This window comes from Thermobia domestica, chromosome 5 (assembly GCF_964235325.1).
Source record: "Thermobia domestica chromosome 5, izTheDome1.hap1.1, whole genome shotgun sequence".
In the NCBI taxonomy this organism is placed as follows: domain Eukaryota; kingdom Metazoa; phylum Arthropoda; class Insecta; order Zygentoma; family Lepismatidae; genus Thermobia; species Thermobia domestica.
Window position 1 is genome coordinate 46,486,976 of NC_137458.1, and position 72,089 is coordinate 46,559,064.

Sequence of the window (72,089 nt, forward strand, 5' to 3'; positions counted from 1 at the left end):
GTCTGGAGACGAATGTTTTGACAATAGGTTACAAACACGATTTTAAAAAATAATACGATCTGCGATATCAGTGATACATATTGTGGTGTTTAACTTAACATATAAAACAATAAATAGAAAAACTGAGAATACGAATCTTTTCGTGCACTGATGCTTCAATAACAGTGAACTGATGCTTCAAATCTGTGTCTTTACTCCCTTCACCTATGTTAATTCCCTAGTCAAAATAAAAACTCTTCAAAATTAATCACAAATTCTTATACAACCATCCCTTCCTTGGAGTACTGCGCGGTCACATACCAGTCACTGCGATGTAAAGGCACTTATGGCGACGAGGATACATGAGAGATACTAGTGACCATCGTTTTTTGATTGGCGAGCGCGTCTGACTTTGAAAATTTGCGCCCTGGTATACATATATATAATAAGAATTTTGTAAAACGTACCATTGTTGATTTTAATAAATTATAATGACATGCCGAAAGTTTTTTTTTTTTTTTGTAACCCTCTCGAAAAAAGTTTGTCCAACACTAGTGTCAGTAATAGTACAGTAGAGAAATTTAAGTGTGAGTGCAAGCAACAAAAAGCACAATCGAATCTGTAATTTAATTGCACTCCCTTCAATCCTTAGTAAATCATTCAATTCCTGTACTAAGATGACCGATATTTAGTTGAAATTTTGAGTGTCTTCTCGAACATATTGCACTGTATCGGTTTCCTTCTGCCATTAATTTAAATAACCTAGTTTCTTCTTCTTTTCTAAGCTCTACTCTAATATTCAATACTTTAATAAACACTACAATCATACATCACAACTACAACAGAAGAGTGCCACAAGGCAGCATCCTTGGTACTCTTCAAAATGTAGCCATTCATAATGGTAATCTTGCTTCACCCACCGCCTCCTTTTCCTCGAAAATAATAAAAAAACGACAACAGCTCTAAAACAGAATTTATCGAGAAGATTGAGTTTGCGATGATGAGGATAGAGCGTGTAAGACATAACCCATAAAGCTGACACAGGAAAACGGCCATGTCACGCACTTCGAACTGGTTCCTAATTACATTAATCCGAAGCGCAGGAACAACGCTAACTAACTTACAGCACCAGAGAACATATTCACAGTCTCACATACTAACACTAACACACGTACACGAAACACAAAGGCAAATAATCCTGGATACAATTAAACTGAACGCTGCCTTGCCATTTGCACCAACATTACGATGGCATAGGCGCCCAATAATCCAGGAAGCCCGAGTTTAAGGGGAGCTGGGCGGGGGGTGAGAACGATAGAAAATAATACCCCCCGCTGCTAAGAACATATTCACGCGAAGTCGTGCTCATAAACTATACCACGGAACGAAATGGGTGCATGGCAGAGGTTTAGCGCGATGATTGGCCGTACGGACAGTTAAGGACCCAAGAAAAAGCAGTCAGTGACGGTCATTTGGTTCGATTACGAGGCAGGGTCCGGCTACAGAATTTCTCAGTTACGATCCGTGACGTCACCCTTACGGCTTCTAGTTTTCTCTCTCTCTTCCTTTTTCGACAATACAATTCATCCGGATGTGACGAATGAAGATGATTTAGTGCCCCACACAATACTAAAGTTTTTTTTTTTCTTTCTTTCTTCGCTACTACGTTAAGTACGGGACAGAATAGGTTGGCTTAGTTCGAAATGTTCGAACATAAAAATCGAAAGCCCAGATCGTTCACATAGTTACATCACTGGGAGTCATATAAACACGTACACACCATACGTATGCACAGCAAAGAGATAAAGAGGGGAGAGATATTGAAGATTCTTTTAAGGCGTCATGGTTGGATCCCTGTGACCAAACGACAATTTGAGATCATACGTGAAATATGCACTATTTGCTTAGGACTAGTTGGATTCATCCGTTATATGGTTTGAGAATGTCTCGTACTTAATGAGGTCTGAACAATTTTAAATTATCTTCACATTAAAAGTGCAATTATCGTGGCATTTTATTTGATAAGACACGATCTATAGGGAAGTACTCTTTAAACCTTTTGTTATGCGAAATAACAATATAAGAATGCTATGGTCATTACTATTTTATCTCAACAGTGAAATACACCAGAGCTCTTAACCTTTTCGATCCTAATGTCCTCTTGGCTGAATACGATTGTCCTGAGCGCTCTCCCTCATTTTAACCCAATCAAGGACGCCGATCCTGGAGGGCCGGATCCCCCCAAAGCTCATGTGGGGCCCCCTAGTGTATTTATAAATATACAATATTTAGCATAATTTGAGTGCAATTTGTTTAGGATCCTCATATATATACCTTCTGCGTCTGAGTTCCCCCCCCCAAATTTACAGAGAAATCGGCGCCCTTGAACCCAATCCATCAATGTACACCAGATAAAGGCTTCAATTTTGAAAATCAGTCTTGAAGAATCCACATTATTACTTGTAAAAAATGTAAATTTTTGATAATTTGTAAAATGAATGTGTCCGATACCGAGAAGACTAACAGGTCATGAAATCTTAAACGCTCCATAAATACTCTATCGCCCTTTTTTGTTCCTGCGTCCCTCTTGGAAACGAGAACGTTCCCTAGGGGGCATTAATACCCACTTTGGGAACCACTGATCCACACTAAATATACAGAGTGGATCAAAAGTAGCCCTAAACTTAGTAGCCATGTACTGTACAGTGCATTTAAATGTATTTGTTTCAATAATTTGTTTAGTACTATCTACGTATACACATTCTCTTACATTTTCTTTTTTAACACCATCTAATCTCGTAAATGCTTAAATTGACTCCCTTCAACACTGTAAAAAGTTTCAAACCTAGTAAAGACGAACTCAATATCGGGTACTAACTTGTTTTTTATTTACTCAAAGTAATAACAATAATATCAAAAATCTCAATAATACTTGATAGAGAAATGTTTTGTTCAGTTCGCCCTTATGAAAAAAGTTTAAAATACATTCTCCCCAAAGCAAGCATTTTTGAATTTGCCCTTATTATCCAGGACGCCTCATATGATGAGAAATATATAATTAACGAATAGTGTTAATGGTATAATTCCTACATTAAAACGAAGTCCCTTAAGAATCTAGTATATAGAAACTTCTAAATACGTAGCAAGTGACCTTTCAGTGGTGGAAGAATATATCATTAGTTATACTGGTAGAGGTAGAAACTGTAACCCACTAACGCAAATAATTTCCCACTTATCTCACTATATTGACGGAAACTTGATTGGAGACTACAAGCATTCTTTGTTCTAGTCATCCTCCTCAATTTTTACGTGTTACAGACGCGAATGGGATCAATTCTAATAATAACTGAGCGTGATCCAGAGTGTGCGCGAGCTCTAAGAGAAGGCAGTGAACCGGAGCTCGATTCCAAGTAAGTTTGAATTATTGATGACTATTTTGCATTGAGCTTACGCTCATTTATTTCAACTGGGCTCGCGCTTGGGCTCATTTCTCACAATTGGTCTCAGACTCACTCGGTTCCCTCACACTGATCTCAATTGAGTTTGCGCTCACTTGTGGGATCACTTCTCTCAATTGGGTTCATCGTCACTTGGGCTTATGCCTTCTACTCTCAATTGAGCTCGGGTTCAGTAATGTTGTTGGGATTCATTCGAGCTAGCTCACCTCTTCTGAGCTCATGCCTGAGCTCAATTATTGAGTCCAAAGAGTAAAGGTAAGACTCTGACTCAGGAGTACCGGATTCGCGAATTTAGATATATTTGGACATCGGCAAGAATATAAGGGACTGTGAACTCCATTGAGAATAGTGAGCTAGAACTCTTAGCAAGATTGAGCCTGAGGTTAGTAAGTGCGAGCCTCGTTGAGGAGGATCAGCCCAAGTGAACTGCAAAAAATGTCCATCTTTGCTAGAAACTGATATTCCCTGGGGGGGGGATCGCCCCAGGAATACCTCGCACACTGTAAAAACTAAAACAGCATTTAAACACTTTTATACAGATGTTGAGAGGGAAATATATCAAATGTGTTTATAAAGTGTACTTTTTGTGTACAAAAACGTTCATTCACCGAAAACAGTATCTACTATGACATATTTAAAACACTTCTTCTCGGCAAACAGTTCAAGAACAGTGATGAAATACATTTTGCACATTTTAAACATACATCTGTGACATACTTAGCAACACATTATCTACAAGGGATGAATATATGTCATCTGGAAGTGTTCAAAGAGTGTCAATAATGTGTACAGTGTCCTACTGTGTCTTAAAAAGTTTCTGTATTTTTTGCAGTGCATCAGAGATGAACATTGAACCACTAAGCCCTCCATGAATGATTGTGTGTCTTATTGAAGTACATTCTTCTGATATCTGGGTATAAAGTGCAGTTATCCGTCAGGATACCCTAAAATCACATTCTTTTTAAAAGAAGTCCTAGGACAACTTCTACGATCTTATGATAAACTCATACGAGTTTGTTACTGACAGATAGCACTGTCAAAGAGTTATACCTAGTATTTCTACCAAATTTGATACTAGCAGATGGAACACCATCAAAGCTGAGGTGGCTCAGTGGTAGAGCGTTCATCTCTGGGGCGTTGGAAACCTTTCAGTTTAACGTCCCACGCTTATACCTGTTAAGCTAAGATAGATGAATGATTAAGGCAAGTGAATGATGATGGAAAAACTAGTGGAATAAGAATGTGGGAGGAAAACACCGAGGAAACCCACCAAAACAATGATGTCCACTACAAACTTACTTAACAGAGGATCGAACGAAGGGCGCCGATTTCTCTGTGAATTTGGGGGGGGGCATTCAGATGCAGAAGATTTTATATATATATATATATATATATATATATATATATATATATATATATATATATATATATATATATATATATATAAGGATTTAAAGACAAATTGCATTCAAATTATGCCAAATATTGTATATTCATAAATACAATAGGGGGCCCACATGAGCTTTGGGGGGGGCGGGCCCCGCCAGGATCGGCGCCCTTGGATCGAACGAGGGACCCTACGCGCAAGAGAGAAGCGCTCTACCACTAAGTCATTGTGCCCCCAATCTCTGGGAATTGGTCCCAGCTTCGAGTTGAGTTCATTTAGAGTTTTACGTCCCGTTCAGCAGCGAGGCTATATGAGACGTGGGCTTACTGATTAACGTGGACTTCGAACCAAATGAGCTCCCGACGGGAATCGATGGTCCCAAGTTTGATCCCACTTGCCACTAAGAGGGTTTTGTGGTAGACAAACACGTGTGTGTGCATTTTCTCAGAGTTGTAATGTTTCCTATTACCTTTTTCATTAAACCATTTTGTTCATGAACGCCAGTATCGTCTCCCTTTGCCGCAAAGCATACAATAGGACGTTATATTAAATAAAAATCCATCACTTATCCTTCTAGCAAGCTTATCAGAAACTTACCAGAAGACTGTACACTGTAGAACTGGCCTTTACTTTTGGGACAAAATCAACGATTATCTTCCTACATAAAACAATGAAACTTTCAAATACAACTGTTAGTATTCTTTGTTTTATCTTATATTGTAAAAGAAAGTATTATATTTTTATAATCTAGATTGAAGAAGTTCTTTTTGAAGGAAATCATGATTGAACATCAGCTTAACGAAATATTATACATACATCAATGCATTCATTTATCCATCTGGATATTTCAGCGTCCACTCAAGTGCTATTAATTAGGTATTGTACTGTGACAGATGGATCCCTGTGAAAGACGAAGGGACCACTAAAGAAGTGAAACAGTATTTGCTCACTGCACCCACTCATGTGGAAGGAAGCTAAAGAGGGTGACTTTGCTATAATAATGCTTTAATTCCCCCTTCAACAATAGAAAAAGAGTGATGCGCACAGTTGGTGTCTCGAGGTCTGGTCCCTTGAGACAAAAGGAATCACCTGTGATACAGGGAAATTCTATCAATACATCACAATTCTTTCTTCATCAGAAGTTAAAAGATTAAGCTTATTCACTTTTTTGCTAATCAGGCCACTTATTTTGAATGCTTTGTACTCAGTTCTAGGATGTGTTGGTACATGAAGCTAAATTAAAAAAAAAAAAAAAAAAAAAAAATTAACAATTTCTAAGTATTTCTATCTGGCTTGAAAGTGTTTTTTCAATGTTTCTCAATCTTCAGCTTCCTCTTTTAACTTTCAATAATTTCTTCTATTTTTCAAATCACAGATAAGTTGTGTTCTTCTTCTTCTTGCTTCTCACTTTCCCCTTCATCTTTCCCTCTATGGCGATATAAAGAAGATAATTTATTTGCAAAATGTGTCCAATCCAATTGGCCTTCCTACAAAGGATGGTGACTAAAAACGTTATCTTCTCTCCTATTCGTTTTAAAACATCTTTCTTTGTTATTTTCTCTCTGTCCATTTTATCTTCTCCACCTTCCTCCAACACTACATTTAACAATGTATGCAATTTTGCCCTTCCTTAATCTTCCATTAAGGAAAAGTTTTAATAATTGAGGAACTTCCTTCACTCTACAATATTATTGAGGAGGCCACGGTGGCTCAGTGGTAGAGCGTTTATCTCTGGTACGTCGGGTCTCTGGTTCAATTCCCGGTCAAGTAACTTCCTGGTGGATAACATCGTGTTCGTGAGTTTTCTCGGGAGTGTTCCCGTTTCCTTTCACAATCTCATTACATCGATTCTTCGCTCATCATTCATTTGCCTTAATTATTCGTCTCACTTAACCTAAAAGAGCATAACGTGGGACGTTAAATCTGAAAAAATTTTTCTACAATAGTATTAAGTTTTAAATATACCAATCAATAGGTCTTCGTATGCTGAATAAGATTATATTGTAATGTCTATTTGGTAGAATCGTAGAAACAATAATAGTCGGGTATTTTAAACCTCCAGTGAATTTATTATATATATTATATATACATATTACAAAACTTGTTTGAATGTACAAAGAGAATACATCAGTTTTTTTTGGGGGGGGGGCTTATTATAGGCAAAGGTGAAGGAGGGAAATACTTATGCAGGGGAACCCTTTTACTTCGCGGCAGCCTCCAGGGCGTCTGTAGCGACTTCAGGATAATACGGTGTTTTGATAACTTCCTTAGCTTATAGCAGCTTTCAAGGATTTGGGCAAGGTAATATTTCTTCGTCCAGGGCAACCTCATGAGCAGGTGTAGGTTATGCGATCAGTGATCAACTGATACTTCGGTTGGTCCTCTTTTCCAGGTCCATTTTTATAGATGGTTTCTGGATGTCTCGTTCCTCCTTGGGTTCCATCGTGCTGGCTTCGTGTCTTCCTGGTTACTTCATGTGTATCTCCTGCTTGTGTTCAAATGAATGAAATGAAATTTTTGAGTTTTAAGTCCCACGGTTATGCCGGCTAGGCTAAAGCAGACGGTGATGATGATGAATGAATGAAATGGTGAAACGGGAGAACCCCGAGGAAACCCACGCACATGGTGTTTGTCCACCACAAAGTTCACTTGGCGGGGGCAGGGTTTGAACCCGGGACCCCACGCATCAGAGGTGAATGCCCTACCACTGAGCCACCATCTAATTGCTTGTGTTGATGATTGTAAACAATAGCTCGTGTTGTATGGATATAACACGTACTCGCACTGAAAGGTGGGGATCCTTTACGCATGAGTTTTTACACTTACTCGTATTGTGTTTCCGAGGTGACCAGGCTAGTAGTAAGTTTATATGAAAATAAAACACCTTCAGGCTTCCGAAATGCAAGATTTCACCATACTTATTGGAAATTAGATAACAAGTGAGGACATGGAGCTTTAGTAGTGCTGCCTTTTGTTGTTCTGTTGTTTCATGCTCTGTGTTCATAATTGACTGACATAGGCTCCTATCTGTACACTTATTTCATAGCACTGGGCCAGAAATATTCCTTTGGTACGTCCTTCTGTCTCTCACTAAAATGGAGGAAGAAACTAGTGTCCGGTATACAACTTGAATAGAAATATTATTGATATTATATGAGCCAGTAAACCAGTACTTCTGTAAAAATTCAATGTAATCAATTACACCTTTTATTAACTGATCATGAATTTAACATATTTTTGTCACAAAAACGTAGGTTTATTTCCTGAGCTGCGTAATGGCAATTCCCCATTCCCTGACGGCATTAGAGATTCAGTTCTTAATAATAACTCAATGTGAATACTTTGAAAACGAAATATACTGCCTCAGAAAATCTGCAGAAAACAAAATTAGTACTTACCAAGAGAGAGAAAAAAGCATTTGCTTTTTGTTATCACACATGTTTCTTAAATACAAAAATAAAATTGGTTATTTTTTTCAATTTCATATTAAAACAGTAAAATTAATTTTATTTCCCATTACTGTCAAAAATGCTATACAAAAATGTTATTTTGCGATGCAAAGGTAAAGTTGTTTTGCAAATTACTACTCGAGAAAACAAAATGTTACAAGAACTGCTGATATTATATATCAGTATATGAGAGAGAAAAAGAGTACGTGTATGTGATGACTGAATGCGTATATTGGTAAATTTGAAATTTATTCCTACTTGGGAGAAATATTCAATTTACACACTGGAAATGAGGGCTCTATCCTTGTGCTACATCAAGAACCCACGAGCGTAAATAAGGGTCCCGCAGACCCCACACTGCGGGAGGGCCCCAAGCCATCACGGGCCCCAAATCATGAAATGGGACGTAGAGAAGGGGCCCCACCCTACGCTGTCTACGAGAGGGCCCCCAAGCTTTTAGTTACGCCACTGCGAAGAACAGTAATAATAATAATAATATCATGGGATTAATTAGTATATACAGAAAACTTTTAAAATAAGTCCCAAAACTTCAAGCTAAGCTTTCTCTATTCCTTACTCCGAGCTAACAGCGACAAACTATGATATTTGAAATGAGCAATTTCTGCCGGAAGTAATTATACACAGATATTCAGAAAACCAATTATTTTCAAGGTAAAAAATTAAGAGCAACAAAAAAGGGCAAATACAGAGCATATATCCAATATTAATCTCTATTAAACCTTTAGCACAGAATTCATTTGTATATTGCTATGCAGTAATAATCCATTCATATCATTTAAAATCGAACCATAAGCATGAAAAGGTTAGAAATCAAATACCTTGAAATGTTAACAAAATGATTCCTAGCAAACCGAATAATCAAATTATGACCCTCTTAATAAACCACTGTAAATTTCAGTTTAATAAATTGACTGACCTAATGATGCAGTTGTGGTACAGTTGCCTGCATCAACCATGCATCACACCATGCGGAAACCAACCGATATGGATGACGGGGTTTCAATCGTAAATTATAACCAAAGCTCTCCTGTTCACCTATTCTCTTGAACAATTATACATTACAGGCTGTCTGCCAGTGGTGATATTCATTACGGGATAGAGAGGCGATTTCCCTTCCCGCTCTTTCCCCTCTCTCTCTCCCAATCAGAATCTTACCCTCCGAAACCTCCCATTTTCAGCTAATAACTTGTCAAAAGCTTCCTCGACTAATATATATTTCCATTCTGTACGAATTTAATACACGATTCGCTCCGGATGTAAAGTGGAACACCTGTACGAACACTAACAGATGGACAGAGTTACTTGTTTTGTTGAAATATTTTCTGTACTGGGCTCCTCTCCTACACTTTGTCTATAAAACATTAATCGCGAATTGTTTAACTAAATGGTCTTCGTTTTCCCTTTCCTAATCCCCCGATTAATTTATGAAAATCGTTTGTTCTTTAACCCTACTTTTTCAATGTAAGGTACCGTCTCCGTTTTTTTTTTTTTTTTTCTATTGGATTCTTTGTGTACCTAATTATACATTGCAACAAGCAACGAAACACGTTTTGATCTTTTTAAAAGCGGACAGTAAAAAGTGAACGTGCCAAGTGGCCAATATACTGGAAATAACAGCAAGTAATTACATCCGGAGATGGCATGGGTCAATGAAAACTTGACCCATGACCCACCACCCACCGTGACCCACTCCATCTCTGGTCACATCCATGGCCCTAGTGGCTAGCACATGTCCCTTTGACGCACATGGCCCCGACTTCGATTCCCGGTAGAAGGAATTTAAAAAATTGAAATTGCTACAGTGGTCCAGATTCCACCTTAAAACTACAGTTCCACATATCATACAGCCACGCTGCTTAACAATGGTGCTAAACTTTAAAAAAGAAACGAACAGATCTAAATAAATAGCAATAGATAACAGTCAAATTAGAGTGCTTGAAACGTTAGAGAAATCAACATCTCTAAACACTGAAAAACTATTTCTTGCTAACACAATACAATTTTGACGTTTATTGTTTCAATTTTTTTTTTTTTTTTTAATTTGACGGTTATCTATTTATTATTCTGAGATTTAGTAGTAACTTTCTGAGACGTAAAATTGAGGAATTCTTAACATATTTTTGCTAAATTGAAACATTATATGTATTGTACTGTAAAAATAGTAAAAATTTTTAGTAAAGAAATTTAGTCACGTTCAAATGCAAGTTTTAACTGAAGGAAACTGCATTTGCTATCTCCGATGAAGAGAGAAAAATAATATTGAAGTTTAAATAGGATATTTTTCATTTATGATACAAAGAAAATGTTTATTTTTCAGTAGCTTTTTTTGCTGACTATGGAAGTTTTAGATTCAAAACAAGAAAAGTGTCGTAAGAAAATAGTTTTCTATTTTTACAAGAAAAGTTTCCGAATTTAGTATAAAATTTTATTCATTCGCGTGTGAAGAGAACTACAAGAATGGTAAGTTAAATTCAAACAACGAGACAAACTTTAATTATAACAATCTACCTGAAAGATGTCTTATGCTCCTAGAATTGCCTGGAACTTTAATGAATAAATTTATAACTAAAACTTTAATTCTCATGTAACTCATTGTTTTACAATGATTTCATGCCAAGTTAATATTTTAATTTCCGTAATCAGTATATAGAGTGAATAAATCTCCGTAATTCCGATATATGATGTTTTGTTTGCCTAATTGCTTACTGAGCACGTATGAAATGTAATCTATAAACGTGGAAATATATCTGATTAATGTCGTATTGTTTAAATGTTATGTTATGCTAAACCCCTCTATATTATGGATATGAATATAATCTATCTATATGTATAAAAATGAAAGTCACTATCTTTGTAACTTCGTATCTCTTGATTCATGACACTGATCTTAACCAAATTTGCCACATAGATGAGCTTCGGGTCTGGAATGTTTTTTATCATTTCGCTTTGATAGTGCAACTTAGGGGAAGGGGAGGGGGAAGTACATTATGTGATCAAAAGTATCCGGACAATCTCAAAAACATACGTTTTTCATATTAGGTGCATTGTGCTGCCACCTACTTCCATGTACTCTTTATCAGCGACCTTAGTAGTCATTAGATATCGTGAGAAAGCAGAATGGGGCGCTTCGGGGAACTCTCGGACTTCGAACGTGGTCAGGTGATTGGGTGTCACTTGTGTCAGAAGTCTGTACGCGAGATTTCCACACTCCTAAACATCCCTAGGTCCACTGTGTCTGATGTGATAGTGAAGTGGAAACGTGAAGGGACACGTACAGCACAAAAGCGTACAGGCCGACCTCATCTGTTGACTGACAGAGACTGCCGACAGTTGAAGAGGGTCGTAAAGTGTAATAGGCAGGCATCTATCCAGACATCACACAGGATTTCCAAACTGCATTAGAATCCACTCCAAGTACTATGACAGTTAGGCGTGAGGTGAGAAACCTTGAATTTCATGGTCGAGCGGTTGCTCATAAGCCACATATCATGCAGGTAAATGCCAAACGACGCCTTGCTTGGTGTAAGGAGCGTAAACATTGGACGATTGAACAGTGGAAAAACGTTGTGTGGAGTGACGAATCACAGTACACAATGTGGCAATCCGATGGCAGGGTGTGAGTATGGCGAATGCCCGGTGAACGTCATCTGTCAGCGTGTGTAGTGCCAACAGTAAAATTCGGAGGTGGTGGTGTAATGGTATGGTCGTATTTTTCTTGGAGGGGGCTTGCACCCCCTGTTGTTTTGCGTGGCACTCTCACAGCGCTGGCCTACATTGATGTTTTAAGCACCTTCTTGTTTCCCACTGTTGAAGAGCAATTCGGGGATGGCGATTGCATCTTTCAACACGATCGAGCACCTGTTCATACTGCACGGCCTGTGGCGGAGTGGTTACACGACCATAACATCCCTGTAATGGACTGACCTGCACAGAGTCCTGACTTGAATCCTATAGAACGCCTTTGGGATGTTTTGGAACGCCGACTTCGTGTCAGGCCTCACCGACCTACATCGATACCTCTCCTCAGTTCATCACTCCGTGAAGAATGGGCTGCCATTCCCAAAGAAACCTTCTAGCACCTGATTGAAAGTATGCCTGCGAGAGGAAGCTGTCATCAAGGCTAACGGTGGGCCAACACCATATTGAATTCCAGCAGTACCGATGGAGGACGCCACGAACTTGTAAGTCATTTTCAGCCAGGTGTCCAGATACTTTTGATCACATAGTGTATATAAAATACATAAAAATGAAAGGGACTGTGTTTGTAACTTAATAATTCTTGAACTACCCGACCAATCTCAATCAAATTTTCAACATAGACCAGATTCGGACCTGGGATGGTCTTTATTATTTCACTTTGACGGTGTAACTTAGAGGGAAGGGGAGGAGATAGATATTTAAAATGATCAAAAATGACCGATATTAGTGTCGAATCCATAGTTTTCGGTGTCACTGAGATGAACAGTGACACTTGCGATATCGTTCAAATCCAAGTTCAGCCTTTTAATGTCCAGTATGAAACGTATTCTCCCTTGCGTAAAATGGGTATTCTGCTAGTATAGAAATTAATGTTCGTAATTTTATATGTAGGAAAACATATTCTACCTATTGGTATAATTTGCATGGGATGTTGATGTTTCGAGCCTGTGAATGAGTTTTATTAGCTCTGGTTTACTGTGATGGTTGTATTAACACAATAATAGCAAGATGACTATTAAACATCTATCTTAATATACCGGTATGTATTTCACTTTCATTTATTCTTGAATTGAATAAATGAGTAATAGATATTAAGCAACGTCTCAACCAACGTTACCTCTATATCTACACAAAAACATAGTTAAAGATGGAGTTAAGAAACAACAAATAGAACACAGTCGGTGAACCAAACTCATAAGATTCCGGCGTGCAAAGCTGTGGAACACAGCCTCTGTTACCAGGCTACTTCCCGACACCAAATTTCTTCAGTTTAACGTTCCACGATTATGTCCGTTAGTCTAAGGGAGATAGACACATAAGGCGAGTGAATGATGATAGATGGATTAGTAGAGTGAGATTGGGGAGGAAACGAGAGAACTTACAGATACAATGTTGTCCACCACAAACTACTTGGCCGGGGATCGAACCTGGGACCCCAAGCACCAGAGGTAAGAACTCTACCACTGAACCACCGTGTACCCCAAATTTCCTTCAAATCCAGTAGTTAGCGAGAAAATGAAATATTTAAGTTTTACATCCCATGGTTATGCTGGCGAGACTAAACGAGATGATAATGATGAGAAATGAATGAAATGGTAGAATGAAGAAAATGGGAGGAAACGGGAGAACCTCGAGCAAACCCACGCACATGGTTTTGTCCACTACAAATCTCATTTGGCGAGCTGGGATCGAACCAAGGACTTCATGCACCAGATGTGAACGCTCTATCACTGAGCCACAGCAGCCCCTATTTTGCGAGAAATAAAGCATAACATAAAAAAACGAGCCAAATCAAGCCTGTCCGTGGTTGAGCTCGGCCACCAAGTATAGCGATCTTTATTCTATAGATGATGAGTTGTTGTCGAATAGATTTGGTTTAAATCCAAGCAGTGGTTACAGAGAAATAAAATGCCGGTTTTGGAGTGAAATCAGCGTGTGTTCCTGTTTCGCAGAAAGGGGTTCAAACTGGTTGCTCAGGCTCAGCGTTGCCATGTTTCAAAGAACAGAAAAATAATCCAATGCGTGTGTTTCTGTTTCGCAGAATGATTTTATATTTTACATAAGTTTGTAGAAAACCTGTATCGCACCAAAGTACGCCGGTATTTGTATTCGATATTGAGAAATTGATTCCATCGTAATGTTGCAATCACATATACAAATTGTAACAAACAAATTATTTCATAAATTATTGAGAAAGTTAAGATGGTTGGTATATCACCACATCGTAAAGTGAAAAGGAATTCCTGTAAAGTGAAAGAAACGAAAAAGTGGTGATGGATGGAACATTTAAAATTTGTCCAGTTGTATTTTCATAGTTATATACATTGAATGGAAATTATTTCGGACATTTTCCCATTCCTCTTCTTCTTATTGCAAAACAAAAGTCTATCATTGTACACACCCATACTTCAGCAAATCAAGAAAAAATTGTTTAATGCATATGATTTTTCTTATTTATTTGTCTACGTGTTTGTAAGTTGTTCTTGTTGCAGTAAATTACGATTGCACTTGTGCGACAAAGCTCTATCGCGAGCCGCACTTCTTTAGATTTATGTTGATGTTTTGTTCTTTTCGCCAAATATTTCTAATATTGAGATGCTACCAAACATTTTCATGCGATTCTGTGAAACAGGAGGGGTAAACTTGGCAACGTTGCACACTGATAAGGCATTCTGCGAAACAGGAAGTAACCGAAATCATAAACTTCCGTATGCTTATGCAGGGATCTAAAAATATTGTAGGACTATAGTAAGCAACTGCGACCGTTTACTGCACTACATACAATTATACTCAAATAATAATAATAATAATAATAATAATACAGTGAAACCTCTCTAAAGCGGACAGCCGTGGGGAATCAAAAATTGTCCGCTATAGAGAGTTGTCCGCCTTAGAGAGGTTTCAATATCTTCTTACGTAAATTAGTACAAGGTATTATGCAATTAGAAAAATATTTTTGCATGAATCATGTATTTACGAATATTACCAAAATATTACTGTACCTGCATTATCTTGCGTCATCCAATACTCTATGTTCGAGGCACAACATGGAAATAAAATGTTATAGTTCTCTGCACTTTACACTTATCGCTACTTAATAAGTTTTCGGTGTGTTGCTTTAATTTGTGAGTTAATTGCAGTCCAGTAATGACTTTTGAGACAATATGCATATCCGCGGGCAAAAAATACCAAACTTGTCTTTTGCTTGGTTGGAGATTCCAGCGGGACAGTAGAATGACATGATCCCAATCGGCGGGCAACTGTCAATCATTTTTGTGTCTAAAACAGGTTGGGTGAGGGTAGAATGCAAGCAAAGAACATGAGGACGTTGTTAAACGGAGACCTTTCCTCTCGAGCAGACAGTTGAGGAGGCAACATATTGTCATACCCTCATGTGCTTCCTTGCTGACACACGTATGAATCACACAAGATGTATTATTTTTACTGTACTTTTCAACTTGTTTCTAGAGAAAGTGTCCGTAATACTAAGGTAAATAATATGTATAAAAGACAGGAAAGACTGTCCGTGTCCGTACTAGAGAGTGTCCGCTTTAGAGAGGTTTGCCAATATGCTTTTTCCTATTACAATGTTTGGGGATTACAAAATATGTCCGTTATGGGAGGTGTCCGCTTTATAGAGGTGTCCGTTAGTAGAGGTTTCACTGTAATAATAATAATAATAATAATAATAATAATAATAATAATAATGAAATTAAGCAGTAGAGTATAATTAATTTAGCTGAGAGCATAGACATTGTGATAACTGGAAATATTACATTTAGCCTTGTCTTTCTTAATACAACGAGTCCTCACACGTAATCCAATAATTAGCAAAAGTACTTCTTGTGCATACGGTTTTGGGTACGAGTTCCGATGGAAACAAATTTCGATTACATTATGAGACAAATTGAAACTCAATTAATAACCAGCGAACTTCAGTATAGAAATCTGGATATGATAAAGTTAAGAGTAAATACGCTGAACATACGTTCTGCAGCTGAAAATGTATCACAACCCTTTGCAATCTATAGGCGTCTAGGTTTAACTACAAATAGAAAACAACAGTCTAAATCTGGAATAGAAATTCAAATAAATCTCATCCTATCTACTACATATAATCCAGGATTCTGTTATTTCTTCTTAAATTGAAACCAATATACTAAAAGTGACGAAACCATTAATTCATTTTGAAACATGTGTTTGATCTCAGCAAACAAACAATTTTCGGATCATTCGTAAGGAGTTTCCAGGAGATTTACCGACAGAAGAAAAGAAGAATTAATCAAGCTAAAGATTAAAAAGGAAATAGCAGAATTCCCGACCACGTATCAAACATCACGTTCTGCGAGGTTCTTTGAGCTATTGACTTTTTTCTTTCTCTTTTTTCGTTGGTTCTAACTTGGCCATTTGTCAACGAAACTTAGCTCCAAGTTTAATCTGCTTCTACAAACAGTCTGTGGTTTGGCTCTGTAACGGGATACACACACATGGAAGGTGATAATCTTTAGGTTAAAGGGATTTGGCAGCGGGAAAGAGGAACCAACAACAAGTGATAAGACACCTGTTAACACTTTCTTCAACCCGTTCACTATTGTATTTCCTACAATAATCTAATAATTTATTAGAAACCGTACATATATTTTTCTTTCTATTCTTATTTTCAATACCCTGAGTCATTCAAAGGCTTCGAAAGAAAAATCTAGGATTTCTTTGCTGCATCACGAAACTCTTTAAGATTCTGATTAGAAAGTTAGTGGTAACACTGAGTAATAATGAATTAATGCACTTCAAGAAGAGTCAAATCTGCACATAGAACATACAGCGTGTATATAGAAAGCTAACTTGTATATTATATATATATATATATATATATATATATATATATATATATATATATATATATATATATATATATATATATATAGGGTGTTTCAGGTAAAACGTCCAGTGATTATTACAATACATCACAAATGGCTGGATATAAAAAAGGATGAAACAGAAATTGAAATAGGCAAACATCTAGAGGGCGCATCGAATTAAGTGTTCTGTGTCTCTCATAGAGGCCTGTGGGTCACCTGAAATTTTTAAATGTGAAGGTTTGTCACATGAACAACTTTTCCGAACAATAATTGTTCGTTTTCCATTATCTTTTCAATGATGTACGGGGCTTTCAAAATGATCTAGCCGATTACAAATTTTAATAACACACACTTGTTAATACCTACATTCAAGAAAGTGCTATCAAGTAAAAGAGAAACTCAAAAGGTTTTAGTATTTAACAAAGCTGATGTATTAGTTGTGCAGCTCGCCATTAGGGCGACAGTGACACAAGATGGCACCAAATGAAGACAAGAAAGCTTTTTTTGTGCTAAATTTCCATAGTAACCAGTCTGTTATTTGTGCCCGAAGAAGTTTAAAATCGAAGTACCAATTACGAATACTGTGTCCGCTAGAAGGTTCTTGTCCAAACTTAGTTTTAAAAGCAAGAGGATGCATCTGCAAGAAAAAATCGTCCGGCCGCCCATCGGCAAGTGCGGAAACAGTGAAGCGTGTTCGGGCCAGTTTCAAGAGAAGTCCACAGAAATCTACTCTGAAAGCAAGCAGAGAATTGTAGATATCGCAGCCTACTGTATGAAGAATTATTCGTAAGCGATTGAAATTTTATCCATACCTCCTGGCATTGTTACAAGCCTTGAAACCTAAATCCTGTGATAAACATCTTGGCATTTCAGCTAAACGAATAAAACGCAAGCTCTGGCGCGACGCTGCCAAGTGGTAAAGGAGTGTGGCTATGGCTATGCAGACAAACTATAGAGCAATCAGGTGACAGGGGATAGAGGTGGATGTGTACAAAAAAAACGTGGCAATACCGCTGGCCTCTCATTTGTTAGCAGCATTTAAAGGGAACTTGGAGCGCCGCCTTCAAATGTCAAGATGTTTGTCACGCCGTTCAGTGGCAAAGAGGGGAGACTTGAGTTCTGCAGCTCCAACTCTTGGTTTCTTGGCCTCCGCGTTCTCCTGAACTTACCCTATGTGACTTCTTCTGTCGGGTTTTGGAGAGAAAATAAATTACAAGCCACCCCTGCCAGCCACTATAAATGATCTTCGAATGCGAATTACAGACGCCGTTATCCGTCGATCGCGAAATGTTACAATGTGTTTGGCAGGAATCTGAATAGGCTTCATGTGTGTCGAGTTACAAAAGGAGCTGGCATTTGCTCACTTTTTGTCTGGATAATGAGTAAGTCGTATTAAATAATAGTAATATAGAAGAATTAGTCCTGACTAATGAAGTCTTATACCAAATTGCTTAAGCTAGAAACTTAAAATTTAGAAGGTAGGTAGAATTTGTAACGAAGGTATCACTAGTGGAGGATTTTTGGACTCAACCCGAAAGGAGGGGCCGCGTGACTTAGTGGGAGGTCTTCATGAGGACCTTGGTTCGATCCCAGCTAGCGCCAAGTGAGCTTTCTCGTGGACAAACAATGCGTGCGTGAGTTTTCTCGGGTTCTCCCGTTTCCTCTCACTTTCTTCATTCCACCATTTCATTCATTTCTCATTATCATCGTCTCCTTTAGCGTAGCCGGCATAATCACGGGACGTAAAACTTAAGGATTTTATTTTTATTTAAACGTGGAAGGAGATGGGAGATAGATTTTCAATTATTATGATAAAATGTCCATCTTGGAATCCTTGAAGGTCAGCGATATCAAATTTGGTATAAATACAAGTTTTTTTAATTTATTTTTTAATTTATCCCAGAACGGAAAACAAGAGATGAAAAGAAAAAAAGAGATGAGGGCTATAGTTATTATAATATGTCTGCAACTCAGAATCGCTTGAGGTTAAAGACGTGAGGTTCGGCATTTAAGCTTACCACTAAATTCAAGAATATAAACCGTACATTTCTAAAACTGATTATTTCAACCACTTTGCAGATCTATGTACCAACTATTATACGCATTCTTGAATTTATCTAAGTTCACGGACTACCTGAGTCTGCGAAGATGGTTTCAGCAACAATGAGCGATTTAGGTTAAAGATTTAAAAAAGCTACAGACCTTTTATAGTCTCAACAATGAACTCTCAAACCGAGACTTTTTTTTTTTTTTTTTTTTTTTTTTTTTTTTTTTTTACAGGACAAGATGAGATTCTAGAGATGATACCATGCCATATTTTTTTATTAAGACCATATGTTTACAAGCATTCTTTTTATCCATCAGCACACTTAGACATTTTTTATGTATATCTCTAAAGACGAGATTATTGATAAAACACACCTCGGAGTATATTGAAGAATATTTACGGTCTTAGAGCTTTTACTTTGTTGTTCCTGCTTTATATTTTGCTGAATATGCGTGAACAAATTTCCCCAAAATTTGGCGCCAAATGTCTTAATGTCTTTTGTGTCTTGAATCGGGAGACAAGAAAAAGCATAGACTTCGCCTTGCACTTGTATCATTTGCTTGACAGCTCGAGTACAAAAGGAAAATGCGTAGTAGTGGTAAGTGGATGATCCATGTGGTAGTGGAAGGTCACTGAAGGAAGAGTTGTGCTGGCTGAGATTACAACCACACAGTTTGAGAGGGGGGGGGGACAGGGTCGAAAGGAGACAAGACATTTGCTACAAGAAGAGATGAACCCAATAAAAGCTGTAAGCCAAAGAGATGAAAGGGTTTCTAAGCCAATCTATCACGCAACCCATTACAGATGCTGACAAGGCCATTGACAAATAGCTTGGTTACAATACTGTCTGGCGTTGAAACTGAAGAAAAAGAAGCAAAGAAAGGTTTTTGAAAGCATTTTCTGTGGACCAATCTTCGGTACTTGTGTCAAGCCTTTGTTTTCATCATTCCTAACAGATATCAGTGGAAGCTGACAGAGACAATGAAGCATTGGAATCATTTTTGTCAGAAGATGATGACAGACAATTCCTATCCTCAACAAAAGACATTGTGCCCAACAATTGAAGAACAAGTTACGCTATAACAATTCAGATATCGTATAATGTCTTTCTCCACAATGGTGATAATATTTACAACTAAATATGTACATCATAATCAGTGGTGCCCCCCCCCTCATGTCTATGACGCACCCCCCTCAATTGTCTATCCGTAGGTGTTCTTCCATGAAAAAAAAAACCTTTTCGATTAATTTTACCCCCCCTCAAACATATTTATATAGATTTTTAAGCCCCCCAAATATTTCAATGACGCAGTTTGCGTCATAGCCCCCCCTTGTGGGCACCCCTGTCATAATATTAAGACATATCTTTAATCTATAAAATGTTACCTGCTAGAAAAAGAAACCACTTAAGATATAACACAACTACCTTGGTACGCTAGGCTGCGTTATCCTTCAGCGGTGTCCACAAAAGATGATACTGCCTAAGAAACTATAATAGTAACACAGTTTGCTTTAAAATTCTAAATTTATAATCTTTTTCAAAATTACAATAGCTAAATGTCTCAATTTTGGCATACATTATTTTGTTTATAGAAACAATTCATATTGGCAAAGTACGATTTGAACCTCATACCAATAAAATGCCTTTTCCTTCTAATATATGGGTTGTTTAATTACGTAATTATTTTTGACTATACTACTTACATTGTGTGCTTTATGATAATTAAAATTGAAAACAGCTACATCGATTGTGTAGACTACATATACATTGTTGGTTGTCGGTCTACAAATCCACACTAGATTTTTTTTCTGAAGTCAGCTACCATTAATTGTAAATGAATTTAACTTGAACTTGTCAAAGCTTGCGGAGGAAATTAACACCTCTCAGATTATGTCCACAACAACTATCATGCTTAATGAATGATGGTTATACTAACTCTAGGATGGTACGCACACTATCTTCCTAAATAAATTATATAAACACTAAATGCTTTTTACATACAGATAATAATTCAAAGTTATTTCGAAGTTAAACAATGTAAAAATCATTAATACTGGTTGGTGATAAACATAGTAACTCTTCTTTAATGATTCCGGACTACGAGGGCAAGTTTCACAGTTTCTTTCGTATTAAAGAACAGTACTACTACTAATTCTTTCCTACTAACTAGTAATATAAGTAATTCTTTTCCATTAACCAACAGAATAGATCCTTTCTCAGTACTATAACCAATTAAACAACACTAGAACAGATTTTCCTCATTAACCAATACAACCTAGGTATAATAGATTTTCCCCTTAACCAATACTAGGACAGATTTTTTCCCCATTAACCAATATTAGAACAGACTCTTTCGCAAACCAATATTGTTACCATTAACAAGTATTACTACGAAATTCATTTCATATAGGCGAAATCCACACTAATTCTTTATGGATCGATAATGTAAATGTTTATCGACCAGTTATCTTGACTACTGAGTCGATTGTCCGAATTTATTTTATTGCGGAAATGAGGTTAGTTAGTTGATTTGGAGGTTTTTTTTTTTTACCCCGTTTACCACCAAGATTACATGAGACATGGGCCTACAGCTTCACACAGAGTCCAACCTACGTGAACTTACACTGGGAATCGAATCTGAGTCTTTTGCGCCAAGGGCGCGTGCACAATGAAATGTGGGTATAATTCACACGTATTTATCAATAAATAACGTTGTTTCTTTAAATTACCATAACGTCAGGTCTTACTTGGAGAATGATAAAGTAATATGTAGTTTGAAGTTATTTACTGGTTTGAATCCCATTTTTAGCAGTAGATTCAGTTTCATGTGATCGCAGAACAACGAATAAATTAACGTAATCTTGTTTCAAGATATTTTACAAAAGGCCAAATATATAAAATGCTGAAAATTTGAGTTTCCAAATGTCAGATGTTCATTGTAAATTTTCATGGTATAACCTAGAAAAATTTACTATACATACATGTAAATTTTAATTATTATTTATTTAACTATTTATTAGTAAAACCTACTGAACTCTCTAAGTTTTATTTAGAGTTTTCTACTAACAACTTTCAATATCAGAAGCATAAAACATATAGTATTGATCACACCTCAACAACTTTTTTCTTCTTTCTTTTATAAGTAGCACAAGGTTCCGGAATAAAATAGGAAAAATTCCAGCGACAAGGTAAATATTACGTGATTTAATTTTTTTGAAAGAGTATGGAATCAATCGTGTTATTATGCACGAAGTAATACGGTCTCCTCAAACATATTAAATACGTTTGCATTAAATATCGTATTATATATATATATATATATATATATATATATATATATATATATATATATATATATATATAATGACAGTTATCGGAAGCTCAGTTTCCGATCAGTCAAGTGAGGAAAATTTCAACGTCTTACTTGTAAGCTTCGAAATTTTATTTTTTTTTCCATTTTTGTTCCTCTCTTAGAAAACAACAAATTTGTACCTAACAAAACAAAATACGCACTACTAGTAACATTAGCTTAGTGTTCGGGGTTCTAATGCTGCTGAAAACGTCTTACCTTAGTAAGATGGTTTCTACAGAAGAAAATTACATATTCCCTGTTTATATACGTTCAGGATTGACAATGCCCTTTCCTCTCCTTTTGCATGCTTGCTCCCATCAAGAAAAACATTTAAATATAGAGGGTTGTGGAAAGTTGTCTTTGCTTCTTCTTATTATTATTATTTTTACCTAAAAAAAAAAAAAATCACGCACAACTTGTCACAGCAACAACCCTCTGGAAACATTGAAAATTTGAAAAATAATTTCTTCTGATAGATTTCATGCAGCAGAGTACCTAAAGGCTAAAGTTCTTTTTCTATTTTTTGTCTTTCTTATTTCATCTTTGGGTACAATATTCGTATAGATATATATTTTTTGTTTAAAATTCCAAATTTATTTGACTTGAAGGCGATTTTTATTTACATTACACGGGAGATGTCTGTAAAACGCTTCAGGGTTATCCATATATGATGCAAATTTTTAGATGATTGGAAAATTTTAAGAACACGTGAATGTTTATCCGTGTGTGTGTGTATATATACATATGAATATCTCTATGCGTTGCTAGGAGGGAAAAAGAATACTCAATAATGTTCGCGAGGCTATTTGTCGAGAAAACGAAAAGCTGGTTCAGAGAATTTCGTATACTGTAATAATGTGGATAATAGAGTTTGAAATAAGCAAGTGTATTGTTATTGGAGGTAGTAGAGAGGATGGAGGAACAGCTATATGTGTAGAAATTTAGAAGTCCTTCATTGTACTCCAGATCTAGATCTTATTGATTAATAATTTCTTTCGCTTCCTTCGAATAGTGTATGAAATAAACACAGTAGACCCTATAGGCAAGCGAAGGACACTGCATTCGAGGTAATACATGAATCAAGGTTATAATAAAAGCACGAGGCATGGGTGGCCCAGGTCACGGTTCGCTACTGAGACCCAGTCTGACCCGGACAGGTACAGTAACCCGAAACTAGTTAATATCAGCTCACACACTAATGCAGAGTGGTATAGTCAATTAATGATCCACTACTCGCTCTCAATGTGTTCATATGTTCAATTTCCGTTGATCAAGATCTTGATAAATAATCAACGTCTTGAATTTTCATGTGTAATAATCTTTTCATATTTACAAATAATACAATGGTTTTGAATACAGATTATAAAGAAATATTCAACAAAAGCTAAGGTCAGTGGCATCTCTCATACTCTATGCAAGTATTAGAGGCATGGTAGTCTAGACTTTAACATGTCTCATACGAAAAACATGTAACTTTTATTTTCTATGATTTTCAAGTGTTTTTCCTTTATGCAGACCGTGCAGTTATCTTTCAGTGCAATACTTCCATACAGCAAAAAAGTAGTCAGAAAGAAAATGATGGTTTTAGAGAAAATTGACACAGATGAGAAAAGTATGCTTGTTAAAAGTATATTAGCAGAATCATGAAATGAAATTAAATTTTTGAGTTTTACGTCCCACGATTATGCCGGCGAGGCTAAAGGAGACTTGGATGATGAGAAATGAGTGAAATGGTGGAATGAGAAAGTGGGAGGAAACGGGAGAGCCCGAGGAAATCCACGCACACGGTGTTTGTCCACCACAAAGTTCACTTAGTGGGAACAGGGTTTGAACCCGGGGCCCCATGCACCAGAGGTGAACGCTCTACCACTGAGCCTCAGCGGCCCTAGCAGATTCATACATACTTCCCCTCCTATAATGTTTCTCGTTGTTCCCAGGATGTCTGGCTCATGAGTATGCCTGGATCATCGGATCTAACTGCTTCTGGGTATTCCAGATCACAGGATACTAGGTTTGGGAATCAAACCTATTCAGACCACAAAATCTGAAAAGAAACGGTGTAGACCACAGCATGGGAAGGGCACATTATGTGTGAATTAACCTTTGACGGGGGATGTCAAACATGTGTTCCTGCCTAAACAGCTAATAATAATAATAATAATAATAATAATAATAATAATAATAATAATAATAATAATAATAATAATAATAATAATGTTTAAGTCAGATTAATCTCAATCTAGCTTATATGGTATATCTACTATATCATATAGCACACACCAGGATTTTTCAACGTGGGGTATCTGGGCCCCTAGGTAGTAGCGAAAGGAATATTTGGCGGTTGCGAAGAGATAGAAGAAAGACAAATGTAATTAGAATACATTAAACAAAAAAAATCATTTAAAAGAAAATGGAATAAAAGAGAGGAAAATGGTGAAAAAGTTAATCTAACTCGGATCTCAAACACTGGTTTAAAGTTATATGATTCGTATTATGAAAACTGGATTAATTTAATGAAGAGTATCTAAAATAATATACTAGTAATTGACTAATATAATAATACTTTTTATTATATTAGTATATCAACATTGAAAGACACATAAGTCACTACACAGTAAACTTCAATAATAAATAGGATTTAAATTTTATATCAGATTCTTCGTGGACCTCTCGTGATGCGGAATGATTCTAGTAGCTTTTAGATGGAATCAAGAAAAAATCAGGGAATAGTTTTGTACAGACACTTACAAAAAGAGACGAGGAAAGATTTTTCGAAAATCTTGACGAGACTTTCACAAAATTCACGCGACGAGACAGCCTTATTTCTCGTTTCGTTGGCAAAACACTACTGGTGATCAACATTGAAACTGGAAATGGTTGATTAGTGTGAGCGGTTCCGTCTTTGATTTCCGGTGAGAACACTCGGTCGAAAAAGTGTGAAAAGCTTTTTCAGGTCAGCTACCCTCAATGAGGTTTTCCTCATTCACACCAGGCAAATGCCGAGACGATACCTAGCATACAGGTCCCAGACCGCTTCTTTCCTTCTCCCATCCTTTCTTCCTTTCCTTTTCTCGAATAGTGTGATCGCTGAGGAACGGGCTAACATGGCCAAAGATGCCGAAAGCCTAGAAACCTAATTCCTAATCCTAAACATAGAAATAGTTGATTTCTTATATTTCTGGTTTACCAAGCCACTTGGCGTAACAGCCCATTTGAGGGCCTGAGCCGCTCCAACGCAATCTGTCAGCAAGCGGCATGAGCAGCTCGCTGCGTTGCTCTGCCGCTAACACTATCAGGAACTTTCTAGACCTAGTGGCAGTCACGTCTTTCATTCACATGACTCCCCAGTTTGCCTCACGACGCTGAGTGGACGCCGAAAATTGGGAAGCACCGGCCGAGAATCGAACCCAGGACCACGTGGACGTGAGTCCAACGCTTTAACTTCTAGATTACGGTGACTTCATATATTTCTGGTTTGAATAAGGCTATAAGGGAGGAGATGGAACCTCTTCTCGGGGCGCTGAATCGATTCCAGAAAAGACAGTTATCGTTGTCTTGATTCATTTTTAGTTGATTTTAAGTTTAACAATCCTTAGAGCAGCGAAGCTATATAAGACGTGGATCTACTGATTAACGTAGAATCCGAACAACATGAGCTCTCGCCGGGAATCGAACCCGGGTCTCTCACGCCACTGATCAATTTAACTCTAATACATGTCTACAGGTAGACGGACGGACATAACCTTCTACAGTACTTTCCATAGCTAAGTCTAGAAAGATAGTAGATATACAATTGAGTCAAGTGGTATAACAGTAAATAGGAACGATTCCAAGTTGGCTGAACCAAGATCGGTATATATTTCATGTTGCATATCAGTAGCAAAACGGTAGACTGATTCAAATTAATTGAAATTACATAATCACACACACAAATACAAATAGAAAAAAGCCTCAGGGATCAAACGTTAGCAATTGAGGATATTCTGGTGAATGGTTCTTTGCTTTCTTTTACATGATCAACCATTTTCCATCATCAACACGCTACACGCATCCAAAGTGTTTATATGCTTCAGTTAACACTTATCTATTGTCAACCCCTTCGGTTATTAGTGGTTTCGGCCAAAACTCATTTACTGGTTTGTTGTTTTTGGTGATTGCACATACATACACACACACACACATATATATATACACATACACACAGTTTATATAGGCTTATACATATTTTCTTGGGAATCCCTTCGGGTTGTAGACGTGTCAAGGGCAACAGTTGCTTGCGGCTGTTAAGTTGCAGGTGGCTAGGTTTTTGACTGAGTGTTGCAGAGCGTGAAGATGATGATCCAACTGTGTGGTGACAGCTCTCTCTCTCTCTCTCTCTCGTTCGCTGTCTATATCCCCTAAACGTGACCTCACGACCTCCGAACGCCAAACCAGAAAGGAAAAAGAAGGGTAAATACGACAAAGATAACTGGTAGTTCAAAATCATGAGACAATATGCACCAAAAAGAAAGAAAGAAAAAAAACAAGAAGATCGGGGGAGCAGAAACATTGAAAATGCAGATCTGCACAGATTCACGTTGATGTAATAAAAAAAAGGGGGGAAAGAAAGGAAGGATTTGCATTACTTTAGGAGTATGGTAGAGACTGACAAGTTCCCCCTCCACGGTATTTTTGTCTAGCGATACGCTAGTCACGTGCCAAAAGAGGCATGATCCCTCCTGAAGGTTGTGAGAATATCAATTCAAATGTACGGGAGATTGGATGCTGGATGGACTCCCAGGCACGATTCTTACGCCCACACATACGTCCTTTATTCACCCTATCCCTTAAATTTAACGAAAAAGAAAAAAAAAAAAACGTGATCATGTTTGCTATAGTGCTTTGATTTCTGAAAACACACCACACAGAAAACCACCCATGCATCTATCTGCAGTGTGTCGGTCACAGCAGATCAATCTGCTGCAGAAAAAAGAAAAAGTCCGTGTTGTCACGCCCAGGACAATACCCGACAGCAGGTTAAGGTACATTATACATAGACAGATAAAACTCGTCTAGAGAAATCCACAAGAGAAAATTAGATCGGAAATGAAATTGTAAGAAGACGAGAAGTAGGGGGATTCAGAAATAAGAGAGTGGACAGACATATATATATAGGAAAGGTTTCGCCAACAATACGTTTTTAAGGGATGATGATAGTGTTCAAGGGGAAACCAAGGAAACCACCCTTGTGGAAAATGATGAACCGCGGGGAGGCAGTGATTGTCAACTTTTTCTTCGTCCTTGCTTCCCTCAAAATCCTGTCCTTATCTCACTCTTTTTCATTTTCTTTTTATTTTGTAATTTGATGTTCTCGTTACGTACTATCTCATACTTTGCCCTAAGTCAATTTGTCATGTGATCTGATGGGAAACAAATTGGACTTTTACTATACTCTTTTGTCTCCGATGAAAAATTCTCTAATCGTCTTCTATGTATTGATTATTACTAACAGCATTAAGCAGTTTTTCTTTTTCTTTTTTCTAAAAAAAGAAAAAGGTGCTAGTATTCACCATGTTATTAAGGAACTTTACTTTTTTTTTTTTTAACATAACGTCTGACAGTGGCGTACATAGAAATTCATTAACGGAAGATGAAGCTCTCAAGTTTACATAATGTCAGATGTTTGTATAATATTATATATATATATATATATATATATATATATATATATATATATATATATATATATATATATATATATATATATATATATATATATATATATATATATATAGGTGGATGTTTACTTTTGTATAATATCTTTCTCAGGGGGTGATAGAACCAAGAACTACCTATCCTTAGCGTACAGCTCTGCCGTCTGACATGCCTTCGTCGTCACTTTAATTGCTTCTTGTTTTTGGTATCAATCGCAAAATAACGAAATCGGAGCAGCCATGAGTCCATATATATGCAAAGTTAAAGTATGTGAGAGGCACTATCAAGATGGACACCAGTGAAGAATATCCTCGCACATGCAGAGATGACCTAGATCAGGGGCGGATCCAGGACGGACTTTTGGGTGGGGGCGGTGGATACTGCTACTGCTACTTTTGTGATACTGCTGCTTAGAGCTACTTTTAAGGGCTTCAAACTCCGGGATGGGTTTAATTTATATATAAAATAGAAATAAAACCTTTCCTCTTCTGGAGGAGGCAATCGCCCAGATTGCCCCCCCTTGGATCCGCAACTGATCTAGGTAAAGTTGCTGTAAGGTTCTCCACCTGAAAGAACCCCCATTTTACATTCACACAATTTGGCCAAAGTGTACTTTCGAGGAAATACTATGTTCGATAGTTTTTACTCGTGGAAACTAGGAACTGCTTTATACAAGGTTTATCGGAAAGTAATGTTATACATTTTATTGTGAAGGGTCTGTACATTGCAGCTTTCCCTATCCTCCAGGATAAGTCCACTACTAAGCAATTACTTGCTCAGTTGTCTTCGAGCTCTCAGAGGTGAAGGACGGGCGATTTCGTAAACTTCTTTTCGTTTATTGTACAAGTCTCGATGGAGCAATCTGGGCAAATCAAACGTGACAACTTTGCACTAGCCACCCTACAGTCCCGACTTGGCTTGCACAGACCTCTTTTGTTTCCCCTACTCGAAACCCCCACCACCACCACCTGAAAGGACCTCATTACAGAACCATTGACGATGTGAAAGTAGCTTGTGAAATGGATTTTTTTATCGCACTTCCTGAACAGGCCTTCCAGGATGCCTTCGCAGATTGGAAAGCCCACTGGCAAAGATAAATCAGCGGAGGAGGACATTATTTTGACAAATTTTAATGTACAGCTACTATTATTCTTATTATCATATAAATACATATTTTTCTCATACTTGTAGATTTGCTGACATTGTTTCCCGGATAGACTTTGTATATTTATTTAATAAACCTTTCGCAATTGCGAAGGCAAGTCCCGAAACCGAAACAAGCAGTCATGGAAAAAATTAACAGGTGCTTACGGTATGTACGGTAATTATATGTTGTTGCAATCTTCAATCGATTTAAATGGAAAAATTAATTTCATAAATACAAAAGTAGACAGAGAAATTGCATTAAAAAAAAAAACTACATTTCTTTTTTTAAAAAAGTGCCGGTTTTACATACCTCGAGAAATCGTTCCTTTTTGGAAGTAAAAAAAGAAGACGAGTATGATGTATTTATTGTGAACATGGAATCAGGGGACTCTTGAAGCCTTTCTGCTCTCATTTTCCCCAGGATACTTTGCGGTCGGTGACGTCACGTGGAGGTATCACCAAGGATGTTATAAAATAGAGGATCTGTCCATACCACAAAATCGTGAAGTCACACGTCACAGCCATACTTATCCTATGATTGGTGATTTTCTTACCTGTGAAAGGTTATTCCGCGTAAATTTTTCTCACTCCTATTTGTACACCCAACATGCAGTGTGTAACCATTGCATAATATAAACCTGAAGTAACGATTTAAATAAAAATAAACGACACACTACATTCATGTCTAGATACAAAGATCACAATGTTTTGAGCCAACATATATGGCGGAGACGACCGTAGCCAATGAGACGTGCCAATGCTGTTTTTTGGCTTCTGGGCAGCTCCTCTATTTTATAACATCCTTGGGTATCGCGAGGTATCGTTCAAGAGAACAAACTGAAATACTGCATACGCAATTACGCCAGTTGGTATACTGTTTCAAGATGGGCAAAAGTTCCTTCACATGACGTATCGGACAGGAAGCCAATCATAACGCTAAACGCGAACTGGAGCTACCTGTTATTTGTACAGGGTGTTTCAAAACAACACCGACTACCTTTGGAAGGTGATTCCTGACACCAAGATAAGACAAAAGATATAGAGCAACCTGGGTGCACAAATGCTTCCTTTCGGAGTTGTAGGCTGCCGAAAACATGAAAAAATGAACTTTAAAGGTCCATAGCACCAATACTATGGGACCTACCGTTGTCGGGTCAAGACTTTATTTAGGAACTATTATGTGCCCTATGCAAATATCCATGTTTCAGAATCCTGCAGTATTTGCGCAACAGTTTTTATAGAGGTAGTTGGTGAGTACTTCAAGTTATATGCTCGTAGCAAGTATAAAAACTGTTACGTGAGTACCGTAGGATTCTGAAACATGATTTTTGGATATCGCATATACTAGTTCCTAAGTGAAGTCTTGACCCGACTACGGTAGGTCCCATAGTATTGGTGCTATGGATCTTTAAAGTTCATTTTTTCATGTTTTTAGCAGCCTATAACTCCGAAAAGAAGTATTTCTGCACCCAAGTTGGTCTATACTTTCCGCCTTATCTTTAGGTGTCAGGAATCACCTCCCAAACGTTGTCGGTGTTGTTTTGAAACACCCTGTATACCTTGCTTGGAATGTCAAGGGAAAGCAAGTAGAATGGAGGAAGTAGAAGCGAAAAGGAAAGCAATTTAAGGAAAGATAATATTGAAAGAGAGATGGGACAAAGGTTTGGTTTAAGGAGAAGTAGAAAAGGAAAATCTACATACATGAGAAGTGTTTGGAAACTTCTAAATTTGGAACAAGAACACGCAAGTAGCAAATAGTGTAATAAAGAATTATGTAATATTATACAACTAAAAAAAAAAAAAAAAAAATGCGAGTTTTGATGGAGGGGAAAAAATGGGTTTTAACTAAGATTCAAATAATTTTTGTTTTTGCTGAAAATATCGTAAATTCAATAGTCTTATCTCCTTCGAAGAAACTCTTAACTGCTTAACCCATTAAGTATAAAGTATTCCTACTTATTTCAAATCTAAAGCAAACTTCGGTTGCTATTGGGACTAAATTATAAGAAAAGATTAATTCACGTAAGTAAATTCTACTTTTCACGTTATTACGAAAATACTGCACAAATGATATATGTACAAAAATGCAAAAGTTCGTCAATATTGGCAGAACAATAATAACAAAAAATCCGAAAGTTAACAATGTAGCACGATTAATGAAAAATGATAATTTATCGAAAATTTGGCTTTAACTTCAGTGCTAGGTATTAGTTTTGCAATGAATGAGCAAATGCAGTGAATGGGCAAATGGTGTGAAGTACGACAAATGTAATTGTAAAAGGAATTTGTTTTATTTAGTTAGTTATCTTACAAATACTAAAATTCTTCGTACAAATCTTTATTCTAAATCTGTGCCCCATGCACTTTTTGCTTAACATAAATCATAGTTATAATTCTCCATCTAGACCAAATTTCTATGCTCTAAATCTGCCTTATTACACATACCGAAAACTCACTTGAAACATCCGGCATTATCAACTACATTATTTTCACATCGTACTTCCCGCATTTTTGCCGATCCCAAAAGTTTCAGTATTCGCGCGCTACCCTACCCAGTTTTAAGTTGGTCATGTAAAGTGTACAGAAAAATTTGAGCAAGTCTTTAATTTGCCTATTTGATGTCGAGAACAGAACCCAACTAACCTCTGCGGGGCTTCTAACCCACTACTACTACTACTATTACTATTACTACTTCTACTACTACTTTTACTATGGATCTGTATAGTAAAACTGCAACCTTATTTTAATGAAAAAAGTTATATGAAAATTGAAAAAAATTATCGTTAAATCATTTTTGAGTATTATTTTCAATCTTATTTTAACGAAAGAAGTGTTATCAAATTTTTTAAAAAATAAAGAAGAACTTCCCTTGGGCAGGGTTTGAACCTACGCCGAAAACGATTTTCAGTACTAGCATGTTGCGCCAGCACGCTCCGCAACAAGGGCCGACAACATGTGGCGTTTACTTTGTGCTATATATAAGTCATCACTCGTGATGTCCTATCTGTATCGGCCAATAAGACCAGAGGATACCTGAAACGTTTGGGATCCGCAAATATGCGTGCTTCCCTAGTAAGGTACCGGCCATTCGCATATTAGCGAGCACTTTCCGCCCAAACCTATTTTCCAACAGTAATGTTATTCTTTACAGAAGAAAGTGGCAAACGTTCTTCCAGTAACTTTCCCAAATATGATATACAGTATATAATTTTTGGCGTCGCGTATACAAGTATGTGAAACAATCAGAGATTTGCATTCGAAAGTTGCTAAATTTGTTTTCCATAATAAGACTTTTCATCGTACCTCACTTCAAAAGTTGATGTGTTTAAAACACGAAAATTGCAATATACCATAATCTCTATTACTTATGATCACGAACTGGAACACGTGCTTGTATGCTACTCTGTACTGAGCAAATTAATTTGAGTCTTTTTGTCTGGTATCGTGAATGGTTTTGGCGATACTGACACTTCGTCCATTCTGATCCATTGCCGTACTTCGATTTATTGAAAGGTGGTTGTTTACAATTCGATTTGGAATTCCTGTCTGCAAACCGAAATAGTACTCTGAGTGACGCGATAGAAAATCTGAGCTCATATTGTTTAACATTTCCAGATCAGGCCAGATTTCAAAATTGATGATTTTATAAAGATTCAAAATTTTTTCGTATTCTAAAAATAAAATAAAAAATAGAAAGTTAGTTTATTCGAGAATGAAAGTAAAAAGAAAAAAAAAACTTCCGATTTCCTCGAAAACATCTGTAGCTATTTTTTTACACTTCATAAATGAATATGCTATTAGCAACCCTATGATGTGCCACCAGTAATTTCTCATTATTTAAAGAACTCCCTTGAAGGTATGCGGTTAGCGTACGCTCTTTTCGCGGAAAGATCCGGGTTTGATTCCTGGCGGGAGCTCATATGGTTCGGATCCCATGTTAAGCTTTAGGTCCACGTCTCATATATAACATCCCTTTCAGCAGCGAGGTTATCTCGAAATAAAATTAAATCAAATATATTTTTAAAAAAAAGTCATAATGGTAGTTTACTCCGGAGGATTTTTTTTTTTTTCGAACAGTTCTCTCAAGAACGAGAACAATTCAGGCGTTTTGTTCATATATCATAATAAATATTTTGTTAAATATTTCTATGGTGTAAGTTGCTTCTCTTGAAAACATCAAGAGAGATTAGTTTACTCTTGAAGGTTAGTTTAGTTCGGTCGAAATTTTCCGAAAATGTATAATTTTGTTCAGTTTTCGCAAATAAATTTTCCAGTAGATAACTGACATATGACATAATTGAAATGAGGGCGAGAAAATTAATTTAAGGAATGGGTGCAGTGGCGCGTACTTTTTATTCTGTATAGTGAACTGATAGTTTTCCGGTGAGAATTAAAACTTATTCTATTGGATTAGAAATTTGATTTCTGGGCTTTCGCATCTATGATCATGTTAGTCCGTCTCAAATGCGGGATGACATCACCCTGCGTTCACACTACCCTAGGAAAGGGAAGGAAGAAGGGATTAGGAAAGGAAGGAAGCCGCCTGGGACCGCTGGAACCTGTATGTTAGGTACTATAACGGCATTTGTCTTGTGTGAATGAGGAAAGCCCAGGAAAACCTTACGAAAACCCAAATTTTGTACTTTTCAACCAAGTGTCTCTGCCAGGAATCGAAGCCGAGACTAGAGCGTTAGCGACTACACTACGCGGGCCATTTATTCTGTTGGAGGTTGAAGAAGAGTATAGTATAATATTCACTAATTGTTTATTAATTACTTTTTTTACAAGAATAACATGCATACCAACTGGTATACTGTGTATGATCACCCTAATTATCTTTAAGTTTGTATCTGATACGTTGAATATATAAAGGTCTGGAAATATAAAGCGATGGAAAACTGCTATATAAAGAGAAGAAGGATTAGAGAAATCTACGTCATAAAAATAAGGAAATACGAGTTGACAAATATTTATGGAAATTGCTTTTTTTTCTTTTCACACAAAAACCATCTGGTAACATTTTTTTTGGCTCTTTTTTTCTTTAACTAACAGATGCAGATTTTCCCTCTTCTCAGAGAATATTTTCCACTTTAGAACAAAAATTGCTACCAGATAGGAAAGGCGTGCATATATTATATTCTTATTTCCTGTTGGTGTGTGTGTGTGTGTGTGTGGAGAACACCCAAAAGATGATCACTAGAACTTCCGGCTCTACGTATACAGTGGATATAACATTAGATTTTTTAAAAAAAAAATGTGATGGTTTGATAGATGACCCAGCAAAAATCCACCATATATGCAAATTGATGCAAATGGACAGTCATATAACACGTAAAACCAGAGAGGGAGTATGTGAGAGAAGGCAAGGGAGAACGAAAAATATACATACACACAGTTCATTTTCGATATTTCCATAATGATGTCAGTAACAGTAACACACGACATGCTGGTTAGTTATGTGAGAATTTTGGACATCGTTTGCTGACTGTGCTGAATATTGATTTAATAATATCCGGGGCCATATGCTAACTCACACCTCGAGCTACTAGTTTGTGTTAGTTAACCCCAGAAAAATATAACTGAAAAATTGCACAACATTTACAATCAAAATGAAATCTGGTTCATCTCTCTTTGTCTAACGGTTTATGCATTCAAATTACCAGTCGTTGTGCGTGGTTTATACCTTAGATTGAATTATACGTCGGTTTTTGGATGTTGAAAATATTGTACTGTATATGGGAGACCTGATCGTGTGGTCGGAGAATAGTAACGCTACATTCTGTTTATTAGTCAATTAGAACACTTGATTGTACATTTGCAATATGCACATTACTTTGAAGTGAGTTATTTTACTATGTTCCATCCATTTGAGTATTTTCATTAATACTCGTATATTCTACATAAGGGCGTACAGAAATGTCTCTACGGACATTTTCTAATGCGAGAGGGTATATATATTTACATAACTCACTAAGAGTACAATAAAATTCCATATTACGTAATGGGTACTTCTGGATCAAAACTGTTCTGAATTGAGGATCAAATAATGTTCAAAACTGTATTCCAAGACTCAACTGAGGCTAAATCTTTCCTTTTGCCTCAAACCTCCCAACATTCGGTCAACCATGCTAGGCTAAAATATTAACTTGAATATTTTCTATTTTATCCTTGCTTCCTCTGCCTATAACGCTCTATTAGACCCTGAACCAAATATTTGTTACGTAATTCCATTAGGTCGGGTCCTATACTTTTGCTGTCATCATAAACCCCTGGACAAATGCAATCCAATTTACACCAGTTGAAGACAGTTAGTAAACTTGTAGAGTACTGAAGCAGGCATTTGCTGTGGTAGAAGAAAAAGGATTCTCCTCTTTGAGGTTTATCTTTATTGTTTCGAGCGTGTTGTTCAATAAGTGCTATGTATCAATGACATAATTCGCTGTATGCATAATGTATTATTTCACTACATTTTAAACACTTAAAAATGAGAAACACAGGATTATTATCCATTCTCTTCTGGAAGTTATTTTACAGGGGTGATATTTGGCAGCTAGAACAATGAACTTCTCAACTTGTATGTTGCACTATAGATTTGTGCTAGAAGTTGAGATTTATTATGCATTTGTTTTTTTATGGTGTGAACCTAGAAATATGGATATTGATTAGATCAGTACTGCAAGGAGGTCCACTATTTCTTTCGTAAAACAGATGGGAGAACAAAGCAAATGCTTCGAACGAAGAATGGAAGAATAAACACCGTGTTGTAGATTGACTTCGATATGAAAAAATAAAATAATAAAACGCAAAATGTAAAATAGTGTTTTTTCCTACGTGTTTAGAAACAATTTTCTCTTTTCTCTTAAATATACTCTAACATTCTATTACGAAAGACATTTTCGAGTGCTAACAATATTTCACCCAAGCATTGAGTATTAGACAACACTCCGTAACTTTCATTGGGTATTGTGAAAAAGAAAACATGCTTTAGACGTCAGAATAGTTGAGCCGAAGTATAGAAACAACATACCAATCTCTCTCATACTTTCCGGACTTAAGACTGGCAAAATAATCTGAATCCCGAGCTAATGAGTAAGTTGATCTTCACCTCGTGGCCGCTTATTTTTTCCTACTTTCTTTTTTTTCTTAACCCTTCCTTATCTGGTACTATTATATAACATATACAGTATCAATAATGAGATATCAGTAACATTATACGTCATTAGATTCACCTGAAATTGTGATTGTGGACATAGGCGAAAGCTGTAAGATATTTTGTGAAATCACCAGTTAACTTTGAACTTCTGAATGGTTCTCTCAATTCTCTCATCCCTTTATATGCATAGTTCCTTTTACATTTGATCCCTTTTAGGTTAAATTGCATTCTCACAAGGGGGCACGGTGGCTCAGTGGTAAAGCGCTTACTTTTGGTGCGTAGGATCCCTAGTTCGTTCTGCAGGCAAGTAAGTTTGTGGTGGACAACATCGTGTCCGTGGGTTTTCTCGGGTACTTCCGTTCCCTCCCACTTTCTCATTCCACCAATTTTTCCACCATTCCCTTGCATTAATCATAGTCTACCTTAACCTAAAGGACATATACATGGGACGTTAAACTAGAAATTGCATTTCATTTTCATTTTTGCATTCTCATAAACACCACTTTGTGTTTCCGCTTCCGACTTGAGGCAGAAATCAAGTTTTGAACTTTCGGATGGAGTCTACTGGGCAATGTATTATTATTATTATTATTATTATTATTATTATTATTATTTCACCCTTCTACCACATTACTATATAGGGGCCGCGGTGGCTCAGTGGTAGAGCGTTCACCTCTGTGCTTGGGGTCCCGGGTTCGATCCCAGCCCCGCCTTCATTCATTACTCATCACCGTCTCCTTTAGCCTAACCGGCATAACCGTGGGACGCAAAACTCAAAAATTTCCCTTTCATTTCACATTACTATATAGTTCGGTGTCTCCGCTGATAGCAAGTTCATATATCCACAGGAATATCTTAGTTTTCAGCTACTGGTGTACAAATAACCTAAAAATTATTCTACGAAGGTGAGCCATAAAGTCTTGCAATGTATCTACAACCCAAACAGTAGGCGCGTGCATATGCCGGATCAAAGATGAGCGCTCTACTGCTTCTTTTAACTCTTTCTTGACTCGACACGGATACTAACATAAAAGTATCAAAAACAATAAAGATTAATGCACAAATAGTGTGTCGTACCCATGTCATTCTCCTGGCATGTTCCGTCCGTGCCACGGCTGCTACCGTTTTCACATACCATGCCGTGCCGTGCAATGCAGTGCCGCTATTGTTTTCTACCCCACTTCCCTTGGTTCTGGTCAACTTCGTGTCGCTACGTGAACTCCGAAGAAAGGCGAAGGATCGTAACCGACAAGCCACGACCGGGTTGGTTTCTCTTCAAGGCTGTTTGTCGAGACACGGTATGGGAACAGAATTAAAGACGCTCATATTCTTTAGATGGACTCAAAAACCGGATAGATTCGCCTCACGATCTCAACCTAATATATCAAACCGCTCGACTGCACTAAACCAGATTTTTAATGTTCTCTCACCGGGAATCGAACCCGAAACTCTGTGCACCAAAGGAGGTATGTGTGAACTTGAGACCAGTTAGAACTATCCCTGAATCCAATCCTTTGCCCTGAGAAAATAAAGCTACCAAATATCCTATATACATGCATCAGATCAAATCGCAATATTTAACAAAATAGTACTCATAAAAACGTCACGAAAGTTTTGCGTGTTCTATACAAAGAGTTAATTTGTGGTATGACGATATCAAGAATGAGGATGAATTTGAGTATTTTTTTTCCTATTTCACTATATATTAAGCTTAATTGGAATTGATGTGCTACCACTTCACTAAAAAAAGCAGATAAACCAGTAACCACCTGGAGTTCATTTTTTTAAAAAATACAAACTAATTGAATCTTTCTTCTCGCATCAGCAGGGAAAAAGAATCTGCTTCCAAAACTTCAAAAGGAGGGCGGAATAATTTCCCACTTGGTTGCCTCCAAAATTCATTGGCGGGATGATACCAGTAGCGTGACATTGTACCGTGCGAAACAGTTTGAATATTTTAACGTCTCGTGTGTATACGTGTTGTGTGTAGCACAATTACCCCCCCCCCAAAAAAAAAACTTCAATATCTCCCTTTATCTATAGTTAAAAACAGAAAAAAAGGTTTTTTGATGAACGGGTGCAGAGGTACGGGTCATATGCGGGGAGAGAACCTGTTATGTTTGTCAATGTGAGATTGATGTTCTTTTGTTTAGCTTGATGGAAGCTGGCAATTGGTATAAAGAGGGAAGTAGAATAAGTGGCAAGCAGTACACAATAACTATTTGTTCGTAAATGATGACGTTTTTGAAAAGGGTAAATTGTGTGTGTCTCTATCATTCTAATAGTAGTTTCATTGTTTACGTATTTGTAAAGTTTGCTTTTTCATGTTTGAAAAACAGGTTCAATTGTATGGCCTTTTTCCATTATTGTTGTTGACGATCCGCCTTTTCAATTTTCTATCTTTCTGATAATTGCTTCGTAAACAAATTGACACTGCCAAAACTGTTAGGTTATTTGTCATGATGTGAATGTCACAAGAAAGAAAGAAGAAAGAGAAACATTAACAATAACAACATGGTGCTTTGAAAATAGTACAGCTATCGGGGACCAGAAGAGTTTAAAAGAATCACACAGTGCAAAAACCACTATTATATATATATATATATATATATATATATATATATATATATATATATATATATATATATATAAGCCAGTGATCTCTAGCATAGTTTTAAATTTCCGAAATTTTATTATTCGATTTCTTTAAACAAACATTAAGTATTTTTTTGATCAATTATTCGAATAAAACAAATCATTGCTCGACTAATTATTCGAATTAATAAACACTCTTTTGGGCAATTTACGTGAAAGTACAAATACTCGTTCAGTTAATTATTTGAATAAACAAGTCATTGTTGGATCGAGTAAACAAATACTTGTCCGACTATTTAAAAGAAAATCTTTCGGAGAAGCCAATTTTGTTTGACCAATTATTTGAATAAATTTTTGTTCAATTAATTAGCCTATTCGAATAACAAGTGTGTGCACCACCCAGCTAAATCTGTGCCCTACTGAGGGCTATAGCTTTTCTTGAAATGTAGTTTCATTGAATCGATATTACTTCAGGATGTATACAACACATATATAGTTACTAATATTTTCACATTTTTTAAATTAAAAAACTAAATTAAAAGATTTAACTTTGTTGAAATTTAGTGTTATTAAAGCTAAAAGCACCGAGGCTATATAAGACGTGGAACTCAACTAGTGATGAGCGCAAAAGTCTTGGTCTTGCAGGTTTTGCAATAGTCTTGCAGTTTTTGCAAGAGTCTTGCATGCAAGACCAAGACCAGGAATCGCGAGGCAAGACCAAGACCAAGGGGTGCAAGACCAAGACCAAGACCAAGACCAAGACTCTTGCGCAAGAGTTTTGCACAAGTACCGGCTCAGTGGTAAAGCGTTCACCTTTGGTGCTGGGGTTCCTGGTTCGATCCCAGCTTGCACCATGTGAGATTTCTTGGTGGATAGAGACCGTGTGCGTAGGTTTACTCGGGTTTTCCCATTTCCTCCTACTTCTTCATTCCACCATTTCATTCATTTCTTATCATTACCATCTGTCTTAGTCTCGGTGCATAATCGTGGCACGTAAAACTAGATATTACATCATTTCAAAACATATTAGTGGTGTTCTTATTCTAAAACTAAAGAGGAATGTAGTATTGAACATCGGTAATTCCGTACACCATAGGTACCAACTACATGGGTATGGCCTTGGCTTCAAGGATCAAGCATCCGTTAGAAATTTTTAATGTGTGCTCCAAAAATTAATATCGAAATAACATATTCATGACATTGACAAAAACTTGTGTATGTGGCCGCAAGTTTGATTTCAATACGTTGAATAATTGTTTATCAATATGACTTTTAGCCTCCTCAGGTATATGGCACACGAGGATTGAGCGATATAACATTATACAACAATAAATAATTCATATTCACAAGTGAGAGTGATTTTGTACAGTTATTTCAAATAACTTGGAGTTTGATGCTCTGTTTTGTATTTCTAATATTGGTCAAAAGTATTTGTATAAGTTGAGTTTACACAAAAGATATGGACATTTGAGTCGTTTTCAGTTTTAACTCAAGTTATTCTAAAATATTAAGAGGTATGATTATAATTGTTATTATTTTAATTTTTCTCTCCCTTTTTTGGCAAATATTGCTAACATATCATCATCATAGCTATTCTGTCATTATTGGCAAGTCACTTGTTGCAATCAGAAGCCTCGATATACGATAGTCCTCAGCTAGTCTCTTCGTCCTGACGTAGCACTTTTCTGTTTTAATACCTTCCTTCAACTACAGTGTCCTTTGCTCCCTCCCTTTCTTTCCTTCCACCATATTCTCTAGCATGTCTCTCATAATAAATTTCCTCCTCAGCCAATGTCCCAAGCAGTTCTTTTTCCTCCTCTTAATTACATCTAAAATTCTTCTTTTCTCTCCTACTGCTACTATTTTTAACACCTTCTCATTCGTTTCCCGTTCAACCGAGCTAATTCTGTCCTTTCATTGAAAGCCTCCAATATTTTTTTCATCGCTTTTGCGTAATGTCCCTGTTTCTGTTCCATATAGTACATATTGGAATCAGTAAAATAAAACCTCAATATTTAATTGGAAGTTTGTTCAATACAAAAATTAGCTAATCTTAGTTGAAGATAAAAAAAAAAAAAAAATATCTGACGCCTTTAGAGTGTAAAAATAATTTAGCAATTTATGGTATTTCACTAATCTGTGCCGTCTTGATTTTCTTTCATGCGTCTCCCCAATTTGGAAACCAGTAGAGTATTGAATATGTTAAAAAAATATAAAAAGATTACGAAAGGTTGTAATTTATCTTATAAGTAGTGAAGCGTGGGGAACCCATTGAAAAAAATAAAGGTTATCACCTATGTTGTATACTATCATGATACTTACACGAAGGTAAACTATATTTCATTTAGAAACATACATTGTATTTCAGTTACTATTGGTGCATTGTAGAATTTATCCAGAGTAAAATTTATGTATGAAAAGCATAAGACTTTTTAAAAGCAAGACTTGCAAGACTCTTGCAGCAAGACCAAGACCAAGACCAAGACTGGGTGTGCAAGACCAAGACCAAGACCAAAAATTGCAGTGCAAGACCAAGACCACCCGGGTCTTGGTCTTGCATTTGCTCATCACTAAACTTAACCACGGAGGGCAAGGGGAGGAAATCCAGCGTAACTTATTGCTAGTCCCAAAGTTCAGAAAATAAGGAGAGTCGACGTCCGGGTGTAAAAGGTATGCAAAACCATCATGGGTCCTCTAAATAAAGCATCGGAAAATGCTAGGCCCCACGCGACTGGAGGCGACGCGAAGAGACTTCACACGACTTCTGTGAGAAGTGGGAAACGGAACGGAGTAGAGGACAGGTTCTGTTACAGAAGCTAGTCCAAGTAGGAGTAAGAATGGTAACACTTAATGTCGGGACAATAAATGGAGGATTTCTTGCACACACTTCTATAATTTCCAAATTGTTGGCGTTCGGTTGTGATGCAAGTGTGATGAAAGTGGCGAATGTGTTGATTGTTTCACGAGAAGCAGTGTCCAAGGTGCTAACGGTATATAAAATTCACGACAAAACCACGTTGGCGAAGAGAAACAGTCATCGGCAAAAAAAAAAAAAGTCCTCAGCGACATGTTTCACACAGCTTTTAAGCGGGTTGTCGCTCAAAACCGTCGTGCGACTGCAGTACCAGTGACGGAAAACTCAAGCAGCGCATCACATAGACTGTGTCGACAATCGCAATCCGCTGCTAGACATAAGGGACCGGATTACTAAATATCTAATAAGGTACCATAACCCTTTAGCATGGCACCATTGCTGTCGCGAACAAGTAACATGGACCGCTCATGACTAGACACGTATGACATGTTCGCAAATAATCATCGTTCATCTAATTTCAAAGCATACCATGTTTGTGTGTGACAGACGTCCACAGAAAAGTCGAGCCACAGAATTAAGCCAAACCGTGAAACATATCGGTGACTCAATGATGCTGTGGACCGCAATGTTCTTGTTCTCAGTGGGTCTTGTGCTGACGCTTACAGGCTGCGTCACTGTTCGTGATTACGTCGGTATTTTAAATGGCAATGTGCATCCTATGATCCAGTTGTTTCCGAACGAAGATGCCATATTCCGATGCGCCCAATCACATAATTAGAGCCGTTGCTGCATGATTTAAGAGGCCTAATCAAATTAAAATACAGCTAATTAAAAATACAGCTAATTTTACAGTAAGATAGCTGGCGTGTCTTTTATGTGATATCTTCAAATAGATAATAGATAATTAGAATATGGAACAAGAGCGCGCTAGACAATATTATTTTGTATGAGGTACCGTTATCTCGAGTCACATAGTAGCTTTCCCTTTGCAGCCATTTAGAAACGCGAAAATAAATACCGATTATCTGAATGGCTGGAAATCGAAAGCAGATAAGTGAGTCGTGATAACGGTATCTCACGTAAAATAATATTGTCTAGTGAGCTCTTGTTTCACTTTTCGATTATCTTTTATCTTTTTGAAGATATTACATAATTACTATAAAATTAGCAATATTTTAATTTCGCCGTGATGGGGCCTCTTAAGGAATATCGGGATGAAATCGAACACTTTCTTTGGCGCCCCCAATCTCGAACCTGAACATAATTCAAAAATCTATAATCCATTTTGGAGACACCAATCCGACGCAAATTTCCGCCTGAGTGATGCACTACAAATGGAATGGTGTAATTTTCTATGACTCTATTCCATTTCGTGTCAGAGTTGTAGGGCGAAACGTCCAACGGCATAGTAATCTGGTAAATTAAACTCTTTTCTGGTGTTTCCATTAAATTGGTACGTAGCTGTATCTCTTACATTGGTATCACCAATGAAGGAAAACCCAGTTGGCAAAACTGAAACGAAAGGCTTAATAAATAGTTTCGATTTCAAAAGAGAATGTGTCCATTAGACTTAAGAGCACTGCTAAATGCCTCATGAAAATTCTTCAGGAAATGACGCTCCTTTTACTAGCGACAGTACTAAAAGTTCATGACCACTTTGGGAAGGGGGCAATAAAAGCGGAGCAATCAAGTGACCGGTGATTAGAGAGAGAGATGGACCGTTCTTTGAAGTGGAAAGATGTCGTTAGAGGTAATTCCTATTGTTTTCATTAAACGACAATAATGTCAGTATACGACGAAGTCAATTTAATACATTTGTACGCTTCCATAGGAAGGAAGAGTGGAGGAGAAGGGATGCTTTGCACTTCTTATTTATCAAACATTTTCTTGAACAAAAATGGCTATTTACCGTACACTGTGATGTGAAAGTAACCTATAGGCCATTCATAATTAAGTAAAAAGTGGTTACAACAAACTGTTCGCTGGATGACTGTCACTTTTCCAAACTGCACAAAACCCCTCAGTGGCATACGCATAAATTCATTAAGAGAAGGGGGATTCAAGCATCGAAGTTTATATCACTTTAAAATACGCGAGATTGTTCTTTACTGATATAATTTTTTACAATATATACAAAACAATGAAAGTGAGTATGTTTGTGACTAAGTACCTCTTGAACCACCCGACCGATCATGATCAAATTTTCAACATAGATTAGGTTCGATCCTGGAAGGATTTTTGTCATTTCACTTTGGCGATGCAACTTAGGGGAGGGGGATATTATATGATCAAAAATGACATATTAGTGTCGAATCTATAGTTTTTGGGGTCGCTGAGATGAACAGTGACACTTTAGATATCGTTTAAATCCAAATTCAGCCTAGCTACTTGGGGAGAGAAGAGAATATAAAATGATCGAAAATGATCGATATTAATGTCAAATCCATAGTTTTCGGTATTGCAGAGACGAACAGTGACTTCCGATGTCATTTAACTCAAAATTCAGCCCCAAAATACAACTTTATGTTGGGTTGACAAAACTGTTACCCTTGTGGTATCACCATGTATGCCAAAGAATGTTCCCCTGACGGTATTTGCAGGGTACGAATTTTCAGCAATTTTTGTTTATTACATTAAAAGTTACAAGGGGTATGAAGGTAATCGGTCCACCCAGTATATATTGTATTTTTTTATCTTATTTTGTAGGAGTGAGGGTTAAAACTTGGAAAGTCACTGAATGCATTACTGCATCCCCTGGCTTTTTACACTTTCATTAGGTAGATGTGCTTGCAAGAATAATAAATATCCTAATTGATTTCTAAATCAGAATTACATACGTAAAACTTTTGTGTTGTTACCTATTATAGTATTCAATAAATGTTGAATTGGTATTTTCGCATGAGTGTCCAAAAACGAAAACTTTCAATGAAGCAAATCCTTTAATTGCCAAGAACTAGACTTTGTGAAAACAAATATTTCTTCAAGCGCACTCAACAAACGTTTTAAGATTTTTGTCAGAGAAATGATAATAAGGATTACCCAAGAGTCGAGATGATACTAGTATCGTGACGAGATACGATACAAGAAAGAGCTCCTCCAGAAAAAACAGATACAGTGTTGGAGATGAGATCACTTTCACGTAGAGTTGTCTATAAGGCAAAGAGTGGAGGCTACCTTGTATCCAAAAAGTGCGAAAGCGAGGTTTCGTCTCAGAAAGTAGATATGTTATTACAAGAGTTCTGTCTCGTCCCGTAGGTAGCCTTACTTTCACGACGATTTTTGAGACGAGACAATTTCACTTATTCTCTCGTAGACAACCCATGAACTGATATACAAAATTTTTATTTTTGTTATACGTAATAATGACGTTTCTCATGAAGTTTATATTTTTGGATTCCTCTCTCCAAGACTTTTCATTTTGCGCGTTACTAATAGTATATCGCTCTACCAGATTGGATTTTACGTAACGTCATTTTCCTCAGTGTCATTTTAGACTGACTTACTATGCTGTGAAATGTGAAAAGTCTTACAGTACGACTTTATCTGCCTGACTGTGCGTAGTTGTCAGTGTTATGCAGTATGGAAAGTCTTAAAGCACGACTTCGTCTGCGTGACTGTGAACAAGTGTCAATGCTATGCAGTATGGAAAGTCTTACAGAAATATTCTGTCTGTTTGACTGTGAACAGATGTCAGAGCAAAAACAGTAAAAGGCATCTAAATCCGCTCTTATTTCTCTAGTGAAACCGGAAGTTGTAGAGTTAACCACTTCCGGATTCAATATAATTGTAGCGTTATCTATGAGACAAGAGTTTTTGTTCTCGTCTCAAAAACGAGTCGAGAAGTACTTTTTGCACTTGAGACGAATTGCAAACATTACAATTCTTATCTCGCTTTTGAGAAGATGAGAAATTTCACAGCTGTGGTGGGAAACACTAGTTCCCCAAGTCTTAGATCTGAAACCTTGTTTTAGCATTATATACATGATTCATAATCTATTAAAAGTTCTATAATTTCACAAAGTGATTCTAAGAAAACAATGAAGAGGATTTATTAACGTTTAGAGATACGCAAGTCATTGTACAATATACTGCAATAATAAACATGTTTTAAATGCTGTTATATCACACCCTTCGTGAACATTTCGTGACGTAGAAACTACTGATGACTTCTAGATTAAATTAAGAAAAAAAAAAATGAGACCATAAGTTTAGTACATAAATTTACATAACGAAAAGATGAGTATATTGAGATCAAAGAGTTAAGATGAGATGAGAAAGGACTCTTTCAGGTATCGTCTCGTGGGCAATATCTACTAATTGATTGCCGTTGATGGAAAACGGAAAGAGAGCGAGAAAGGTATTTCCGATATGGATACAGCGTTGAAAGAATAGGCTCTTTTTTCATCCATATTTTTATTATTACAACCAGAAGTTGTGCATCTCCTTCGGATTGAAAATTTTATCCACGTAGTCTGGAAGTTTATCATAGATTCACAATGTAAAACAAAACTGATCGCCACATCATTCATCGAATTTTGTCAATCCGTTTAGGTTCTATGTACGAACAAAGAAAACCTACAAATATACAGCATATATAGCGTGAGAAAAAATGTCTTTGTGGCAGTCAGAAGTGAAATCGTGTAGGAAGATTCGATACCGCTGCTACAATCTATAAAGTTTGTGAATAACATCACAATTAATCCCGGTAAATGTGCTTTATGGCATCATTTTAATTACACTAGATTTACAAGTACACTAACCAATTTAACATATGTACTATATACACACATATGTGAGATAATGTGAGAAAAGAACAAGGTATTTCAATTAAATCTTGTTCCAAAGTTGATTTGTCGGTCTGGAAGAGCTAAAAACTTTTCTAATTGCACATATTCCCGACAGGTTCGTCCATCCCTGTTTGCCAGTCGTGACTACTCTCGTAAAATGACAACGCCCCGACTCATTCAACAAATATTCATCAATTTTGGGAAAGAAAATGAAGAGTCACAATGTTACGCCACTTCTACTCACCGAATTGGTCTCCATCTGGAACATGTTTCTAACATTAATAACATCGAAAATTCTGTAACTGATTGATTGTACATCGCAATTATTGCCAGCCCCGTGAAATTTGAGATTTGGAGCAAGTAATTTATTGTGCCAATTTATAGAACATATTTCGAGTAAATAAGAAAGATGAAATGTTTTTGGCTCTTCATTTTGTATTTTCACTGCTTCAGTTATAAAATTTATGTATTTGAAATGAAATGCAATTAAATATATGGATTTACATTCCTCATTTATGCCCTATAGGCTAAAGGAGACGGGTGATGAAAGAGTAAATTACTATGAAATAACTGGTGGAATGCGAATGCAGGAGGAAAACCCATCGACACGAAGTTGTCCACCACAAATTTATATGAACTGGAACCGAATCACAGAATCCTTGCACTAGAAGAGGGTGGTGCTCTACTTCCAAGCTACCGTACCCACTAATTGTAATCTATAAGCAATCTGTAATCTTCAAGAAATGAAATGTTGTTTTACGTTCAAAGGTTAAAGGAGACAGTGATTATGAGAAATGATGAGAAGAAAGCGGGAGGGAAGGGAAGAACCCCAAGAAAACCCACGCACACGGCGATTGTCCACCATAAAAGCTCACTTGGCGCGAGCTGGGGTAGAATCAAGGACCCTATGCACAAGAGGTGAACACTCAACCACTGAGCCATCGCAACCCCCTTCAAGAAATCTATCGTATAGAAGGAAGCACGTGAATGCTACTTCACAATGTAATTACCCAGGTTATTGTGCCCCAGGTAAGCGTGGAGTACTGCTGTTTACATCATTACCGCGTGTTCTTAAGCTAAATTTGAATACATTAGAAACAGATCTACGTGAGATCTACAACCAACACGTACGTATATTGCAGCAAGTGTCATAACTTCTAGATTAGAATAAAAAAAACGTAAAATAATATACTAGAAGATGATCACACTTCACCAAGTAGCACGTACAACGTGTTAAATCGTGAACACGTGCAAAGCACGCACAACATACAGTGTATCTTTAAAAAAAATAAAAAAAAAAAAAAAATCAGTCAATGCACTTACAGTACAAAAAAGTGACCGAGAACGAGAAGGGAAAAAAATAGCTCATTTTTTCTTTTAAATCTAATTTTGAACTACATAAAAAATAATAATAATAAATAAAAGAGAAGCAGAGACCGCAGTTACTAAGCATGTCGCATCTGCACCCATGCTCTCTGGGTCCTGACCCTGTACTGCATGACAAGGCCTGGCTTCTATCACTTTCAGCTCCAAGTTGAGATTCATGGGGTGTCGTTCTTTTTTTTTTATTATGATTGTTCTACTCTCTTTTTATCACAATGACCATGCTTCTATTGCAGCTGTTTGCTGGATTGTATTTTAAAAAGAGAGAAAAAACGTAGATAGTGCGTAACGCAATAAATTTCAGTAAAATTTATTTCTTATTTTTTTCTTTGAATTATTTTTTTATTTCATTTTTCAAAAGCTCTTCAAAGTAAAGTTACAGAGTCCATTTGGTATAAATATTCGTAAATATATATCTCATTGCCGGGCCTTTGAACATGGAGAGTAGTATGTCTGGTGTTCAGTACAAGAAGCAGGACAGAGATATTACCTTTGAAAGACTTTCAAGACGGTGATTGGCTACCGATACGGTCGGAAAAATTATCACAGTTGTGAAGGTCACCGTAGCAAACATTTTTGAGAAGTTAGGGCGTGACACTTAAGGATTCTTTTAACACTTTAGGGAGTGCTGTATACAACGAATATTAATTAATACTACACGGAAACAAAATCGCATCTGGCGTACGGAAAAGGCATGTTACATGTGTAAATCCTGTAGTTTTTGGACTTAACTTACAGCAGACGCATGTTTTATAATACTTTCCGTATAAGTGTTCCATCTATACGTAATTTCCGTACGAAACAATATAGGCGGTTAGAATCTCATGTACAAATGGAGGTATATAACATATAGCTGACGTATATAGCATACGTATATGTATGTAATGTACGGAAGACTGATGTCAGACATCCTGCAACGGCATGATGTTACATCTAAAGGCATGGCGCATGTAACAGATGGTTAAAGTATGCTTTGTACTGATTTCTGTAGTAAGAAAAAGGATTCCGTATATTTGTCCGGATAACGGATATTTCTCAATGTAGTATCAATTACCCGCTTCGTTGGGTTAAATTTATATATACAGTATATATATGTTTCGTTAGTCACACACTTTTTATTACTAAAATGCTCTCTGATATCGGTCATTTTCGATTATTTTTAATTTCTTTCTCTCCTCTCTCACCCATGTTGCGCGGCTGAATTTGGATTTAAACGACATTGAAAATGTCACTGTTCATCACAGTGACCCCGAAAATTACGGATTCGGCATTAATATCGGTCATTTTCAATGATTTACAATATATATATCACCCTCACTCTTCTCCATATTAGGGGGCACGGAATTAGAAGTATCACTGTTCACCTCAACGATCAGGAAAACTATGGACTCGGCACTAATGTCGGTCATTTTCGACGATTTTATATATCACCCTTCTCCCTCTTCTCCATGTTGCGGGGCACAGCATTGGAGGTGTCACTAGTCATTTCAGCGATCCCGAAACTATGAATTCGACACTAATATTGGTATTTTTAAATATTTTTAAAATCATTTTTATGTATCTCCTCCTCCCCCTCCCAGGTCTGAATCTGGATTTAAATGACGTCAGAAGTGTCACTGTTCATCTGAACGACCCCGAAAACTATAGATTCGGCAATAATATAGGTTATTTTCAATTATTTTATATATATCCTTCTCCCCTTCTTCCCGGGACACAGCATCGGAACTGTCACTGTTTATCGCAGCGACTCCAAAAACTATAGATTCGACACTGATATTGATCATTTTCGATCATTTTTATATATCTACTCCCTCCCCAAGTTGAGGTAGTTGTATTTGGATTTAAACGGGATCGGAAGTATCACTGTTCATCTCAGGGGGGCCCCAAAAATTATAGATTCGACATTGATATCGGTCATTTTCGATCATTTTTAAATATCTTCTCCCTCCCTCTCCCCTACGTGACACCGTCAAAGTGAAATGATGGAAACCATCTTAGGCTCGAACCTTATCTATGTTGGAAGTTTGATCGAGATCGTTTGGGTGGTTCAAGAGTTATTAAGTTTTATTAATTTTTATGTATAACTCCCCTCCCCTAAGTTCTACCGTCAAAGTAAAATGATAAAACAAACTTTTCAGTCTAGAACCTCATCTATATTGAAAATTTGATGATATCGATGGAGTGGCTCAAGAGTTATTAACTCATGAACATACATACTTTTATATTTACATATATATTGATTTTTGTATATCTCCCCCTCAGGTCTGTGAAGTTGGCCTACCCAAATTAGCTTACCCACTTTTATCTACATGAGCCGTTAGTTCCTCGTTAGTTCCCGTTAGTTCTTACAAAAGTATCGTTAGTTCCGCGATTCTAAAGAAATTATACACTAAAGCCAATGGGTAGGCCAACTTCACATGCGAAGTTGGCGTACACAACAACCTTTCCCACATTTTCCCCGTTGAATCGTTAGCTCCTCGTTAGTTCCCGTTAGTTCTTACAAAAGTTCCGTTAGTTCCGCGATTTTAAAGAAATTGTACGCAGAAAACTATGGGTAGGCCAACTTCACATGTGAAGTTGGCGTACCCAACAACCTTTCATACATTTTTCAACATAAATAGTTATTTCCTCGTTAGTTCCCGTTAGTTCTTACAAAAGTTCCGTTAGTTCCACGATTTTATACAATCTAGAGCATAAACAAAAATGTGTGGGTAGGCTAACTTCACATGTGAAGTTGGCGTACTCAACAATATTCTCCAAATTTTTCGACATGAATCGTTAGTTCCTCGTTAGTTCCCGTTAGTTCTTACAAAAGTTCCGTTAGTTCCACGATTTTATACCTACTAGAGCATAAACAAAAATGTGTGGGTAGGCTAACTTCACATGTGAAGTTCGCGTACCCAACAAGCTTTCCCACATTTTTCGACATGAAAAACAAACTTTTCAGTCTAGAACCTCATCTATATTGAAAATTTGATGATATCGATGGAGTGGCTCAAGAGTTATTAACTCATGAACATACATACTTTTATATTTACATATATATTGATTTTTGTATATCTCCCCCTCAGGTCTGTGAAGTTGGCCTACCCAAATTAGCTTACCCACTTTTATCTACATGAGCCGTTGGTTCCTCGTTAGTTCCCGTTAGTTCTTACAAAAGTATCGTTAGTTCCGCGATTCTAAAGAAATTATACACTAAAGCCAATGGGTAGGCCAACTTCACATGCGAAGTTGGCGTACACAACAACCTTTCCCACATTTTCCCCGTTGAATCGTTAGCTCCTCGTTAGTTCCCGTTAGTTCTTACAAAAGTTCCGTTAGTTCCGCGATTTTAAAGAAATTGTACGCAGAAAACTATGGGTAGGCCAACTTCACATGTGAAGTTGGCGTACCCGACAACCTTTCATACATTTTTCAACATAAATAGTTATTTCCTCGTTAGTTCCCGTTAGTTCTTACAAAAGTTCCGTTAGTTCCACGATTTTATACAATCTAGAGCATAAACAAAAATGTGTGGGTAGGCTAACTTCACATGTGAAGTTGGCGTACTCAACAATATTCTCCAAATTTTTCGACATGAATCGTTAGTTCCTCGTTAGTTCCCGTTAGTTCTTACAAAAGTTCCGTTAGTTCCACGATTTTATACCTACTAGAGCATAAACAAAAATGTGTGGGTAGGCTAACTTCACATGTGAAGTTCGCGTACCTAACAAGCTTTCCCACATTTTTCGACATGAATCGTTAGTTCCTCGTTAGTTCCAGTTAGTTCTTACAAAAGTTCCGTTAGTTCCACGATTTTATACAAGTTAGAGCATCAACAAAAGTGTGTGGGTAGGCTAACTTCACATGTGAAGCTGGCGTACCCAACAAATTTTCTCACAGTTTTCGACATGAATCGTTAGTTCCTCGTTAGTTCCCGTTAGTTCTTGCAAAAGTTCCGTTAGTTCCACGATTTTATACAAACTAGAGCATAAACAAAAATGTGTGGGTAGGCTAACTTCACATGTGAAGTTGGCGTACCCAGCAATCTTTCCCACATTTTTCGACAGGAATCGTTAGTTCCAAGTTAGTTCCCGTTAGTTCTTACAAAAGTTCCGTTAGTTCCACGATTTTATACAAACTAGAGCATAAACAAAAATGTGTGGGTAGGCTAACTTCACATGTGAAGTTGGCGTACCCAACAAACTTTTTCACATTTTTCGACATGAATCGTTAGTTCCTCGTTAGTTCCCGTTAGTTCTTACAAAAGTTCCGTTAGTTTCACAATTTTATACAAATTAGAGCATAAACAAAAATGTGTGGGTAGGCTAACTTCACATGTGAAATTGGCGTACTCAACAATATTCTCCAAATTTTTCGACATGAATCGTTAGTTCCTCGTTAGTTCCCGTTAGTTCTTACAAAAGTTCCGTTAGTTCCACGATTTTATACCTACTAGAGTATAAACAAAAATATGTGGGTAGGCTAACTTCACATGTGAAGCTGGCGTACCCAACAAACTTTCTCACAGTTTTCGACATGAATCGTTAATTCCTCATTAGTTCCCGTTAGTTCTTACAAAAGTTGCGTTAGTTCCACGATTTTATACAAACTAGAGCATAAACAAAAATGTGTGGGTAGGCTAACTTCACATGTGAAGTTGGCGTACCCAACAAACATTCTCAGTTTTCGACATGAATCGTTAGTTCCCCGTTAGTTCTTACAAAAGTTCCGTTAGTTCCACGATTTTATACAATCTAGAGCATAAACAAAAATGTGTGGGTAGGTTAACTTCACATGTGAAGTTGGCGTACCCATCAAGCTTTCCCACATTTTTCGACAGGACTCGTTAGTTCCTCGTTAGTTCCCGTTAGTTCCCGTTAGTTCTTACAAAAGTTCCGTTAGTTCCACGATTTTATACAAATTAGAGCATCAACAAAAGTGTGTGGGTAGGCTAACTTCACATGTGAAAATGGCGTACCCAACAATCTTTCCCACATTTATCGACATGAATTGTTAGTTCCTTGTTAGTTCCCGTTAGTTCTTTCAAAAGTTCCGTTAGTTCCACGATTTTATACCTACTAGAGCATAAACAAAAATGTGTGGGTAGGCTAACTTCACATGTGAAGTTGGCGTACCCAACAAACTTTCTCACAGTTTTCGACATGAATCGTTAGTTCCTCGTTAGTTCCCGTTAGTTCTTACAAAAGTTCCGTTAGTTCCACGATTTTATACAATCTAGAGCATAAACAAAAATGTGTGGGTAGGCTAACTTCACATGTGAAGTTGGCGTACCCAACAAACTTTCTCACAGTTTTCGACATGAATCGTTAGTTCCTCATTAGTTCCCGTTAGTTATTACAAAAGTTGCGTTAGTTCCACGATTTTATACAATCTAGAGCAAAAAAAATATGTGGGTAGGCTAACTTCACATGTGAAGTTGGCGTACCCAACAAACATTCTCACAGTTTTCGACATGAATCGTTAGTTCCCCGTTAGTTCTTACAAAAGTTCCGTTAGTTCCACGATTTTATACAAATTAGAGCATCAACAAAAGTGTGTGGGTAGGCTAACTTCACATGTGAAGTTGGCGTACCCAACAAGCTTTCTCACAGTTTTCGACATGAATCGTTAGTTCCTCGTTAGTTCTTACAAAAGTTCCGTTAGTTCCACAATTTTATACAATCTAAAGCGTAAACAAAAATATGTGGGTAGGCTAACTTCACATGTGAATTTGGCGTACCCAACAAGCTTTCCCACAGTTTTCGACATAAATCGTTAGTTCCTCGTTAGTTCTTACAAAAGTTCAGTTAGTTCAACAATTTTATACAAATTAGAGCATAAAAAATGTGTGTGTAGGCTAACTTCACATGTGAATTTGGCGTAACCCAACAAGCTTTCCCACATTTTTCGACATGAATCGTTAGTTCCTCGTTAGTTCCCGTTAGTTCTTACAAATGTTCCTTTAGTTCCACGATTTTATACAATCTAGAGCAGCGTTTCCCAACCGGTGTGCCACGGCACACTGGTGTGCCGCGAATCGGCCGCTAGTGTGCCGCGAGAAAATTGAAACAAAGTTATTAATTCTATAGCAATCAAATTGCAAGACATAGGGGAAAATGTATATTTGTATTTAACATTAACATGAACCTCTACTATGAATCTACAAATTTGAGTTTCACACTGTTACTTTTATGTACATTTTTAATGTTGAAAATAGTATTTGTTATCATTGTTATGACCATTATTGCTTCTTTATTGTTGCAGACTATTTCGTATCTTGAAATTTTAAAATACATTCAGTCCTTTCGACAAAGCAAACATGCATACAAATTACCTACATTTGTGTTTTAAAAGGAAAAGAGATTTGTTTGTTCATTCGTTATTTAGTGATCTTCCTTTTAGTGAGAAGTTGGATACAGTTTTCAAGAATAAGTGTATTTTTAAAAGCCTTGGTCCCATATCTAATTGCAGTTGTTTTCTATTTTTAAATTAGAATGAAAAAAATGAGCATAATGATTTACCACGTGGAGAAAACAGTGATCGAGGTTTCTTCTCTGTGAGAAGGAGATCAGTAATTAAAGAAAAATTACCACTATAATTTATATTTACAAATAATAATAATAATAATAATAATAATAATAATAATAATAATAATAATAATAATAATAATAATAATAATAATAATAATAATAATAATAATAATAATATTTATATGAGTGGGCCGCGAGAATTAAAGTTACACCTATAGTGTGCCGCAAGTTGAAAAAGGTTGGGAAACGCTGATCTAGAGCATAAACAAAAATGTGTGGGTAGGCTAACTTCACATGTGAAGTTGGCGTACCCACATATTTTTTATGCTCTAATTTGTATAAAATCGTGGAAGTAACGGAACTCTTGTAAGAACTAACGGGAACCAACGAGCAACTAACGATTTATGTCGAAAACTGTGGGAAAGCTTGTTGGGTACGCCAACTTCACATGTGAGTTAGCCTACCCACACATTTTTGTTTATGCTCTAATTTGTATAAAATCGTGGAACTAACGGAACTTTTGTAAGAACTAACGGGAACTAACGAGCAACTAACGATTCATGTCGAAAACTGTGGGAAAGCTTGTTGGGTACGCAAACTTCACATGTGAAGTCAGCCTACCCACACATTTTTTATGCTCTAATTTGTATGAAATCGTGGAACTAACGGAACGTTTGTAAGAACTAACGGGAACTAACGATTTATATCGAAAAATGTATGAAAGGTTGTTGGGTACGCCAACTTCACATGTGAAGTTGGCCTACCCATAGTTTTCTGCGTACTTTGAAATCGCGGAACTAACGGAACTTTTGTAAGAACTAACGGGAACTAACAATGAGCTAACGATTCAACGGGGTAAATGTAGGAAAACTTGTTGGGTACGCCAACTTCACATGTGAAGTTGGCCTACCCATTGCTTTTCGTTTATAATTTCTTTAGAAACGCGGAACTAACGATACTTTTGTAAGAACTAACGGGAACTAACGAGGAACTAACGATTTATGTCGAAAAATGTGAGAAATTTTGTTGGGTACACCAACTTCACATGTGAAGTTAGCCTACCCACACATTTTTGTTTATGCTCTAATTTGTATAAAATCGTGGAACTAACGGAACTTTTGTAAGAACTAACGGGAACTAACGAGGAGCTAACGATTCAACGGGGAAAATGTGGGAAAGGTTGTTGTGTACGCCAACTTCGCATGTGAAGTTGGCCTACCCATTGGCTTTAGTGTATAATTTCTTTAGAATCGCGGAACTAACGATACTTTTGTAAGAACTAACGGGAACTAACGAGGAACTAACGGCTCATGTAGATAAAAGTGGGTAAGCTAATTTGGGTAGGCCAACTTCACAGACCTCTCCCCCTCTCCTGAGTTGCACCTTGAAAGTGAAATAACAAAAAAATATCCTAGGCAAGAACCTAATCTATGTTGAAAATTTGATGGAAATCGATCGGGTGGATCAAGAGATTAGGAGTCACAAACATAGTCATCTTAGAAGCCACAATTACTCAATTTTTGTATCTAATTTAGTAATTGTAATTCTAATTTATTCCTCCATTAGAGCGTTCTAATTTTTAGTTTTCTATATCGCACCCCAAGGATAAGATTGTCAGAACTCTAAAATGTCAATTTTACAGGTAAGCTGGGTGCAAATTCTGAAAAAGAAGAAAGGAGAATTTCCCCACTTAATAGTTTTTTTTTTTTTTAAAAAAAAAAAGCTCCCTTACTAAAAGCTTACTGAGGGATGAATAAAATAATACTATTATTCGAAACATGCAATTTAATTACAACAGTTCGTAAGACTAATTAACACATTTCACATGTAGGCCTAATTAATGGGTAAACTACTGGTTAACAGTATCTCTAACCTTGCATACGGTGCTGTAAAATTATGGATGTTCAAATTTGTAAACTCTCCATGTCGGAATATTCCAATGAGAAATTATTATTATTATTATTATTATTATTATTATTATTATTATTATTATTATTATTATTATTATTATTATTATTATTATTATTATATTCTGTCTTGCCCAATTTCGACTATTATTATTTCACGTCTAGCAGGTAAGTTATCCACCCAAAATAATCTTCGTACCTAATTTTTTTTTTAAATGATCTTTTCTGTTTTGGGGAATTGTAACTTTAATTCATTAAATATAGTATTAATTACAGTACAGATAAATTTCCTTGAATATATAGAAATTACAATTGATATACCCCAAATATGGATGACAATTAAAAATCAATTTTGAGTTGAGTTGATTTTGAGTTTAACGTCCCTTTCAGCAGCGAGGCTATATGAGACGGGACCTACTGATTAACGTGGAACCCGAACCATATGAGCTCCCACCGGAATGTCAATTTTGAGTTACGACGGTGTTATTTTAATGGTATGACACATCTAATCTGTTTATTTTAACCATTAACCTCGGACATTCTAGGTGATCATTGTTGGTGAAGCCGGAAGTGGGTTGCTTTCTGCGACTTCTTGTGTGAATATAGCGTTGAGAGTGAAAAATGGCATCTATTCTTAGAACATTAAATCGATTTCAAAAGAATAACTTCTCGTTATCTCTCTTATAGGTTCTGCTCTACGTAGATCAATATAAAATCCTAAAGCTCTACTGGATTTCTACGACTTCCGGTTTTAGTAGAGAGTTAAGAATGGAGATGTAATCTCGTATTTTTGGGATGATTAAGCGACTGAAAAAAAAAACGCTTCTCTGTATCTATTAGAGATTTTTCTCTAAATAAATGGTCAAAACCATAAATGGCTAATTTGTACCACTTCCGGTTTGAATCTTGGCTTGAGAAACGAACTCTATTCCTAAATTTTGATAATGTACATCCTGACTAAATTTGATGATGATTGGCCAAGTAATTCTAAAGATTCTTTTTTCTTGCAGGCGGACGAATGGACCATCAGACGAACAGAGTAAATATATAAAGAAGTTTTGGTAAACCAAACTTCTTAGAAAAGGTACAAATAATAAATTTTCACTTCATTTGCGGTCCGGATCCAGCCCGCGGACCACCATTTTACCATCACTAATTTAAAAGTGAAATTTTTCATTTTAACGTCCCACGGTTATACTCTTTAGGCTAAGGGAAATAATAACTGAGGCAAGTGAATGATGATGGAATCAGAAAGTGGGAGGTAATATTAACACCCCATGAAAACTTACAGATACTATGTTGTTCACCATAAACATACTTGGAACCAGGGATCGAACCAGGGATTCCACGCTCCAGAAGTAAGGGCACTACCACTGAGCCACAACGCCCGCCGCTTGTATTCTATTAACATCAATGTACGAACATCAGTTTAATGAACATCAATATCATAATACAGGGTGGCGTACGAAATGATCCACCATTTTTTTAAAAATCGTTTCAGAGGAATAAGAAATCGCAATGTACACTTTTACAGCAGAAGCAGTACAGTTTGGAGAAACAGTCGAAGAAGAAATTGACACCTAACTCACCCTGCCGCCGCTAGAGGGCTAGTTTTCAAGATGGCTGACAAGACTGACCACAGAGCAGAGCTCAACAATCGTGCTTTTGTTCCATGAAACAAAAAAAGTGTTATTGTTGCTCAAAGACGGTTTTGAGAGAGGTTTAATACCTGATGGGCTCCCTCCAACAAAACCATCTACAGACTGTATGAAAACTTTCACCGAAGCGTCCTCGACAGAAGCCTGTGTGTTCACCTCACAGACCTCAGAATATTGAAGCTGTTAGAGTTGCAATGCAGAGGAGTCCCGGGAAGTCGACAAGAAGGCAGCAGTGCAACTTGACATATCAAGACGTTCGGTTCAACGAATTCTGAAGAGTGACCTCCATTTTTATCCATACAAGATGACCGTTGTGCAACGACTCACAAAGGATCACAAGCAGCAGAGATTAGTGTTCGCGCAATGGGCAGAGGATAAGGAATAAATCTTTCACAACGTTTGGTTTTCTGACGAGGCGCATTTCCATTTGGACGGAGTGGTCAATAAACAAAATGTGTGTTTTTGGGCAAATGAAAATCCACGGTTGATTCATGAAAAACAACGCCACACTCCCAGGATTACAGTGTGGGTTGCAATTTCCAGCCATGGACTGATTGGGCCATTCTTCTTCGAAAAACAGTAAACAGTGAGCGGTACTTGACTATGCTCCGGAATAACTTTGTCCCACAGTTGCTTCTACTGCTTTGCCCATCAACACGCAGTAGTTCATGCAAGATGGAGCCAAACCGCACACTGCGAATGTTGTCTTGGATTTCTTACACGAAATTTTTCACATGCACGTTATTTCTGATCGGTTTCCAGACCGGTTTCATGCTAGACAATCTTGGCCATCTCATAGTCCTGATCTTAACCCATGTGATTACTTTCTGTGGGGATATTTAAAGGAAAAGATTTTTCCGAAAAATCCCAACAATTTGGTAGAGCTCAGACGACTTCTTGTTCAGGCTTGCAGTGAAATTGATGAAAACGTGTGTCGTCGAGTAGTGAATAACCTCAGTGTTCGATTAAATGCAGTTCAGATCAACAATGGCGGCCACATTGAACATGCTTTGAATTAGAACATTTCTCCACAGTACATTTTTCCTTGTGACCCGTGCATTTCTTTCTGTTCTGATTGTGAATAAAGTTTTTATTTAAAAAGAAAATGGTGGATCATTTCGTGCGCCACCCTGTATATGCAATGTTAATTATTGTATCTCAATTTATCATGCAAACTCGTATTTTAATTCAGGATTTTTAGTAATATTAGCTAATTCCAAACTTCGGCTGGGCTGCAAATTGCTAGCATGCTAGCGACATGTCTTGTCAGGTAGGAGGCACAGCAACTAGTGACAACTCTTAGCCTAACTATAAACTACTGGGAATTAGCGTGACGGAGACGGCGGTGTCTTGCGTCTATAATAAGGATTTAGAATATTTTCACCTATATGTTTATGCCACCTGTAACACTTAAATGTTTTGCAATTTGCATATTAGTGTTACAGACATATGTTTTTTAATCATACTGTATTATTATTTGTAGTTCAGTTTTTGGAAAGGGGGGAGGAAGGATGAAAAGAGAAAAAAGCATGTTAGTATATCGCCTTTATTAGGTTACTCTCATTCCCTGAACGAATAATGAACACAACTTGGCCCGAATATAAAATATGAACCTGGAAGCCGGATAGATTGACTGCATACTTCATTCAGATGGAAACGATTCTCACCGCTCAGTATCATCTAAATGACGTCATCAACCCTATGGGTCTCTCGGTGTTAATGATAGTAAACTGGCTGTAACTTGGCAACGCGGCAATTAGAACCTGTCGCAGACACGTGTAAAACATAGCGCCCCTAGGGCTACCGACTGCAATAGTTTATCCTTTACGGCGTAATCATGCTTAACGCGTTTGTCACGGGGGACGAAGCTATTCCAGGATAAAGTGGTCACTCTTCCCGTCTCTCGATTAAATCCAAAAGCCATGAAAAAAAAACACACACACACAAAAAGTGATACGAACGGATAACATGATAAATGTTATTTCAGAAAGCAAAACGTACCTCGGTAGCTGATCATTACCATTTACGGAAACGTTTTGCACATATTATATAAAATTCTTCTTAATTGACGCAGGATAGATAGGCGAGACGAATTCACCAAGATTTGAAGTTTTCCGTTATTTCTCAGGCCTTACTTATATTTGTCAGCGTTTTTCCTGTTTTCTCCTACAGTTTTATTCCACAGGTTATAATAATTTAATTTCGCTAATCACTTGTCTCTTTTAATCGGTGTTATTTTCAGTTTAGCATCTCTTTCAGCAGTGAGGCTATATGAGACGTGAACCTACAGCGTAACGTGGGATTCCAAACCTAATCAGCTCCCGCCGGGAATCGAACCCAAGTTTCCCACGTAAACTAGAAATTTAACTTAATTCCTTTTAATTCTAGTAATATTCTTCATCTCTCTTCTTCCATTACGATTATCATATTCTCAGAATATTCAAGCCAATTTATGTTTTCCGTTCTAAATCTCTTATCTTTCTTCTACTGTTTCCCTATATTTTCATAATACAGATTGAACTTCCATTCTAATGAATTGTTCCTTTTTTGTTTTCCATGTAGATAGCTATTTCACATTTCTTGTAGTCTTTTCTTCTTAAAGTTTTTTTTTTTTTTTTTTTTTTTTTTTTTTTAAGAACTGTTTATATAGAGTAGCGCTGATCAGACTAAAATATTTCAAACTTGAATATTGCGTTTTCTTAGACGAAACTTCAATGTTGGTCGACATGGTGCGATTCCGTCTTGTACATATTGGTTTGGATGAAGAAGTTTGAAGAGATTGGTAATGTACTGCAGGGACGGATCCAAAGGGGAGCGATCGGGGCCATCCCCACCCCCAAGAAGAGGAAACTTTCTTATTTTATATATAAATAAAACCCATTCCAGAGTTTAGAGCTCTTAAAAGTAGCTCTAAGTAACAGTATTACAACCCACCGCCCCCCTAGAAGTCCGTTCTGGATCCGCCCTTGTGTATTGGATGTGCAACATGAAGCTCTAAGAACAGTGCGAACTCCTGAGAACGTGGAGAGACCAATATTAAAGTTTCGTCTAAAAGAAAGTTGCACTTCCAGAACAAACTTAGTTTCATAATAAAGGGGCCGCGGTGGCTCAGTGGTAGAGCGTTCACCTCTGGTGCTTGGGGTCCCGGGTTCAAACCCTGCTCCTGCCAAGTGAACTTTGTGGTGGACAAACACCCTGTGCGTGGGTTTTCTCGGGGTTCTTCCGTTTCCTCCCACTTTCTTCATTCCACCATTTCATTCATTTCTCATAATCACCGTCTCCTTTAGCCTAACCGGCATAATCGTGGGACGTAAAACTCAAAGATTTCATTTCATTTTTAGTTTCATAATAACTACGAATTGAGATAACACGATGTTTGGTACTCCAATGCTCTATTGCGACTGATTATATAACAAGGCTTCTTTCCTCTTTTGGTTCCTATCCCATTAACCAATATAAGTTATTACGCCTGCGCAATATTCAAATTTGAAATGTTTTAATCAATTTGATACCACCCTGTATTTCTTTCTCAGTTTATTTAACCCCATTCTGCACAATCTTTGATGATTTTTTTCTGAATTTTCAACTAGCGGACTGTACTAAATTCTATTTACTTGTTCTTAAAATGCTTTCATCATTGTTATCTTTGCTGTTATTTTTGGCTCACATTTCACATCTATGATAACACTATGTACTTGTATTACTTTTCGCTCTTTCATATTTCCGCAATCGATACTAAACCAATTTTTTACTGCAATTGATGCTGTTTTTAAGTTTATTCTATATTTAGTTAAAGATTCATCAAGTTAGCCAACCGGAAATCGTGACAAATTGGAAAGTCAATTACGAAGTTAGGGTCAAGAAAGAAAGTTAAAAACAATACAAGATTGGAAACCAACGCCTTAATCTAGGATCGTCTCGCGAGTAAGACATGTGGAGCACCCTGCGCCATAAGAAAGAGAGAAAAGAGACACTTCAGAAATAGTACCAAGTTTATTTTTTAAAATTTATTCTTAGAACTCAAAATATTTAAAGAGGATTAATGAACCTCATTCTGTAACACTTTCCTACTACCGTATAGTATCAATGTCAAGGACTGCACTCATAACGTCAACAACGATAGCAATCTTAAAAATGTTGAATGCGTGTGCCATCTTTGTTTTTTTACCCCACTGATTTATGGGAAATTTTTATTCTGTCTTCTTTGAAGTGAAATCGAAATTTATTGGATTGATTTTACTGTTTTCTTTCTATATTTTGTTATGCACTGTGTAAGTAAAGAATTTATAAACCAAATTAAACCACTTGGCGTGACAGTCGTTTATGGGCTTGAGCCGTTCCAACACCATCTGATAACGACCGAATGAACTATGTCCAGCCTAGCGACTAATACGTAGTCAGCACAGTGCGTCGCCCTAACAGGTTCATCAGGAGCTTTGTAGACTAGAGATGGCCACATTTTCCGGAAAAACGGAAAATATTTTTTCCGGAAACCGGAAAATTGAAAACGGAAGACGGAACATTTTCGGGAAAAGCGGAAGACGGAAAATTTTCCGGAAAATGGAAGACGGAAAATTTTCTGGAAAAACGAAAAACGGAAAATGTGATTTCCGGAAACCGGAAAACTCTTTTTCCGGAAATGGCCATCCCTATTGTAGACCTAGTAGCCGTCACGTCTTTTATTCACGTGAATCTGCAGTTTGCCTCATGACGGTAGGTGGACGCCAAACATTGGGAAGCACCGGCTTGGAATCAAACCCGGAAGCACGCGGACGTGCGTATAATGCTCTAACCTCTAGATTGTTGTGTCCCCTTAAGAATTTATAATCAAATTTATGTAATTTTAAAATCATACATAGTATACATTCACTTGGAAAATTAATACACCCTTTACTAGACTTGAAGAAGTAGTTAGTGAAATCACATAATTAAAAATTCAGTTTATTTCGAAAAACAAAACGAAAAAATAATTATCCATATGAAATCAATGGACTAAAAATAAAGGTGACGTTACGTATTCATCAACGTTAGAATCTGTGTTGGATATCATTGATGTGATAAGATAAGATTGCCGCATAATAATGTATTCATGCTTGATGCGGAATTCTCACCTACATCATTGGCTCCACAACTCATTTTCGTGACAGGCCCTGCAAAATGAAGGAACAGCAGTGCCTTGATTAGGATTAGGAATTAAGATTTCTGGGCTTTCTGCATCTATGGCCATGTTAGCCCGTCGTGTATGGAGGATGATGTCCCTCGGCGATCATACTATTAGGGGAATGGGAAGGAAGCGGCCTGGGACCTGTATGTTAGGTATAAAAAACCTAAAGTACCATCCCTGCATTTGCCTGGTATAAATGAGAAAAACCTCTGTCAGGATGACTAGCCTGATAAAGTTTTTACACTTTTTCGACCGAGTGTCCCCTACCTTTAATCATATATCACTAGTTGAAAGCAAGACTTGAGCATCTAAAGTATGTTTTAGAATATGGTATATGTAACACACACATAATTAAATATTGCGATCCCAGTTCGTTTAAAGTTACTTTAGTATCCACCAAAACTTACTACGATAATTATTTCAATAAATTAAATTATTTTTATTTATTTTAAACTTTGTATTTCCTTAATACTTATCGGTCATTTCACAGAAATTAAAAATGCACTTCAATCAACTATGGCTTCCTCACTTATTATATCTTTCAAAGCATAAATAAAACAAGTTTAGACAAGCTGGGCCACAAGCTTTATCATCATAAGGTATCGGATAATTGTCTTTATTGCCTATAACTAAATATACATAAACGTTACCGTTGCAATGAGCATTCTTAAAATTCAACACCTTTCCTGTCCTTCAAAGAAAATAGGTTATTCTTATTGTAAATAAATTCATCCCTGCTGATCTACTGACCAGCGAGGGCTCATTTGTTGCACGGGATTCCAGGTTAAATTCCCGGTGAGAGAACATTGAAAAAAACATGAACGCATTATGTTGGCTCGGACTCTACTTTAAACCGTAGGTCAACGTCTCATATAGGCTCTATGCTGAAAGAAAAGCTCACTAAACTCAAGTCCAATCAATCTTATTGTAAAAATAAATGTATTAAACAAGAACGTACTGTTTGCTTCTTGGAAAGAAAAAAATTCTTCTTTGGTATTAGTATGCAGCACAACAAAAGATAAAGCTTCCCTTGATGTTATCTCCGCAGAAGAAGTGATATCATAAGCAATAATTTCGGTATATATAAAAGAACCAAGATTCTTCCAACGTATTTGAAAGAGATTCTATAGCAATATTATAACTATTGTGAGTATTGTATAAAATTGGTTTTTATGTGTATATGACATTGCGCGACAGAAAATCAAGAAGAAAAACAACGACATTCCAGAAGGGCAAGAGAGAAACAAAGGAGAAAGGAAATCCACAAACAATGGCGGAAAAAGGTAGTAACATTTCTCTTGATCTGACAACTGGGTTTCATTTGGAACGGAAATGATCGAGATAAGAGATCATCTTCCCGAATTGAATGCTTCTGGTATATAAATAACGTCAACCCTGAAAGTAAATGGAAGGAAAACTGTAAAGTCCGGAAATAAAATAAAGGGCTGAAATGATCGTCCACCATTAAATTTTGATGAGCAATTAGAATTGTCGACTCCATTAGTGCAGTCTTAAAGAGAAAAAAATAAAATAAAAATTGTGGCTGAAGAATAAAGAACCAAACAAAGACATCGGTAGCAATATGACAAAGAAGGCGCCATTATAATGGTATAATACGTCCACGCAAAGACACGCACGCGTGTACCACACACATTTTGACGTAGTCGTACCACACACACAGTGTATAGAATATGCTGCAAGTGTGTGAGAGACAATCCGTCATATATGTAGCTGAGTGCCGGTAATAAAAGCAAAGTGCTGGGACGATGGAAATACTGTCACAAGAAAAATCAATTGCTCACTATGAAAGACAATACTGGATTTCCCCGCACTTTCTACTAGTGACTCATAGAAAGCCAAAAATAAAATTCAGAAAGCAATTTTATTTTAAAACACCGTACTATAATGATAAAAATCTATTTTTATGAAAATTATTAATACCTCTTTTAGTTCGTTCAGAGAATTCCATTAGCCTTTTAGGTTTGTACTTTCCTTTTGTTTATATGTTGTGCTCTTATAACGAAATCCATGTATTGTTGCAATTCCCATCTTAACGATTCAAATAAATGATAAATGTGTCAGTGTTGCACAATACTAAGATGCGGATACTAGTGAACGTATTCAAATAACTTGTACACATACCCGCAATGCTCAGACATCAATTGTATTGATTGGAGTTTCTCAAGTTTTTGGAAATTACTTTTATTAGTCAAAATATTCTATGAGCCACTCTTACTTTACTCCTACGGAAGCAGATGTATTTATCTATTGGTTTCATCATGTATCATATACTAACATTTCTAAGTAGTATTAATCAGGAGGTAAAAGATAGGGAGAACGCAGAAGGACGCCGTTCTCCCACTTCCAAAAATAACTATGGTGTCCATCCACCAGTGTTGGGTAAGTTACTTGTAAAAATGTAACGCGTTACAAGTTACTTTACTTTCTCTTAAAATGTAACGCGTTAGTAACGCGTTACTTGCCCCCAAAAAGTAACTGTTACTTTACTTCGAAAGTAACGCGTTACTAACGCGTTACTTTTAGTCCGAAACTTTAAAAATATGAAAAAAAATTATCACTCCACTTTCCCGTACTACTATTACTACCGCTATTATTATTATTATTATTATTATTATTATTATTATTATTATTATTATTACACGTTTTGAATCGCTTTATGTAAATGCAAGGACAAATGTTTACTTGATATATGAACATTTTCATATAATGTAACATTGATAAAATGCCATACTGCGTTAGTTGTAGGGATGGACACGAGCGAGTTCGAGCGAGTTTTCTTTGACACTCAATTCAACTAGAAACAGACATCTTTGAGCTCGACCCGAGAACTCGACTTGAAAAATTTCCTCCAACTCGACTCGAATTGGGGTCGAGTTTCGAGTCGACTCGAGCCAAATCCGGTGTGTAGTTTCGAGTACATTCTTCAAGTATATTACATAGACAGTATAATTATTATCAATGATACTATTACTACTACAACTTAGATTATTATTATTATTAATTATAACAACACTGTGTATAAAAAGAAAGATAGGCGGTTTGTATTTGAATACTAAAAAACTAGTTGATTGCCAACCTCGGTAGTCGTAAAGTCTACGAGTCAAGACATTGTTCACGAGCTTTTGAATTTGGGTTGAGGGTCTAGGTTGAGTATTCGGGCTCGAGCCAAACGCTGTTAAAAGTTATAGGGTACTGGCCAAATATCTTCAAAACTGCTCGGCTCGGGTTTAGAATTGTCAACGACACACAGAATCGGCTCACAGCTCATTCACTATCGACCCGAACCGAGAAATGAGCCGAGCCAACAGCTCACCCAACCGTTGCGCCGAGCCGAGCTGAGCTTGTTATAAAAGATCTCTTAAGTCTCGCTATAGAGACGAGACGAGATGCGAGCAGTATCCCCTCTCTTGAGCAACACTAAAAGTATTCCAAAAGTAAGTAAAAGTATACTGTTTAGCTTACATTTCTCATGGCTTCCGTTTTCCAGTGTAATCAGGCCATGATTTCAAAATTACTTAAAACGAACGAGCCATTTATCAAACTCGACTGGACTCGAAACTCGACGCGAAAAACTGAATCGAGTCGCAAATCGACTCGAGGATATTACCCTTGACTTGACTCGAAACTCGACTTGAATTCGAGTAGAGTCGAGTTTTAGCTTGACTCGTGCTCATTCCTATGCTTTAGAAAAAAAATGGTTGCTTATTATTATTCTGCTAAACTAATTATATAATAATAACGATGTTGTTGTGTAAAATTAAAAGTAAAGAATATCGAGAAACATTACACTACTCTATAATCAACGAGATTCCAGGCTAAGCAAACAATCTGAAAGAACTCCAATATTACATGCCATCAGTAAACTATATTATAGTAACAAAATAGGCTTGCTCATCTGAACAGTTTATTCATATTAACCCCTTACTGTAAATCGTTAATTATGGCACCCTAGTTGTTGATAAATATTTTCCGCCGGGGCACTTCAGACATTTTACTTTTAAATTCTGTTCATCATCTTCAGCTCTTAAGAAAAATGTATTCTTTCAAATGTTCGAACGGTAAAATATTTTCGTTCTCCATCTTTATAAAAATAACACCAATCAAAGTAAAAATAGACTATCGGTATCATTGCACTCCTAGTTCACTCACTGAATGTATTGATTTGGAGCTGTCAAAATCTACGACAAAATCTTCCAGGTGCTTGCAATCAGTGCACGTGATTTCTCTAAGGCTGTCCTCATCTTCAAAAAACAGCAAGTGGCACTACAAACTTATCTGTTTCTCTGTGTGTCTGTGACTGTCGGTCACTGACATACGTAGTTCATGCTCGATTGTTTCATTCTGAGAAATTGACTTCCAGGAAAGAAACATTTGTTTCCGAAAAAAAAAATATACATATATTGTAGTTACTCATCCGAAATGTAACGCGAAAAAAGTAACGCAAACTAGGTACGTTACTTAAAAATTTGTAACGCGTTACCGTTACAGTTACTTTGGAAAAATGTAACGCGTTACTAGGAAACGTTACTTAAAAAGTAACGCGTTACTTGCGTTACGTTACTTCCCAACACTGCCATCCACTCCCTAAAAAATTACAATGGGCAAAGACAGGCACGGGGGACGGCGTGACGTCATCCCTTCCTCTACCTTTTCAGATCCAGTTTTACCTCTGGTATTAATTAAAACTACCTTATTTTACAATGGTATTAATATAAGAAAATGTACTCGTTTTTTTATTGGAGAACATCAAGAAAATACTATAATAAATTATTAGAATTTGTATAACCTTTTATTTATATACTTGGAGAATTCGAAATATTGAATAATTGGAACAAAAATTTATTATCTTTAAAGATTATTTCGAAAATAATCGTCAAAATCGTGGGTAATTCGATCTTTTGAACCCCCTGTTTAGATAATTCGAAGTAAATACAATACAAGAACTGAAGAGCTTGTTTCCAAAATGTACACTTGGATTTTTTTCAGGAAACAGAAAAAACAAATATGATCATTGAATTTTGCTGTAGAATAGTGATTTAATTTAATTTAGGTAAAATATTTTGTAATTTATTTTACTGATACTTACTAATTCGGTGCATACATGAACTTTGTAATTTTTAATAAAATATTTAAAATTTTAGATATTATGGATATAGTACCTTTTGGGTTTATATGTGGATATGGTATATTTTGGTACGTAACAGAATGGATATAGTATGTTTTGGTACTAAATAGAATGGATATAGTATGTTTTGAAACTAAAATTATAGAAGACGGTAATACAAGATTATATTTTTAAAATACTTACTCACTAAATAGTACACTAAAACCATACACTCTGACATTATTTTTTATTGCACGAGATAAATGCATGTAAGTTCACAATCTATTTATGTCGTTTCCATGAATGTTCTGGTAGTGTTTCAGCACAATAATCCCATGCGTCTTGATCACTATATTCTTCTTCTTCACTCGATAAGCCTAGTAGCAAAGACAACTTGCAAACCACTTGCTGTAACTTGAATTGCAAGTCGGCCAAGCTTACATCCAGCTTGATTGGAAAACGTGCAAGCATGCCCCAAGCTGCATTCCAGTAACGAAATTACATAGTGGCAACCTTGCATTCAGTGTTCCATTCAAGCTTGACGCAAGCGTTTCACAAGTGAAGTTAAGTCAATAGTTGATGAACGGCCAGAGATGCTATGACGCTCTGCGACGGGTCTAAATCATCGCTTGCAAGTACAAAAAGGGCAAATTGTATGAAGCATGTATTTCAAGTGCAAACGTAGAAACCCAAAATCCAAACCAGAGCAGTTTTTAACCTCCTCGGCGCCCTAGGTACTTCAAACTGTACGCCCCTCACTATTTCCAGAGCACCTCCTCCTTCAGTAAATACCTTGCCAGTTTTGGTTCGGAAAGGAGTTTTACTCTCTTACTCTTTCCCCTTTCTTTGGTTTTGATCTTTGGAAAATTTTTCTAATATCCACCATCTATGGACCCGCTGTATCCCGAACTGGCAATCAGCAGCGGTAAGAAAAGGACAGTGGCATGGTTTGGCCACTCTTGTTCATTTCTTAAATGGGCGGAGGTTGCATTTACAGGTTTCTCGTAAACTATCGTAATTAAAAAGTGCACAAAGAATCATTTCCATAGTCTCGGCTTTTGTCTGCTAATAGCAGAAAACACGTATTTTTCCTATTAGTACAGTTAATAGTTTGTTTTCACCTCCCAGTTCTCAGACACTCCCCAGTCCTAAAGTGTTCTTATTTATCAAGTAATATAAATATCTATTTTCAATTAACAAAAATAAAATTATAGTATTGTATTTACATTAGCCGCCGAGATGTAGTTTGTTTGTAACCAAGTAGGTCAACCGGAACGGAAATAACGTTGTCTGGACCTCAATGACGTTGTCTGCGTATTTTAACTTTTTTCGCCTTCCAATTTTTTGCGCCCTCAAATCTTTTGCGCCCTAGGCACATGCCTTGCGTGCCTAAGCGGAAAAGCAGCTCTGAGCGAAGCACGCGCCAACTGGCCGAAAACTTTCTTGCTACTAGGGATCCTTTTTTAAGTTAGCACGATATTTTTTAAGTTAGCTTCAAACAACAAACATATTACAGAAACAACTCGAAAAGTGTAATGTTTGACGAATAATAACGTGCAAAACTAGTTAAAAACGAGCACTGCTAGCAGTAAAAGTGGCATCAACTATGATCTTAACACTAATGTTTACTGCAGTTTGTAACGACGTTACCAAATGTGATATTGTCAAATGAAAGCATGAATCCTTTCAGTACAATTTACAAATGAAAAAAATGTCATATTTCCCCATTCACAATACTTAAAAAGGAGCCTAAAAGAACTGTTTGGCTGTTTTAGTTGGATATAGTACATTTTGCCATGAAAAGGAAGACATAGGTATTAAGACAATACTGGATACAGTACATTATGGAATGAAGAAAGGATATATAGTACGTTTTGAAACAAATAATTGCTGGATATAGTACATACTGGAACAAATGTGTTTCTAAAGTTCGTTTTTTAACATGGTTTCAGAGCGTTTTGGCACAAATTATCATCATATTTATGCAGAAGTGCCACTTATCTGTTTGTTCTCAATAAAATTTCAAATTCTGAAAAAAAAAATGATATAGTACTTTTTAGAAACAAGCTCCTCAATTTTCAGTGTTGGACAGATTGCAAATAGAAGAATATAGTTTCAACTGGTTCTCAATTTTTTAGAGACAGCCGTAGCAGGGAACAGTGACGCGAAAGCACAACTCAACTCATTATTAAGAATATAAAGACGAAATAGGCAATGAAGTGAAAAAAAGAGCGTCTCTGAAGTTTCCGAAATGGTTGAAAATTTAGCATGATATATGTGGAATGTTAACCAAATATAACTAATAACGTATTCCATATAATAAATATATTTGAAGATTTTGTTGATCGTGTAGAAATAATTAAATTGAAGTGCAAGAAAGATCACGAACTTCTTTAAGTGAGAACAGATATTTCATGTTCTTACTCGTCTACATGGTTTTGTATGTTAATTCAGTATATGTGGCACAGTATTTCAATATGTTTTCCATAGTAGAAATGTCTTAATGTATCTGCGACTGTGCAAAAATGTTGCTTATTTGTTTCTGGTGGTTGAATCGTTCAAATAATACTGTAATACCACCTTAATAAGGTAGTAAAGAAAGCAGTTTAGCACAAGGGGTTTGATGTTTTTTCACAACTTTTTTTATTAAAACATCTTGTTATATACAACTATAACGTATTAAGTCACTATAATTGTGATTTGAAGATTGATACAAATGTTTTTTAATTAGTTTGTCTACATAAAATAGGTGTTTTAAGGCCCAGGCAACCAAGGGAAGGATACCACAGAGCTCCAGGCAAGCTAAGTGGTTGCGGTTAGGAACATTTAGTGTTTTAGGTAAGCAAAGAGAGAGGGATTGAGTTCTCACAGAGCTCTAGGCAAGCTAAGTGGACAGGAGACTTCAGAGTTTCAGGAAAACTAAGAGAGGGGGATTACCAGCTGAAACTGATGCTAATCAAGATTTTTGTCGTGTTTTATATATTCTTTTGGACAGTGGTGGTGCTAGTGTTTCTTTTCTGTCACATGGCCAGATCATGGTGACGGTCCTTGTCGTATGTCCAGTAGTTGTTTACAAATAAGAAGCATATGCTGGTGTTTACAATTAGGTAGACAACATGTAGGATATTATACCCCCAGGCCAGTTTAAAAAATAGACCAGAGGGGTACTTTTTAATAGAATAAGTTCCTTATCAAAGTCATTTTACAACATGCTGTCTAGTGCATGTTTATTATCATATACAGCAGATTTGTTAGCTTATTTTTAGGTAATTAAAAATGCAGGTTTTGGGTAATTCGATTTTTTCCGCGTCCCGTTGTATGGTGACGGTCTCTGTCGTAGAATTAAAAAGAATCCGCTGTATAATCTATATCTGTTTTGTGTTTCTCATCTATGGTGGGGACGCGATTTTTTTTTAACTTTCCTCTTCTTTTTGGACTAACTTTCGATCTTAGAGGACTACAAGGTTTGAACCTCAAGAATCACGTGTGCTTCTAGAACACAGTTTGAGAAACACTGGTAAAAACATTTATGGAAAGTACTTGAGCAAAAAGTAAAGAGACAGTATCAATCAACTGCTTTAACATGTTCAAAAGTACATCGAAACAAATGCAGATCACTTTCAGCACTTTTTATGATGGATGAGTAGGTTACAGATTTTTAACGTAATAAAGTTGTGTCTGCCTTGGGCTAATAACTCGACATCATGTTAAGTATAGAACTTAATTACAGTGCTAAAGTGGAAATAGTAAGAGAGGAGAGAATAATGTTTGTAAAAATTACGTGGCAGCCTTACACATACCCCTGATGTGTATGACGATCTTCCATCGTCTCCGGGCTAAACTGGCTCACTCCAGTTCAGGAGTCTGTCTGGGTCACCGGATCTGATAGTCATGG